Source organism: Canis lupus, chromosome 35 (assembly GCF_011100685.1).
Source record: "Canis lupus familiaris isolate Mischka breed German Shepherd chromosome 35, alternate assembly UU_Cfam_GSD_1.0, whole genome shotgun sequence".
Classification (NCBI taxonomy): domain Eukaryota; kingdom Metazoa; phylum Chordata; class Mammalia; order Carnivora; family Canidae; genus Canis; species Canis lupus.
The window spans coordinates 306,496-378,167 of record NC_049256.1 but is presented as its reverse complement, the minus strand read 5'-3'; the positions used below and the strand labels follow the sequence as shown (position 1 = coordinate 378,167).

Here is a 71,672-nt window from a genome sequence, read left to right as displayed (position 1 = left end):
CTGACAGGAGTCTCCAGGCCCCTCAGAACCCACTGTGAAGGTTTGGGAAGATTATGGGCCACATCCATGCTGACAGGAGCCCCGAGCCTCCTCAGGTCTTATGGTGAGGCTTGAGGAAAATGTGGGGCCACGTCAACCCTGACAGGATAATGATAATGCTTTAGGTATCTTATTAATTAATTCTTTCAAAGAACGAATTCCCGGTTCTGTTGATCTGTTCCACATTTCTTCAGGTCTCGATTCCCTTGAGTTCTGCTCGAATTTTAATTAACTCTCTTCTTCTGTTGGGTGTAGGATCTCTCTGCTGTGTTTTCTTTAGCTCCTTTATGAGTAAGGTTAGCTTTTGTATTTGAGTTCTTTCCAGTTTTTGAATGGATGCTTGTATTGCGATGGATTTCCCTCTTAGGACTGCTTTTGCTGCATTCCAATGATTTTGAACAGTTGTCTCTTCATGCTCATTAGTTTCCATGAATCTTTTAATTTTTCCTTAATTTCCTATGACCCTTTCATCTTTAGCAGGATGGTCCTTCACCTCCACGTGTTTGAGGTCCTTCCAAACTTCTTATTATGATTTAGTTCTAATTTCAAGGCATTATGGTCTCAGAATATGCAGGGGATGATCCCAATCTTTTGGTATTGCTTCAGACTCGATTTTTGACCCATTATGTGGTTTATTCTGGAGAAAGTTCCATGTGCACTTGAAATTGAAAAGAATGTGTATTCAGTTGAGTTTGGATGTAAATTTTTGTAGATTTCTGTGAAATCCATTGGGTCCAGTGTATCATTTAAAGCTCTCATTTCTATGGAGATGTTGTACTTAGAAGACCTATTGAGTATAGAAAAGGCTAGACATAAGTCACCAAGTATAAGTGTATTATTATCTAAGTATTTCTTTACTTTGGTTATTAATTGATTTAAATGTTTGGGAGCTCCCACATTCGGGGCATATATGTAGAGGATTGTTATGTCCTCTTGTTGGATAGATCCTTTAAGTATTATGTAGTGTCCCTCTTCATCTCTCACTACAGTCTTCGGGGTAAATTTTAGTTTATCTGATATAAGGATGGCTACCCCTGCTTTCTTTGGAGGATCATTTGAATGGTAAATGGTTCTCCAACCTTTTATTTTCAGGCTGTAGGTGTCCTTCCGTCTAAAATGAGTCTCTTGTAGACAGCAAATAGATGGGTCCTGCTTTTTTATCTAGTCTGAAACCCTACGCCTTTTCATGGGTCATTAAGCATGTTTACATTCAGAGTTACTAATCGACAGATATGAGTTTAGTGTCATCTTGATATCTATTCAGTCCTTGTTTTGTGGATTGTTCCACTGAACTTCTTCTTAAAATTCCCTGCAGAGCTGCTTTGGAGGTCACATATTCTTTCAGTTCCTGCCTGTCTTGGAAGCTCTTTATCTCTCCTTCCATTTTGAATGAGAGCTTTGCTGGATAAAGTATTCTTGGTTGCATGGTCTTCTCATTGAGGACCCTGAATATATCCTGTCAGCCCTTTCTGGCCTGCCAGGTATCTGTGGAGACGTCTGCTGTTACCCTCATGCTCTTCCCCATAAAGGTCAGGGATTTCTTGTCTCTTGCTGCTTTAAGGATCTTCTCTTTATCTTTGGAATTTGCAAACTTTACTATTAAATGTGGAGGTGTTGATGGGTTTTATTGATTTTAGGGGGGGGGTTCTCTCTATTTCCTAGATCTGAATGCCTGTTTCCCTTCCCAGATTAGGAATGTTTTCAGCTAGGATTTGTTCAAATACATATTCTGGCTCTCTGTCCCTTTCGGCGCCCTCGGGACCCCCAATTACACGTAGGTTTTTCTTCCTCAGGCTGTCGATTATTTCCCTTAATCTGTCTTCCTGGTCTTTTAATTGTCTGTCTCTTTTTTCCACAGTATCCCTCTTTGCCATCAGCTTGTCTTCTATATCACTCATTCGTTCTTCCACCTCATTAACCCTCGTCTTTAGGACTTCTAGTTTGGATTGCATCTCATTCAATTTATTTTTAATATCTGCCTTATTGGATCTAAATTCTGCAGTCATGAAGTCTCTTGAGTCCTTTATGCTTTTTTCTAGAGCGACAAGTAGCTGTATGAGTGTTTCTTTTTTTTAATTTTTATTTATTTATGATAGTCACAGAGAGAGAGAGAGAGAGAGTGAGAGAGAGGCAGAGACACAGGCAGAGGGAGAAGCAGGCTCCATGCACTGGAGCCCGATGTGGGATTCGATCTCCGGTCTCCAGGATCGCGCCCTAGGCCAAAGGCAGGCGCCAAACCGCTGCGCCACCCAGGGATCCCTCCCACACATTTCTTCTCCCTTCCCTAATATCCCCTTTCACTATTATCTATATTCCCCAAGTGAATGAGAACATACAATATTTGTCGTTCTCTGATTGACTTACTTCACTCAGAATAATACCTTCCAGTTCCATCCACATTGAAGGAAATGGTGGGTATTTGTCATTTCTAATGGCTGAGCAAGGCCCACCTTTTCTCTCTCTTCATCTTCTGAGTCTCCCATGATATGAATGTTATTGTTTTAATAAGTGGCTGAGTTCCGAAGTCTTCCTTTGTGGTCCATAACCTTCCTTGTTTTAAGGCTTCCACTTGGGACTGCATCTCAGTTATAGCAGTTTTAACGATGGCCTGACTAGATTTTACTTCTTTTATTTCTACAGTAAGGGATTCTCTACTTTTCTGTTGTGCTCTTTTTTCCAGCCCAGCTGCTATCTTTATAATCATTGTTTTAAACTGTAGTTAGACATCATATATTTATATTAATGGACTTCCTGGCTGTGAGTACTACCTCATGAAGAAAAAGAAAAACCAAGAAAAACAATAACAACTGCCCTCCCAAAAAAAACCCACCAGATTATTTTGGCCTGGTTGTTAAAAGATTATAAATCCCAAAATAAGAAACACAATTAAAGTACCATGAAACTAAAAATAAGAAATATATAAGGTACATACATAAAAATTAAAATAAGGCAATTAATATAAAAGAATCAATGAAAATCAAGCACAAAGTACAAAGGAATCTAGACCCTACTTTCCAGGCAGAGCTGAATCACTGCAGCTTCTGTGGTCTGACACAATGGTGGCAGAGTGTGGTCTGTGTGGGGTCTGGGTATTGGCCATGGCTCTGATTGTCAGGTGCACATATGCCTCGGGGATGGACATGTGGGGTCAGAGGCGTGGTGGGCGTCAGCACTTCTGGCCTCCAGTGGGCAGTGCTGTGCTGCTCCCTGAGACTCTGCGCAATGGGCGGGATGCGGGTGGGGACACTGGGTCCTCTGGCTCTGGGGCTGAGCATTCCGTCCCCCAGTCTGCAGGCCCTCCACAGAAGATCACCCAAGCCCCCGAGTCTCTGCTGATTCTCTCAGAACTCTGCTTTCACTCTGCCTGCGTCCGAGCTCCTTTTGGTTTTGTTTTTTTGTCTCAGACTGTGGGCCCAAGATTGCGAATCTGAGAAACCACCGAGAAGCCGATTCTGATACAAACACATGAGGGATTATTTACATGCTCGATCTTGTGTCCAAGTATACCCGACACAGCGGAGCAAGGACTGGGACCCCGAGGAGGGTTTTAGCTTAGTTTTAAGGGCTGGTCTCGGGGACCTCCAGAAGTGCTGGAGCAATTCCTCAAGTTCTGTTTACATTTTGATATGGGGCTTTCAAGGGCATTGAGCCCTGTTCTCATTCTAATAGGGGCTTCCTGCCTTTGGCCTGGGCTCAGTTTTGATTCTATTGTGGGGCTTTCTAGGACATTAAGCTGTAAACAGCAAAGGTTCCACACCTGGAAGGGGGACGTCAAACTGTCCCTATATGCTGAAGATGCGGTACTTGAAACAGGAAGCCCGAGAGCCTCCACCAAAACTTGTTAGAACTTAGGAGTGAGTTCAGTAAAGTCACGGGACACAAACTGACCCTAAAAAGCAGAGTAGCCTTGCTGTGTCCTGACAATGAGCACTCAGGAAGGAAAGGAAGGACGTGAAGGCCTTCTCAGGAGCATCAAGGAGAAGAAATAATGAGACTGAACCAAAGGAGCACAAGACTTGTGCACTGAGCCATACCAGGCTCTGGGAGGCCGTCCTGGGCTTGTGGGGTGGGAGCCTCATCTTGTGAAAATGTCCGCAGTTCCTGAAGCTACCCTCAGTTTCAATGTCATTCCTATCAAAATCATGGTGGCAGATCTTAGAAATAGGAAAAAAAAAGAAAACTATAACATCCATCCCCCCCAACAAATGACCCCGAACAGCGAATCAGTACTGGAGAAGCATGACAGAGTGGGATGCAGCACTTTCCTATTTCAAATGATATCACAGAGACACAGGATAAAGCAGTGTGGTTCCAGGCCCCTGGCTGGTTCCATCGGTTAAGCATCCGACTCCTGACCTCACCTCTGGTCCTGATCTCAGGTGTCTTGAGTTCTAGCCCTGGGCTGGGCCATGGACGAGGCGTGGAGCCTACTAAGACAAACCAGACCCACGTGGGGTGGTCCCGGCATAAGCTGAATGAGCAAAACAGAGAGTCCAGAAAGAAATGTGGTCTGATACAACTGATTTTTTTAATTTAATTTAAACCCAATTAATTAATGTATAGTGTATTATATTTTCAGAGGAAGAATTCAGGGATTCACCAGTTGGAGATAACAGTAGTGCCCGTGACATCACGTGCCCTTCTTCATGCCGGTCCCCTGTTATCCTCCCCCCTCCAGAGACCCTCAGTTCATTTCTTATCGTTAAGAGTCTGTATTTCCTGCATCTGTTTTTATCTTATTTGTTTTTCCTTCCCTTCACAGTAGTTCATCTGCTTTGCTTCTATAATTCCATCTATGAGTGACACCACACGGTCATTCTCTTTCCGACTGACTTACTTCACTTAACATGATCCCTTTAGTTCTATCCACATCATTGCAAATGGCAAGATTTCCTTCTCTTTGATAGCTGAGTACCATTCCTCTCTCTATGACCATCATCTATCTCCCATCCTCTTTATCCATCATCTGCCACAGGGCACCGAGTCTCCTCCCACAGTGTGGCTACTGTGGACCCAGCTGCTGTGGACATTGGGATGCAGGTGTCCCGAGTCTCACTGCATCTGTGTCTTCGGAGTGAGCTCCAGGCCGTTCACCTGCTGGTCGCAGGGCGGCTCTATTTGTAACTTCCTGAGGGGCCTCCACACTGTTTCCATTGCGGCTGCACCAACCCGCTGTCCCGCCCACAGTGGAAGAGGATTGAGGAGTTTTGCAGGACGTGGTAAAAGTCTGTTCCACATTTTATTCGCGTGCTGTGGGCTCAAATTCCTTGTCCTTAAGTATTACTGGGGAAGCCGGGTGTTGGGCTCCTTTTCAGTGAGATGTTTCCGAAGCTAACAGCCCCAGCTGGAGCCTGAAAGAGGCAGGTGCGGCCCATGAAGCACCCGCTGCCTCCTACACAGCCTCCTGCAGCACCTGAGCATCCCGCACGGGGCGCCCGAGACCAGAACCCTCCCATGGGGCCCGCATGTGCAGTAGGCCTCCTCTGCCTGCACTAACAGGAGCCAGCCTGTGCTGGGGAGGCCTGAGGAGGACATGGGGATGCATCTATGCTGATGAGCTGCAGCCTCTTCAGGACCCGCAGGGAGTCTTCAGGGGGAAATTGGGCCGTGTTCACGCTGTCAGGATCCCCGTTCTCCTCGGGACCCAAGGTGAGGCTTTAGGAAAATGTGGGCCCGCATCCACCCTGTCAGGAGCCCCTGGGCGCCTCAGGACCCGCGGGGAACTTCAGGAAGATGTGGGCTGACATCCTCACTGACAGGAACCCTGAGCCTCCTCAGGACCGCCGGGAGGCTTCAGGAATTGTGGGCCCACATCCATGCTGACAGGAGCCCCTGAGCAGCCTCAGGACCCGCGGGGAGGGTTCAGGAAGATATGGGCCCGCATCCACGCGGACAGGAGCCCCTGAGCAACCTCAGGACTTGCGGGGAGGCTTCAGGAAAATGTGGCACCGCGTCCACTCTGGCAGGAGCTCCTGGGCCCCTCAGGACATAAGTTGAGACATCTGGAAGCTGGGGGCCGCATTCATGGTTACAGGAGCCCCGGCCTCCTCAGAACCCTCGGTGACGCTTCGGAAGGACTTGGGGCCACATGGACACAACAGGACGCTGACTTCCTCAGGACCCCCGGTGTAGACTTTGGGAAATATGGGGATGTGTCCATGCGGACAAAAGACCCCAGCCTTGTCAGAGCCTGTGGTGAGGCCTAAGAAAGATGTGGATGCCGAATCCACACTGACAGGTTTCTCCGGCCTCCTCAGGATGCACTGTGAAGGATTGGGATGATTTGAGGCCACGTCCATGCTGACAGGAGCCCCCAGCCTCCTCAGGTCTTATGGTGAGGCTGAGGAAAATGTGGGGCCACGTCAAGACTGAGAGGACCCCCGTCCTCCTCAGGACCTGCACTTTGGCTTCGGGACACATGGGGCTCCATCAAGGCTGACAGGAACCCACAGCCTCCTCAGGATGCGCGGTGAGTTTTCAGGGGATGTGGGGCCATGTCCAGGCTGACGGGAGCCCCCGGCCTCCTGAAAACCTGCTGTGAGGCTTCCAGAGGATGTGAGGCATACTCCACAGTGACAGGAGACCCGGCGTACTCAGGACCCGCTGACTATGACTCTGGAACACGTGGGGCCACGTGCGCACTCACAGGAGCCCAGCTTCCTCAGGACCCCCTAGAGGACTCTGGAGGCGCCGTTGGGGGCCACGTCCACATCAGAAGGGACTACTCAGAACCACAGGGTAAGTGAATGGGTAGAATGAATGATAGGATCAGGGGAGGGGAGTCAGTTGGTGGTTAGGCTTAGGTTAGATGTTAGGGGTTAGTGATTATGCTTATGGTTACGGATTAGAGGTTAGGGTGAGGGATAAGGATAAGGGTCAGTGTTTAGGAGTTAGGATGGGGGTTTGGGTTACGGACAGGAGTTAGTGTTAGGGTTAGGGTTAAGATTTTAGGGATTAGGGCAGGAGGTTAGGAATTGGGGTTTGGGTTATGGTTAGATTTAGGGTTGGGCTAGGTTTGCAGTTAGGGTTAGGGGTTAGGGTGTGAGTTAGGGTTAGGGTTAGGGGTTAGAGTTAAAGTTAGGGCTAGGTTTAGGGTTAGGGCGAGGGTTAGTTTTAGGATAGGGGTTAGGGCTAGGATTAGGGTTAGTGTTTGGTTAGGGGTTAGGTATAGGGTCAGGTCAGGGTCAGGGTACGGTTTTGGAAAAGGGTAAGAGAGGGTTCGGCAGTGGGTTAGGGATTAGTTTTAGGGTACGGGTTAGGGTACACTTTGGGGTATGAGATAGGATTAGTATTAGAGGGTTAGTGTTAGGGTATAGGTAAAGGTTAGGAATAGAATTTGAGTACATTAAGTTAAGGTTATTGGTAGAGGTTAGGGTTAGGGTTAGATTTAAGGTAAGGGTCAGGGTTAAGGGTTTAGAATAGGTTTAGGAGTTAGGGTGAGGGTAGGCAGGAAGGTTCAGTAAATGTGTTTCGGTCTTTGGGTTTGTGTTTGGTTTTTGATTAGTGATAGTTCTTTTTTTTAATTTTTATTTATTTATGATAGTCACAGAGAGAGAAAGAGAGAGAGGCAGAGACACAGGCAGAGGGAGAAGCAGGCTCCATGCACCGGAAGCCCGATGTGGGATTCGATCCCGGGTCTCCAGGATCGCGCCCTGGGCCAAAGGCAGGCGCCAAACTGCTGCGCCACCCAAGGATCCCGTGATAGTTCTTGTTAAAGGGTTAGGTTAACATTAGGCTTAAGTGTAGGGTTAGGGTTATGTCTGTGTATGGTTAGAGTTTGGGTCTTGGCATGTGCCTGCACTGGGACTCCTAGCATCTTGGGCAGTTTATTTTTATGCACTCTATTTAGGTTTTGGGTTCTTTGAGCCTGACTCTACCATGTCAGTGGCCTCCCCAGAGAATCAAAATCCAGGCTTCTGCTGGGGTGAGAATAGGCATGTCAGGCTTCTCCTGAGCTGAGCTAAGGAGGGGATTTGTGGCTCTAAAGACTCTTTGTTTGGATTTTCAGTTGTCTTTCTGATTTATCTCTTGTGCACACATGTTTCCTCTATACTACCAATTATTATTTTAAAGTTTTACTTGAATTCCTCTTTGTAAACAAGGTATGATATAGTTTCAGGTTTACCACATAGTGATAACACAGTATGATATAGTTTCAGGTTTACCACATAGTGATTCAACCCTTGAATACAATGCCTGGTACTGGTCAGAGGTGACCTCCACTATCCCCATCCCCTGATTCCCCATCCCCCCCACTTTCCTCTGGTATTTATTAGTTTATTCTCTGTGGTTAAGAGTGTGTTTCTTGGTTTGCATCTCTCATCCATCCTTCGCCCCTTGCCAGTTTGTTTGGTTTCTTAAAATTCACATGTGAATACAATTGTATGGTATTTGGTATCTGTCTTTCTCAGACTGACTGAGTTCATTGTGCATAAGTCCCTTCCACTTCTCCCATGTCATTGAAAATGGCTTCATTTCATCCCTTCTGATGAACGAGTGATGTCGCAGTGTGTATATTTACCATATCGTCTCTGACCATTCATCTGTCGATGGACATCTAGGCTGTATACACAGTTTCGCTGTTGTTGATAACACTGCGACCAACACTGGGCTGCGTGCTCCTCTTCGAATCTACTAAACTACTTTTGTGTCCTCTGTGTATCCTCTGTGCAATTTTGGAATCGTAGGGTAGCTCTATTTTTAACTTCTTTTTTTAATTTTTTTTTATGATAGTCACAGAGAGAGAGGCAGAGACACAGGCAGAGGGAGAAGCAGGCTCCATGCCGGGAGCCCGATGTGGGATTCGATCCCGGGTCTCCAGGATCACGCCCTGGGCCAAAGGCAGGCGCCAAACTGCTGTGCCACCCAGGGATCCCCTATTTTTAACTTCTCGAGGACCCTCCAGACTGTTTTCCACAGTGGCGGCACCTTTATTTATGTATTCATGCGAGACACAGAGAGGCAGAGTTATAGGCAGAGGGAAAATGAGGCTCTATGTGGGGAGCCAGATGTGGGACGTGATCCCCCAGACCCCGGGATCATGACCTGAGCCAAAGCAGATGCTCAACCACTGAGGCACCCAGGTGCCTTCCTGATTCAATTTCCTTGCTAGTTATGGGTCTCTTCATATTTTCTATTTCTTCCTCTTTCAGTTTTGCTCATTTGCACATTTCTAGGGATTTGTCCATTTCTTCCAGGTCTCCCAGTTTGTTAGCGTATAATCTTGCATAGTATTCCCTTATAATTGTCTTATTTTTCTGGTGTTGATTTGATCTCTCTTCTCTCATTTGTGATTTTATTCATTTAAGTTTTCTCTTTTCTCGTTGATAAGGCTGGCTAGGGCTTGATCCATTTTATTAATTATTTTGAAGAACCAGCTCTTATTTTCGTTATTCCATTCTACTGTTTTGTTTATTCTGCATTGTTTATTTCTGCTCTCATCTTTTTTTTAATTTATTTTTTATTGGTGTTCAATTTACTAACATACAGAATAACCCCCAGTGCCCGTCACCCATTCACTCCCACCCCCCGCCCTTCTCCCCTTCCACCACCCCTAGTTCGTTTCCCAGAGTTATCTGCTCTCATCTTTATTTTTTCTCTTTTTCTGTTGGCTTTAGGCTTTGTTTGCTATTCCTTTTCCAGCTCCTTTAGGTGTATGGTTAGGTTGTGTATTGGAGACTTCTTGTTTCTTGAGGTAGGCCTGTATTGCTATGTACTTCCCTTTAGGACTGCCTTTGCTACAACCCAGAGGTTTGGAGAAACATGTTTTCATTTTCATTTGTTTCAAATTTCCTCTTTAATTTCCTGGTTGCTCCATTCATTCTCTATTTGGATGTTCATAATCTCCACGTATTTTTGGTATGTCCAATATTTTTTCTTACTTTCGACTTCGAGTTTCATAGCGTCATGGTCCGAAAATGTACAGGGTGTGATATCAACCTTGTTGATATCAACCATGTACCTGTTGTACCTGTTGAGGGCTGATTTGTGGCCATGATATGATCTGTTCTGGAGAATGTCCCATGTGCACTTGGAAGGAATGTGTATTCTGCTTTAGGTTGAAATGTTCAGACATTATCTGTTGAGTCCCTGTGGTCCATTGTGTCAAGGCTATTGTTCCCCGGTTGATTTTCTGCATAGACGATCGGCCCATTGCCATAAGTGGGTGTTAAAATCCCCTGTAATTGTATTATTATCAGTGAGTTCCTGTACGTTTGTTGCTAATTGGTTTCTATATTTAGGTACTGCCATGTTGGCAGCATAAATATTTAGTTGTTTGAACTTTTTTTTTAAATAAATTTATTTTTTATTGGTGTTCAATTTACCAACAAACAGAATAACATACATACAGAATAACACCCAGTGCTCATCCCGGCAAGTGCCCCCCTCAATGCCCGTCACCCATTCACCCGTACCCCCTGCCCTCCTCCTCTTCCAGCTCCCTAGTTCCTTTCTCAGAGTTAGGAGTCTTTATGTTCTCTCTCCCTTTCTGATATTTCCCACACATTTCTTCTCCATTCCCTTATATTCCCTCTCACTATTATTTATATTAACCAATTGAATGAAAACATACGTTTGTCCTTCTCCAATTGCCTTACTTCACTCAGCATAATACCCTCCAGTTCCATCCACGTTGAAGCAAATGGTGGGTATTTGTCGTTTCTAATGGCTGAGTAATATTCCATTGTATACATAAACCACATCTTCTTTATCCATTCATCTTTCAGTGGACACCATGGCTCCGTCCACAGTTTCGCCTTTGTGGACATTCCTGCTAAAAGCATCAGGGTGCAGGTGTCCCGGCGTTTCAGTGCATCTGAATATTTGGGGTAAATCCCCAAGAGTGCAATTGCTGGGTCGTCGGGCAGGTCTATTTTTAACTCTTTGAGGAACCTCCACACAGTTTTCCAGAGTGGCTGCACCAGTTCACATTCCCACCAAGAGTGTAAGAGTCTTCCCTTTTCTCCGCATCCTCTCCAAAATTTGTTGTTTCCTGCCTTGGTAATTTTCCCCATGCTCACCGGTGTGAGGTGGTATCTCATTGTGGTTTTGATTTGTATTTCCCTGAGGCAAGTGATGCTGAGCATTTTCTCATGTGCATGTTGGCCATGTCTATGTCTTCGTCTGTGAGATTTCTGTTCATGTCTTTTGCCCATTTCATGATTGGATTGTTTGTTTCTTTGCTGTTGAGTTTAAGAAGTTCTTTATAGATCTTGGAAACTAGCCGTTTATCTGATACGACATTTGCAAATATCTTCTCCCATTCTGTAGTTTGACTTTTAGTTTTGTTGACTGTATTCTTTGCTGTGCAAAAGCTTCTTATCTTGATGAAGTCATAATAGTTCATTTTTGCTTTTGTTTCTTTTGCCTTCGTGGATGAATCTTGCAAGAATTTACTGTGGCCGAGTTCAGAAAGGGTGTTGCCTGTGTTCTCCTCTAGGATTTTGATGGACTCCTGTCTCACATTGAGATCTTTCATCCATTTTGAGTTTATCTTTGTGTATGGTGAAAGAGAGTGGTCTAGTTTCATTCTTCTGCATTTGGTTGTCCAATTTTCCCACCACCATCTATTGAAGAGACTGTCTTTCTTCCAATGGATAGTCTTTCCCCCTTTATCGAATATTAGTTGACCATAAAGTTCAGGGTCTCTATTCTGTTCCATTGATCTATGTGTCTGTTTTTGTGCCAGTTCCACACTATCTTGATGACCACAGCTTTGTAGTACAACCTGAAATCTGGCATTGTGATGCCTCTAGATATGGTTGTCTTTTTTAAAATTCCCCTGGCTATTCGGGATCTTTCCTGATTCCACACAAATCTTAAAAAATAATTTTTTCTAACTCTCTAAAGAAAGTCCATGGTATTTTTATAGGGATTACATTAAACATGTACATTGTCCTTGGTAACATTGACATTTTCATAATATTAATTCTGCCAATCCATGAGCATGGAATATTTTTCCATCTCTTTTTGTCTTCCTCAATATCTTTCAGAAGTGTTCTATAATGTTTAGGGTATAGATGCTTCACCACTTTGGTTAGGTTTATTCCTAGGTATCTTATGCTTTTGGGTGCAACTGTAAATGGGATTGACTCCTTAATTTCTCTTTCTTCAGTCTCATTGTTAGTGTATAGAAATGCCATTGATTTCTGGGCATTGATTTTATATCCTGCAACGCTACCAAATTGCTGTATGAGTTCTAGCAATCGTGGGGTGGAGGCTTTTGGTTTTTCTAGGTAGAGTATCATGTCATCGGCGAAGAGGGAGAGTTTGACTTCTTCTTTGCCAATTTGAATGCCTTTAATGTCTTTTTGTTGTCTGATTGCTGAGGCTAGGACTTCCAGTACTATGTTGAATAGCTGTGGTGAGAGTGGCATCCCTGTCTTGTTCCTGATCTTAGGGAAAGGCTCTCAGTGCTTCCCCATTGAGAATGATATTTGCTGTGGGCTTTTCAGTGATGGCTTTTAAGATGACGAGGAATATTCCCTCTATCCCTGCGCTCTGAAGTGTTTTGATCAGGAATGGATGCTTTATTTTGTCAAATGCTTTCTCTGCATCTAATGAGAGGATCATATGTTTCTTGGTTTTTCTCTTGCTGATATGATGAATCACATTGATTGTTTGACGAGTGTTGAACCAGCCTTGTGTCCCTGAGGATAAATCCTACTTGTTCATGGTGAATAATTTTCTTAATGTACTGTTGGATCCTATTGGCTAGTATCTTGTTGAGAATTTTTGCATCCATGTTCATCAGGGATATTGGTCTATAATTCTCCTTTTTGGTGGGGTCTTTGTCTGGTTTTGGAATTAAGGTGATGCAGGCCTCATAGAACGAATTTGGAAGTACTCCATCTCTTACTATCTTTCCAAACAGCTTTAGTAGGATAGGTATGGTTTCTTCTTTAAACGTTTGATAGAGTTCCCCTGGGAAGACATCTGGCTTTGGACTTTTGTTTCTTGGGATGTTTTGGATGACTGCTTCAATATCCTCCCTGGTTATTGGCCTGTTCAGGTTTTCTATTTCTTCCTGTTCCAGTTTTGGTAGTTTCTGGCTTTCCAGGAATGCGTCCATTTCTTCTAGATTGCCTAATTTATTGGTGTATGGCTGTTCATAATATGTTTTTAAAATCGTTTGTATTTCCTTGGTGTTGGTAGTGATCTCTCCTTTCTCATTCATGATTTTATTAATTTGAGTCTTCTCTCTTTTCTTCTTAATAAGGCTGGCTAATGGTTTCTGTATCTTATTAATTCTTTCAAAGAACAAACTCCTGGTTTTGTTTATCTGTTCCACATTTCTTCTGGTATTGATTTCCTTGAGTTCTGCTCGAATTTTAATTAATTCTCTTCTGTTGGGTGTGGGATCTATCTGCTGCTTTTTCTCTAGCTCCTTTATGAGTAAGGTTAGCTTTTGTATTTGAGTTCATTCCAGTTTTTGAATGGATGCTTGTACTGTGATGTATTTCCCCCTTAGAATGCTTTGGCTGCATTCCAAGGATTTTGTATGGTAATATCTTCATTCGTATTAGTTTCTATGAATCTTCTTTTTAATAAATTAATTTTTTACTTGTGTTCAATTTACCAACATACATAATAACACCCAGTGCTCATCCCGTCCAGTGTCCCCCTCAGTGCCCATCACCCATTCACCCCCATCCCCCTCCCTCCTGCCCTTCTACCACCCCTAGTTCGTTTCCCAGATTTAGGAGTCTTTATATTCTGTCTCCATTTCTGATATTTCCCACACAATTCTTCTCCATTCCGTTATATTCCCTTTCACTATTATTTATATTCCCCAAATGAATGAGAACATACACTGTTTGTCCTTCTCCGATTGACATACTTTACTCAGCATAATACCCTCCAGTTCCATCCCTGTTGAAGCAAATGGTGGGTATTTGTCGTTTCTAATGGCTGAGTAATATTCCATTGTATACATAAACCACATATTCCTTATCCATCCATTTTTCAATGGACTCCAAGCCTCCTTCCACATTTTGGCTATTGTGGACATTGGTGCTATAAACAGCGGGGTGCAGGTGTCCCAGCGTTTCATTGCATCTGAATCTTTGAGGTAAATCCCCAACAGTGCAATTGCTGGGTCATAGGGCAGGTCTATTTTTAACTCTTTGAGGAACCTCCACACAGTTTTCCAGAGTGGCTGCACCAGTTCACACTCCCACCAACAGTGTAAGAGTCTTCCCTTTTCTCCGCATCCTCTCCAACATTTGTTCTTTCTTGCTTGTTAATTATCCCCATTCAGTGGTGTGAGGTGGTATCTCATTGTGGTTTTGAGTTGTATTTCCCTGATGGCAGTGATGCAGAACGTTTTTTCATGTGGATGTTGGCCATGTCAATGTCTTCCTCTGTGAGATTTCTCTTCATGTCTTTTGCCCATTTCATGATTGGATTCTTTGTCTCTTTGGTGTTGATTTTAAGAAGTTCTGTATAGATCTTTGAAACTGGCCCTTTATCTGATACGTCATTTGCAAATATCTTCTCCCATTCTGTAGGTTGTCTTTTAGTTTGGTTGACTGTATCCTTTGCTGTGCAAAAGCTTCTTATCTTGATGAAATCACAACAGTTCATTTTTGCTTTTGTTTCTTTTGCCTTCGTGGATGTATCTTGCAAGTAGTTACTGTGGCCAAGTTCAAAAAGTATGTTGCCTGTGTTCTCCTCTACGATTTTGATGGACTCTTGTCTCACATTTAGATCTTCCATCCATTTTGAGTTTATCTTTGTGTATCATGAAAGAGAGTGGTCTAGTTTCATTCTTCTGCATGTGGATGTCCATTATGCCAGCACCATTTATTGAAGAGACTGTCTTTCTTCCAATGGATAGTCTTTCCACCTTTATCGAATATTTGTTGACCATGAAGTTCAGGGTCCACTTCTGGGTTCTCTATTCTGTTCCATTGATCTATTTGTCTGTTTTTGTGCCAGTACCACACTGTATTGAACCACAGCTTTGTAGTACAACCTGAAATCTGGCATTGTGATGCCCTCAGATATCGTTGTTTTTTTTTTAAATTCCCCTGGCTATTCAGGGTCTTTTCTGATTCCACAAAAGTCTATTTTTTATGATAGTCACACACACAGAGAGAGAGAGAGAGAGAGACAGAGAGAGAGAGAGGCAGAGACACAGGCAGAGGGAGAAGCAGGCTTCATGAACTGGGGTCCTGAAATGGGATTCGATTCCGGGTCTCCAGGATCATGCCCTCGGCCAAAGGCAGGCGCCAAACCGCTGTACCACCCAGGGATCCCGATTCCACACAAATTTTAAAATAATTTGTTCTAACTCTCTGAAGAAAGTCCATGATATTTTGATAGGGTTTGCATTAAACCTGTACATTGCCTTGGTAACATTGACATTTTCACAATGTTAATTCTGCCAATCCATGAGCATGGAATATTTTTCCATTTCTTTGTGTCTTCCTCAATTTCTTTCAGAAGTGTTCTATAGTTTTTAGGGTATAGATCCTTTGCCTCCTTGGTTAGGTTTATTCCTAGGTATCTTATGCTTTTGGGTGCAATTGTAAATGAGATTGACTCCTTAATTTCTCTTTCTTCAGTCTCATTGTTAGTGTATAGAAATGCCATTGATTTCTGGGCATTGATTTTGTATCTGGCAACGCTACCATTTGCTGTATGAGTTCTAGCAATCGTGGGGTGGAGGCTTTTGGTTTTTCTAGGTAGAGTATCATGTCATCGGCGAAGAGGGAGAGTTTGACTTCTTCTTTGCCAATTTGAATGCCTTTAATGTCTTTTTGTTGTCTGATTGCTGAGGCTAGGATTTCCAGTACTATGTTGAATAGCAGTGGTGAGAGTGGATATCCCTGTCTTGTTCCTGATCTTAGGGGAAAGGCTCCCAGTGCTTCCCCATTGAGAATGATATTTGCTGTTGGCTTTTGTAGATGGCTTTTAAGATGTCGAGGCATGTTCCCTCTATCCCTACTCTCTGAAGTGTTTTGATCAGGAATGGATGCTCTATTTTGTCAAATGCTTTCTCTGCATCTAATGAGAGGATCATATGGTTCTTGGTTTTTCTCTTGCTGATATGATGAATCACATTGTTTGTTTGACGAGTGTTGAACCAGCCTTGTGTCCCTGGGATAAGTCCTACTTGTTCATGGTGAATAATTTTCTTAGTGTACTGTTGGATCCTATTGGCTAGTATCTTGTTGAGAATTTTTGCATCCATGTTCATCAGGGATATTGGTCTATAATTCTCCTTTTTAGTGGGGTCATTGTCTGGTTTTGGAATTAAGGTGATGCTGGCTTCATAGAACTAATTTGGAAGTACTCCATCTCTTTCTATCTTTCCAAACAGGTTTAGTAAGATAGGTATGGTTTCTTCATTAAACGTTTGATAGAATTCCCCTGGGAAGCAATCAGGCCCTGGAGTTTTGTGTCTGGGGAGGTTTTGGATGACTGCTTCAATATCCTCCCTGGTTATTGGCCTGTTCAGGTTTTCTATTTCTTCCTGTTCCAGTTTTGGTAGTTTCTGGCTTTCCAGGAATGCGTCCATTTCTTCTAGATTTCCTAATTTATTGGTGTATGGCTTTTCATAATATGTTTTTATAATTGTTTGTATTTCCTTGGTGTTGGTAGTGACCTCTCCTTTCTCATTCATGATTTTATTAATTTAAATATTCTCTCTTCTTTTTAATAAGTTTGGCTAATGGTTTATCTATCTTATTAATTCGTTCAAAGAACCAACTCCTCGTTCCATTGATCTGTTCCACCATTCTTCTGGTCTCGATTTCCTTGAATTCTGCTCGAATTTTAATTAACTCTATTCTTCTGTTGGGTGTAGGATCTATCTGCTGTTTTTTCTCTAGCCTCTTTATGTGTAAGTTTAGCTTTTGTATTTGAGTAGTTTCCGGTTTTTGAATGGATGCTTGTATTGTGATGTATTTCCCCCTTAGGACTGCTTTTGCTGCATCTCAAGGATTTTGAACGGTTGTATGTTCATTCTCATTAGTTTCCATGAATCTTTTTAATTCTTCCTTAATTTCCTGGTTGACCCTTTCGTCTTGTAGCAGGATGATCCTTCACCTCCACATGTTTGAGGTCCTTCCAAACTTCTTGTTGTTATTTAGTTCTAATTTCAAGGCATTATGGTCTCAGTATATGCATGGGGTTATCCCAATCCTTTGATATCAGTTCAGACCCTATTTGTGACCCAGTATGTGGTCTATTCTGGAGAAAGTTCCATGTGCACTTGAGAAGAATGTGTATTCAGTTGAGTTTGGATGTAAAGTTCTGTAGATATCTGTGAAATCCAACTGGTCCAGTGTATCATTTAAAGCTCTCGTTTCTTTGGAGATGTTGTGCTTAGAAGACCTATCGAGGGTAGAAAGAGCTGGATTGATTTCACCAAGTGTAAGTGTATTATTATCTAAATTTTCTTCACTTAGGTTATTAATTGGTTTAAATATTTGGCAGCTCCTACATTTGGGGCATATATTGAGGATTGTTAAGTCCTCTTGTTGGATAGATCCCTTAAGTGTGATTTAGTGTCCCTCTTCATCTCTCACTACAGTCTTCGGGGTAAATTTTAGTTTATCTGATATAAGGATGGCTACCCCTGCTTTCTTTTGAGGACCATTTGAATGGTAAATGGTTCTCCAATATTTTATTTTCAGATTGTAGGTGTCCTTCTGTCTAAAATGAGTCTCTTGTAGACAGCAAATAGATGGGTCCTGCTTTTTTATCCAGTCTGAAACCCTGCGCCTTTTGATGGGGTCATTAAACCTGTTCACGTTCAGAGTTACTATTGACAGATATGAGTTTAGTGTCATCATGATATGTATTCAGTCCTTGTTTTTGTCGATTGTTCCACTGAACTTCTTCTGAAAGGGGAATTTTAAGAGTCCCCCTTAAAATTTCTTGCAGACCTGGTTTGGAGATCACATATTCTTTCATTTCCTTCCTGTCTTGGAAGCTCTTTATCTCTCCTTCCATTTTGAATGAGATCCTTGTTGGATAAAGTATTTTTGGTTGCATGTTCTTCTCATTGAGGACCCTGAATATATCCTGCCAGCCCTTTCTGGGCTGCCAGGTCACTGTGGAGACATCTGCTGTTACCGTAATGCTCCTCCCCATAAAGGTCAGGGATTTCTTGTCTCTTGCTGCTTTAAGGATCTTCTCTTTATCCTTGGAATTTGCAAGCTTCACTATTAAATGTCAAGGTGTTGGACGGTTTTTATTGATTTTAGGGGGGATCTCTCTATTTCCTGGATCTGAATGCCTGTTTCCCTTCCCAGATTAGGAAAGTTTTCAGCTATGATTTGTTCAAATAACTACTCTGGCCCTCTGTCCATTTTGGCACCCTCGGGAACCCCAATTACACATAGGTTTTTCTTCCTCAGGTTGTTGTTTATTTCCCTTAATCTGTCTTCCTGGTCTTTTAATTGTCTGTCTCTTTATTCCTCAGTTTCCCTCTTTGCCATCAACTTTTCTTCTATGTCACTCACTCGTTCTTCCACCTCGTTAACCCTCATCGTTAGGACTTCTAGTTTGGATTGCATCTCATTCAATTGATTTTTACTTTCTGCCTGATTGGATCTAAATTCTGCAGTCATGAAGTCTCTTGAGTCTTTATGCTTTTTTCTAGAGCCACCAGTAGCTGTATAATAGTGCTTCTGAATTGGCTTTCTGACATTGAATTGTAATCCAGATTTTGTAACTCTGTGTGAGAGAGGACTGTTTCTGATTCTTTCTTTTGAGGAGAGCTTTTCCATCTAGTCATTTTGCTGAGTGCAGTGTGGCCAAAAACAAATTGTATTGGGAAAAGGAGAAAAAGAGAGGAGAGAAAGAAGGAAAGAAAAGAGAAAAAGAAAAAAGAATAAAGGAAGAAAGAAGGAAAAAAGAGAATAAAAGAGAAAGAAAAAGAAAGAAAGGGGGAAAAGGTTGGGGGAAGCAATCAGAAATGAAAAAAAATATGGGGGAGTATCTTCTGATTCTGTATACTTTAAGTCCCTTGACTTCCCCTGGAACTTGTCCGTCTAGCTGGTCTTCTGGGGGAGGGGCCTGTTGTGCTGATTGTCAGGTGTTAGCACTTGGGGGAGCTGCTCTGTCCCCTGCCTGGTGCAGGGCTCAGTGGGGGTAGTTTACCCCTGTGAGGCCCCAGGAGGAACAACCCCAGTGTCAGCGGCCAGCTCTGGAAACCTGTATTCAGCCCCCGCAGTAACTCAGGAGTAGTCCATCTGAAGGGCCTGGAGGCTCTGGGGTGGGGCCGCTGATCTGCTCAGCTCTGGGCAGGAGCGTCCATGCTGTCCTGGGCCCTCTGGGCCTCTGCCTGTCCTGGGGGAGGCCGAATCCTGGGCTGTATCCCGAAGCCCTGTACTCCGGGGCCTGCGCTGTTGGATTCTCGCTCCCGGCCGCAAAGCCGCCTCACTGCAGAGCCACCGCCCAAGCCCCTCCGAGTTGCTCCCGGAGCCCCACAGCACCCTCCGCACGGAGCCTCTTCCTCTGCAGGAGGAGCCGCTGCCAAGCTGCTCCTGGGGCCATGCAAACCCTCCTCGCAGAGCCGCCACCCGAGGCCCACAGAGCTGCTCCCGGGTCAATGCATGTGCCCTGCAGCCCTCAGGGAGCTCGGTGCACTCTCCTGGGAGTGCAGGTGTCTGTTAGAGTCCCAGGGAGCCCTAGGGCATCCCCGCCCTCCTGGGGTCCTGCTCTGACTCCTTGAAGGCGCCATTCCGCCCTGGAAGATTAGTGCAGCTCCTCCTTCTCTCAGCACAGAGCTCTTCTGTCCTGGGGGAACTCGCCCCGGCCTTAGCCGGGCTCCTCGCAGGGCCCCTCACACTTGGATGCCTTTTGTTTCTTTATTTCTTTTTCCCGTCTTCCTACCTTGATAGAATCATGAACTTTTCTCACTGTAGCATTCAATCTGGTCTCTGTTTAAATCTCAGGCCAAATTCGTAGATTTTCTGGATGATTTGAAGGTTATCTAGGTAATTTCGTGGGGACAGGTGATTTGGGGACACTACACTTCTGCCATCTTGCCCCTCCTCCTGTATGTTGCCATTTACCTTTGGTTGTTTCCTTCACTTTGTGGAAGCTTTTCAATTTGATGAAGCCCCAATAGTATTTTTGCTTTTGTTTCCCTCACCTCAGAGGCATATCTGAAAGAACATCCAATGGCCAATGTCAAAGTCATTGCTGCCTATCTTTTCTTCTTTGTATGGTTTCAGGTCTCACATTTAGGTCTTTCATCCATTTTGAATTTATTTTTTATATATATGGTGTAAGAAAGTGGTCCAGTTTCATTCTTCTGCATGTGGCTGCCTGGTTTTCCCAACACCATTTGTTCTTATCCTGGGGTCAGGGTTAGGGTTTGTTGAAGAGACTGTCTTTGTGCCATTGGATATTCCTTCCTGCCTTGTTGTCGATTAATGGATCATAGAGTTACAGGTTTGTATCTTGTTTCAGATTTCCATTCTGTTCTATTGATCTAAGCGTCTCCTGTTGGGAGATTCTTGATTGCTGATTCAGTTTCTGTGCTGGTTATCTGTCTGTTCAGGTTTCTTATTTCTTCCTTTTTCATTTTTGCAATTTTATATATTTCCAGGAATTTATCTATTTCTTCCAGGTTCTTGGTTGCTGGCATATAATTTTTCATAATGTTCTCTTATAACCGTTTGTATTTCTCTAGTGTTGGTTGTTATTTCTCTTTTCTCATTTGTGATTTTATTTGGGTCCTTTTTCATCTTCTTATCTTTTTTCTTTTTTAAAGATTTTATTCATGTATTCATGCAAGAAACAGAGAGGCAGAGGTATAGGCAGAGGGAAAATGAGGCTCCATTCAGAGAGCCTGATGTGGGACTTGATCCCCAGTCTGCGGGATCATGAACTGAGCCAAAGCAGATGCTCAACCACTGAGGCACCCAGGTGCCTTGCTGATTCAATTCCTTTGCTAGTTATGGGTCTGTTCACATTTTCTATTTCTTCCTATTTCAGTTTTGCTCGTTTGCACATTTCTGGAGATTTGTCCATTTCTTCCAGGTCTCCCAGTTTATTAGAATATAATTTCTTAGTATTCCCTTATAATTGTCTAATTTTTCTGGTGTTGATTGTGATCTCTCTTCTATCATTTGTGATTTTATTTATTTAGGTCATTTCTCTTTTCTCACTGATAAGGCTGGCTAGGGCTTGATCCATTTTATTAATTATTTTGAAGAACCAGCTCTTAGTTTCGTTATTCCATTCTACTGTTTTGTTGTTTCTGCATTATTTCTGCTCTCATCTTTATTTTTTCCTTTCTGTAGGCTTTAGGATTTGTTTGCTATTCCCTTTCCAGCTCCTTTAGGTGTAGGGCTAGGTGGTGTATTGGAGACGTCTTGTTTCTTGAGCTAGGCCTGTATTGCTATGTATTTCCCTCTTAGGACTGCCTTTGCTACATCCCAGAGGTTTGGAGAAACATGTTTTCATTTTCATTTGTTTTAAATTTCCTCGTTAATTTCCTGGTTGCTCCATTCATTCTCTAGTAGGATGTTCATAATCTCCACGTATTTTTGGTCTGTCCAATTTTTTTTCTTACTGTCGACTTCAAGTTTCATAGCGTCGTGTTCCAAAAATGTACAGGGTGTGATATCAACCTTCTTGTACCTGTTGTACCTGTTGAGGGCTGATTTGTGGGCCATGATATGATCTGATCTGGAGAATGTCCCATGTGCACTTGAAAGGAGTGTGTATTCTGCTTTAGGATGAAATGTTCATACTATATCTGTTGAGTCCCTGTGGTCCAGTGTGTCAAGGCTATTGTTCCCCGGTTGATTTTCTGCATAGATGATCAGTCCATTGCCATAAGTGGGTGTTAAAATCCCCTGTCATTGTATTATTATCAGTGAGTTCCTGTACGTTTGTTGTTAATTGGTTTCTATATTTAGGTACTGCCATGTAGGCAGCATAAATATTTAGTTGTTTGATCTTGATAGAGAGTCTTTTTAATTATGAAATAATGCCCTTCTTCATCTCTTCTTACAGTATTTGTTCTTTCTTGTTTGAAATTTAAATATTTTATTTATTTATTCATGAGAGATACACAGAGGAGCAGAGGAAGAAACATAGCAGAGTGAGAGGCAGGCTCCCTAAGGGGAGGCAGATGTGGGACTCGATCCTGGGATCCCAGGATCACCCCCTGATCTGAAGGCAGATGCTCAAACACTGAGCCACCAGGTGTCCCCCTGGGTTTGGTCTCAAATCTCGTTTGTCTGATATAAGTATGTGTCCTCCAGCTTTCTTTTGATATCCATTAGCGTGATAGATGATTTTCCATCCCCTGACTTTCAATCTGTTGGTGTCTATAGGTCTAAGGTGAGCATCTTGTTGGCAGCGTACAGATGGATGTTGTTTTTTTAATAATAATTTTATTTATCAGAGAGACAGAGAGAGAGAGAGGCAGGAAATTATGCAGAGAGAGAAGCAGTCTCCCCACCAGGAGCCCAGTATGGGACTCGATCCCAGACTCCAGGATCACACCCTGAGTTAAAGGCAGAGGCTCAACCCCTGAGCCACCCAGGCATCCCGGATCCTGATTTTTAGCTACTCTGTTACCCTATATCTTTTGATTGGAGCATTTAGTCTATCATCATTCAGAGTGACTATTTAAAGATATGAACTTTGTGCCTCTGTGTTACCGGAAGAGTTGGTGTTTCTGGTGACGTTCTCTGGTCCTTTCTAGTCTTTGTTGCATTTGGTCTCTTTTTTTCCCCCCACTAGAAGAGTTCCTCTTAAAATTCCTTACTGGACTGGTTAAGTGGTCCTGAACTCCTTTATATGTTGCCTGTCTGGGAAAATCTTTATCTCTCCTGAATGACACCCTTGCTGAAGAAAGAATTCATACAAATTGGACTGCAATAAAAAAGAAATAAAATAAATTCTTGCTAATATGATTGAGGAAAATGGCATTTAGGAGGAAAACCAGAAGCAGAAAGAGAGGAGGACATATTTCACCCTCCGTAGCCTTTACAGGGACCTGGTGTCCTTTCCTAGGAGGGGCCCCCCCTCCGGAGGATGCTTCCTGCCCCTCTGCCTCCTTGTTGGAACACAGCAGGCACATCTCTAGCACCTCTGCAGTCGTGGCTTATAGCGTTTTCCCTGTATCCTATTGGGGACCACAGCATTGTGTAAGTAACCATCTGGCTGCTGTTTGACAGTATTGGGGGGATTCCATCTTTTGTTGCTTTTTTGTTGTTGTTGTTGCTTTTGAGGTGTGTGTGTGTGTCTATCCCATGCAGCTATCAAGTGCAGCAATCGGATCCTCTGGCTGGGTCACCAAAAAAACCCGAAATGGTTGGCACAACATCATTTCTGGTGCTGGCGCTGGGCAGTTAGCTGGGCTCTCCTGGCAGCGCTGGGGCTCGCTCATGCAGTGACTTTCAGCTGGAGGGTCAGCTGAGCTTGAAGTTCTGGCTCGGCCACATTCCCATGTCCAGCAGTGGGTCTGGCCGCTCCTGGAAGGCACGTGGGGACGTCAGCTGTGTGTGCCTGGTGGCGCCCCTGCACAGGCTAGTTGGGGCCTAGGTGGTGCCCCCTCCTCCTCTCTGGGGGTCTCTACACGCCCTGTGCACAGAGTTCTGGGAGACACAGAAACGGGCTGGCTGTGCATTTTCGCACCACAACATTTTATTGACTTTCTACAGCAAACGGGCTCAGAGCTGTGGGTGCGTGCCTTCACCTGGGGAGGGAGACCTTTCTGTCCTTTACGAGAGGACAAGAATCACATGGGTTGGGGGTCGAGTGCTGGAGTCCCCCACCTGGGAGCATGTGTGGACTCCGGGTGGGGGCGTGTGTCCTGAGGTTTCAGCCTGAGAGACGGTTCTGAGGACAGCAAAGCTGAACTGGACCTGCAGCTCATGGGCTCCTGCACTGGGTTCCCGCAGGGCAGCTGGACCCCGGCCTTGGGCCCTCTGGGGGCCCCAGCACCTGGAGGAGCCTGTCTCCTGGTGTGGGTGCGGGTGGGGCCCACCAGCTTGCCCCTCCTCTCCCCACACTGGGGTGTCCCAGGATCCCCAGGGCTGCCCTAGATCAGCGACCTGGATCTGTGGGGCACGCCCAGGGCCCAGCAGGCCACATCCAGCTGTGAGAGGGCTTGCTCAGCCCGGGGCCAGAATCCAGGGCTGGCCAGGGCCATGTGGGCCTGATTCCATTAGTCTTTGTGTTGGGACTGGTGGGGGCTCAAATCAACCCAGCCCCCACAGAGCCTGGGCCCAATCAGCCCAGGTACCTCTGGGTTAGGGCCTGGTGTCCTGTGCAGGGTGTCCCACCCTCCAGGAGTGACAGTGGGTGGAGGCAGGGCACAGTGGGTCCTCTGATTCACTCACCTGCTCACACACTGTTGGGGGCTCCCTGCCGTCCCTCCTCCCTGCAACCCCTGGGTACTCTATGGGATACCCGGGCTTCTGATGGGAGCAGGGTATCCAGAGAACCCCGGGGAGGCTGATCATGTCCCACAGGGGGCAGCTGCACCGGGTCCTTGCTCGGGGTCGATGGTGTGGGGGCATGGGTATGATGGTGGTGGAATGTGGGGGATGGTATAGGGGGGATGGTGTTGGGGTATACTGTGGGTGGGGATTATGTGAGGCTGTGTGTGTGTGAGGGGGATGGGGTAGTGGCGATGCCATGGGGGATGATGATGTAGGGGGATGGTGTGGGTCTGGGGAATGGGGGGATGGCGTGGGGGGCCGGCGGACACAGGGCATCCCCGTTCTCTAAGATGCACACAGAGACATCTACAGATAAAGGCGACCCCATTCTGGGGTTTGTTGTGACACCTGCCCCTGGGGCCCCATGTGGTGAGTGCAGGGCCCTGGCTGGACCGGGGGCATTATCTGGGGGTCATCATAATATGTATGGTTAAAATTGCAAATTGTCTCAAATTAAATGCACAGAATTTAGAAATATATAAAGCACCGAGAGTGGGTGTCACTCTGAACCGTCTGACCCTCTTGGGATCGATGTGTGTCTTGCTCCAGCCGCGGACATGCCGCCTGGCCCCCAGGTCCGGTTCATGCCCCTCACGTCCCCCACCCCATCCCCTGCTTCTCAGGGGGCCGTCCCTCTCCCCTTTGGTGTTCAGGTCCCATGGCAACCCTGGAGGCCCCATCCTTGTGGCCTCCTCATCCCTGAGGCCCCGGGGGTGTGGTCATCCCCATCACCCTACCATGGAGCGGTGTGTTGTTGGTTGCTATTGCTCTCCCTGGCCTCAGAGGCCCCGTTTTCCTTACCCAGAAGCCTCCAGGGCCCCAAAGCCCCCTGGCCCAGCAGCCTCATCCGACCCCCTAGCAGTCCTAAAACATGATGTGGCTGCTGAACTTCTTGATGATGTCCAGGTCTATCTGCGTGATGTCCCTGGAGGAGACCAGGGCGTCCTCCTTCATTTCCTGTGGGAAAACCGGGGAGGAGGAGCAGGCGTGAGGGACACAGACCCGACCTGTCACGAGGTGCCGTGCTGGGCAGGGAGCCCTGGGGCCACCATGGGAGTGTGTCCTGCCGAAACCTCCTTCCTTCCTCTGGGAGGGCAGGGAAGGCGGGAGTGCCCACCATGCCCATGGGACCTGTGTGACGGCCTGTGCCCAGCTGTTGTAGGCGGGGAGGTGACTGAGTGTCACCCTGGGTGGGAGGGGATAGGGGTTCAGCCAAGGTGGGAGAGGACATGGCGGTGTTGTGCCCAAGATTGTGAATCCGAGAAACCACTAAGGAACTGACACCAATGCAAACACACAAGGGTTGATTTCCAAACTCGAGCTTGTGTCCAAGTACACCCAACACAGCGGAGCAGGGACTTGGACCCCGAGGTGTGTTTTAGCTTAGTTTTAAGGGCTTGTCCCGGGGTCCTCCAGAAGGGCTTCCTCAATTCCTCAATTTCTGTTTACATTTTGATTTGGGGCCTTCAAGGGTATTGAGCTCTGCTCTCATTCTAATAGGTGCTTCCAGCCCATGGCATGGGCTCAGTTTGATTCTATTGTGGGGCTTTCTAGGACATTAAGCTGTAAACTTTTGTTTTTTTCCTGTAACTGAAATAATGTAAATTTCAGCTCTTCTTCACAGGGGCCTGGGATGGCTGGACTTGTTCGAACACTGAACTTAAAGTAGAAAGGCCTTCATTTCAACGGCCTCTTTGCATTTTGTCCCATCCTATCTAGCTCTTTCCCCCTTCCCCGGAGCTCCTAAGAGAGCAATTGCAAATGACCTCAGCTTGGCAGCGTGTGTTGGGGGACAGGACCAGGGATTTGGGATCAGGAAGAACTGGCTCGTGGGCGTCCCAGCTGTGCACCGGGATTCCATGCTGCAGACTCTTATTCCCTAAGGCTATCTTGACAACTAACTTTGTACATAGAAAAGCTCTCCTTTATCTTTAAAAGATGAGGAGCGAGTCAAAGTGTTTTTACTCTGCCCATCTGATTGCTCAGATTCCAATCTGAGACGTATTTCCTGTTAATAAGGATAATTTACTATCCGTAGTACTATGGTTAAAATATTCTGACACAAGTAATTCAGAGGGATGAGGGTTTCTCATCTCTTTCTTCACAGCTCAGTCACTCATCAGGAAATGCATCTGTATGGATTTGGAAATAATTGAGAGACATTAGTACCAATGGTCCTATTATTATGTGAAGGATTCTTCCCTGAGATTCTTCCCCTGTTTCAACTGACACTGAAACACTGTGAACTCTTTGGAAGACAAATGTCAAGGAAATAAATGTTATGCATTGCTAATTTTAAATGCAGTTGCAATATGGTGCCTATTATATTAGAAGTATTTTATCTGATTTTTGCATTTATTATCCTTTCTTTTCAGGTTGAGGAGGCATTATACGTCTTCATAAGTGTTGTTATTTCCTTCTGATATAAAATTATTACTTTGTTCCCACTGAAGGAACTCTATAAGAATAAGGCAAAAGATAATTCAACAATTCTTAAAATGTCTTCACACTTGGAGCCTGATTCATTTAAGTCAATTTTCAAAATAAATCTTATTTATTAGGAAAAAAAACAAAGATTTATAGTGAAATTGAGAAGATAGTACAGAGCATTCGCATGCACTTGCACTCAGTTTCTCCAATTATTGATATCTTATATTAGTACGGTACAAATATTAGCTAATGAATCAAGAGTAAAAAATTCGCATTAACCAAAGACCATACTTTATTCAGATTTCCTTAGTTTTTGCTAAGTTACCATCCCTCATATCACATTCCATTTGTCCTCCTGTTTTCTTAGGCTTCTCTGGATTGTGACAGTCTTTCAGGCTTTCCTTGTTGTTCTTGAACTGGAACACTTTGAGAAGTAGAGTATTTTGTAAAATTTCCCTCATTTGGGATATGTCTTTCGTTTATCTCATGACTGAACTGTTTTTGTGGATTATATACAGAGATATACTGCCATTTTCATTATATCATATAAAGGATAGATACTATCAACATGATTTATCAGTCTTGGTATCGATCTGATCATCTTGCTGAGGTAGTGTTTCTCAGCTTTCTCCGTAGTAAACTGATTCTTTATTATTATTGTTATTAATTATTATTATTATTATATTATCAATATTATTTTAAGTTTTTCATATTATATTTTCTAGGAGGAAGTTACTATGTGTATTCCGGAAATAAGAGTGGGAAGCTATGCTCATGAACTTGACGGTGAAATGTATGCACAAATTGTTTGAAATTCTTCTACATGGGAGATTTTTCTTCCTTCTGGGTTTTTTGTTTGTTTCTTTTTCAAAGATGTTTTCTATTTATTTGAGAGAGAGAGGAGAGAAAAAGCATGAGCGAGAGGGGCAGAGGGAGAGGGAGAAGCAGGTTCCCTGCTAAACAGGGAGCCTGCCTTGGGACCTGGATCATGATCTGAGCCTAAGGCAGAAGCTTAACTGACTGAGCCACCCAGGTGCCACTCTTTCTTTTTTTCTTTCTTTTTTAATAATAAATTTATTTTTTTATTGGTGTTCAGTTTGCCATCATACAGAAGAACACCAAGTGCTGATCACCCATTCACCCCCACCGCCTGCCCTCCTCCCCTTCCATTACCCCTAGTTCATTTCCCTGAGTTAGGAGTCTATGTTCTGTCTCCCTTTCTGATATTTCTCACACATTTCTACTCCCTTCCCTTATATTTCCTTTCACTATTACCTATATTCCCCAAACGAATGAGAACATACAATATTTGTCCTTCTCCGATTGACTTACTTCACTTAGCATAATACCTTCCAGTTCCATCCACGTTGAAGCAAATGGTGGGTATTTGTCATTTCTGATGGCTGAGCAAGGCCCACCTTTTCTCTCTCTTCATCTTCTGAGTCTCCTATGATATGAATGTTATTGTTTTAATAAGTGGCTGACTTCCCTACGTCTGCCTCTGTGGTCCATAACCTTTCTTGTTTTTAAGGCTTCCACTTGGGACTGCATCTCAGTTATAGCATTTTTAACATTGGCCTGACTAGATTTTAGTTCTTTTATTTCTACAGTAAGGGATTCTCTAGTTTTCTTCTGTGTTCTTTTTCCAGTCCAGCTGGTACTTTATAATCATTGTTTTAAACTGTAGTTAGACATCATATATGTGTATTGATGGACTTCCTGGCTGTGAGTACTACCTCATGTTATTTTATGGAGGTGAATTTCTCCATCTCATTACTTTTTCCAGAAAAGAAAATGGGAAGAAAAAGAAAACCAAGAAAAACAATAACAACTGCCCTCTAAAAAAAACCACCAAATTATTTTGGCCTGCTTGTTAAAAGATTCTAAATCCCAAAATATGAAACACAATTAAAGTAACATGAAAGTAAAAATAAGAAATATATAAGGTACATACATAAAAATTAAATAAGGCAATTAATAAAAAAGAATCAAAGAAAATAAATGAAAATAAAGCACAAAGTACAAAGGAAGCTAGACCCTACTTTCCAGGCAGAGCTGAAGCTCTGCAGCATCAGTGGTCCAACAACTTGGTGGCAGTGAGTGGTCTGTGCCGGGTCTGGGGATGGGCTGTGGCACTGATTATCAGGTGCACATCTGCCTGGTAGATGGAACTGAGGGGTGAGAGGCGGGTTGGGCGTCAGCGCCTCTGGAGTCTAGCAGGAGGCGCTCTGCTGCTCCCTGAGACCTGACCCTGATGGGCGGGATGCGGGAGGGGTCTCTGGGTCCTCTGGCTCTGGGGCTGAGCATACTGCCCCCCAGTCTGCAGGGGCCTCCACAGAAGAGCCCCCAAGCCCCCGGGTCTCCGCTGCTTCTCTCAGAACCCTGTGTTCACTCTACCTGCGTCCGAGCATCTTTTGTTTTTGTTTTTTTATCTCAGACTGTTGTGCCCAAGATTGCGAATCCGAGAAACCACCGAGAAGCCGACACTGATGAAAACACACGAGGGTTTACTTACAAGCTCGAGCTTGTGTCCAATTATACCCGACAGAGCGGAGCAGGGAGTTGGACCCCGAGGTAGGTTTTAGCTTAGTTTTAAGGGCTTGTCTCTGGGACCTCCAGAAGGGCTGGAGCAATTCCTCAATTTCTGTTTACATTTTGATATGGGGCCTTCAAGGGATTGAGCTCTCTTCCCATTCTAATAGGGACTTCCTGCCCTTGGCCTGGGCTCAGTTTTGATTCTATTGTGGGGCTTTCTAGGTCATTAAGCTGTAAACTTTTGTTTTTTTCCTGTAACTGAAGTAATGTAAAATTCAGCTCTTCTTCACAGGAGCCTGGGATGGCTGGGCGTGTGCTAACACTGAATTTAAATTGGAATGGCCTTAATTTTCTAGGCCTCCATGTGTCCTGTCCCATCCTATCTAGCTCCTTCCCCCTTCCCCAGAGCTCCTAAGAGAGCCATTGCAAATGACCTCAGCATGGCATCCTGTGTTGGGGGACAGGCCCAGGGATTTGGGATCAGGAAGACCTGGAGCACGAGCGTCCTAGCTGTGCAGCGGGGTTCGATGCTGCAGACTCTTATTCCCTAAGGCTATCTTGACAACTGTCTTTCTACATAGAAAACCTCTCCTTTGTCTTTAAAAGATGAGGAGCGAGTTAAAGCATTTTTTCTCAGCGCATCTCATTGCTGAGATTCCAATCTGAGACGTATTTCCTGTTAATAAGGATAATTTACTACTATCCGTAGTACTATGGTTAAAATATTCTGACACAAGTAATTCAGAGGGATGAGGGTTTCTCATCTCTTTCTTCACAGTTCAGTCACTCATCAGGAAATGCATCTTTATGGATTTGGAACGAACTGAGAGACATTATTGCCAATGGTCCTATTATTATGTGAAGGATTCTTCCCTGAGATTCTTCCCCTGTTTCAACTGACACTGAAACACTGTGAACTCTTTGGAAGACAAATGTCAAGGAAATAAATGTTATGCATTGCTAAATTTAAATGCACTTGCAATATGGTGTCTATTATACTAGAATTATTTTTATCTGATTTTTGTTATTTATTATCCGTTCCTGCTTTTCAGGTTGAGGAGGCATTATACGTGTTCATAAGTGTTTTTCTTTCCTTCTGATCTAAAATTCTTACTTTGTTTCCATCAAAGGAACTCTTTAAGAATAAGGCAAAAGTTAATTCAACTATTCTTAAAATGTCTTCACACTTGGAGCCTGATTCATTTAAGTTAATTTTCAAAATAAATCTTATTTATTAGGAAAAAAACAAAGATTTATAGGGAAATTGAGAAGATAGTACAGTGCATTCACATGCACTTGCACTCAATTTCTCCAATTATTGATATCTTATATTAGTACGGTACAAAGATTAGCTAATGAATCAATATTAAAATAGTCGCATTAACCAAAGACCATATTATGTTCAGATTTCCTTAGTTTTTGCTAAGTTACCAACCCTCATATCACATTCCGTTTGTCCTCCTGTTTTCTTAGGCTCCTCTGGATTGTGACAGTCTTTCAGCCTTTCCTTGTTGTTGTTGAACTGGAACACTTTGAGAAGTAGAGTATTTTGAAAAATTTCCTTCAGTTGGGACATGTCTGTTGTTTATCTCATGATTGAACTGTTTTTGTGGATTATATACAGAGATATAATGCCATTTTCATTATATCATATAAAGGATAGATACTATCAACATGATTTATCAGTCTTGGTATCGATCTGATCATCTTGCTGAGGTAATGTTTGTCAGCTTTCTCCGTAGTAAACTGATTCATTATTGTTATTATTTTATTATTATTATTATATTATCATTATTATTTTAGGTTTTTCTAAATATATTTTGTAGAGGAAAGTTACTTTGTGTATTGCACACTTAAGAGTGGGAAGCTATGCTCATGAACTTGTGGGTGGAATGTCTGCACAAATTGTTTGAAATTCTTCTACATGGGAGATTTCTCTTCCTTCTGGGTTTGTTTGTTTCTTTTTCAAAGATGTTATTTATTTATAGGAGAGAGAGAGGAGAAAAACATGAGCGATAGGGGCAGAGGGAGAGGGAGAAGCAGGTTCCCTGCTGAACAGGGAGCCTGCCTTGGGACCTGGATCATGATTTGTGCCTAAGTCAGAAGCGTAACTGAGCCACCCAGGTGCCACTCTTTCTTTCTTTCTTTTTTTTAAATAATAAATTTATTTTTTATTGGTGTTCAGTTTGCCAAATCAGAATAACACCCAGTGCTCATCCCATCTAGTGCCCCCCTCAGTTCCCGTCACCCGTTTACCCTCAACCCTGCCCTCCTCCCCTTCAGTCACCCCTAGTTCAATTCCAAGTTAGGAGTCTTTATGTTCTGCCTCCCTTTCTGATATTTCCAACATATTTCTACTCCCTTCTCTTATATTCCCTTTCACTATTACCTATATTCCCCAAATGAATGAGAACATACAATGTTTGTCCTTCTCCGATTGTCCTACTTCACTCAGCATAATACCTTCCAGTTCCATCCACCTTGAAGCAAATGGTGGGTATTTGTCATTTCTGATGGCTGAGTAAGGCCCACCATTTCTCTCTCTTCATCTTCTGAGTCTCCTATGATATGAATGTTATTGTTTTAATAAGTGGCTAACTTCCCTACGTCTGCCTCTGTCATCCATAACCTTTCTTGTTTTTAAGGCTTCCAGTTGGGACTGCATCTCAGTTATAGAATTTTTAACGTTGGACTGACTTGATTTTAGTTCTTTTATTTCTACAGTAAGGGATTCTCTAGTTTTCTTCTGTGCTCTTTTTCCAGCCCAGCTGCTAACTTTATAATCATTGTTTTAAACTGTAGTTAGATACCATATATGTTTATTGATGAACTTCCTGGCTGTGAGTACTACCTCATGTTATTTTATGATGGAGAATTTCTCCATCTCATTATTTTTTCCAGAAAAGAAAGAAGGAAGAAAAAGAAAAACCAAGAAAAACAATAACAACTGCCCTCCAAAAAAAAACACCAATTTATTTTGGCCTGCTTGTTAAAAGATTCTAAATCCCAAAATATGAAACACAATTAAACTACCATAAAAGTAAAAATAAGAAATATATAAGGTACATACATAAAATTAAAAGAAGGCAATTAATAAAAAAGAATCAAAGAAAATAATTGAAATTAGAGCAGAAACTACAAAGGAATAGACCCTACTTTCCAGGGAGAGCTGAAGCTCTGAAGCCTCTGTGGTCTAACAACTTGGTGGCAGCGAATGGTCTGTGTGGGGTCTGGGGATGGGCCTTGGCGCTGATTGTCAGGTGCACATCTGCCTGGGAGTTGCACCTGCGGGGGTCAGAGGCGGGGTGGGCGTCAGTGCCTCTGGGCTCCAGCGGGCGGCACTGTGCTGCTCCCTGAGTCCTGGCTCTGATGGGCGGGATGCCGGTGGGGCAGCTGGGTCCTCTGGCTCTGGGGCTGAGCATCCCGCCCCCCAGTCTGCTGGGGCCTCCACAGAAGAGCCCCAAAGCCCCCGGGTCTCCGCCGCTTCTCTCAGAACCCTGTGTTCACTCTACCTGCGTCCGAGCTTCTTTTGTTTGTTTTTTTTTTATCTCAGACTGTTGTGCCCAAGATTGCGAATCTGAGAAATCACCGAGAAGCCAACACCAATGCAAACACACGAGGGTTTATTTACAAGCTCGAACTTGTGTCCAAGTATACCCGACAGAGCGGAGCAGGGACTTGGACCCCGAGGTGGGTATTAGCTTATTTTTAAGGGCTGGTCTCGGGGAATTCCCAAAGGGCTGGAGTAATTCCTCAAGTTCTGTTTACATTTTGGTATGGGGCCGTCAAGGGCATTGAGATCTGTTCTAATAGGGGCTTCCTGCCCTTGGCCTGGGCTCAGTTTTTATTCTATTGTGGGGCTTGCTGTGTCCTGACAATGAGCATTCAGGAAGGAAATGATGGATGTGACTCCCTTCTCAGGAGCATCACAGAGAATAAATAATGAGACTGAACCAAAAGAGCACAAGACTTGTGCACTGAGCCATACCAGGCTCTGGGAGGCCGTCCTGGGCTCGTGGGTTGGAACCCTCATCTTGTAAAAATGTCCGCAGTTCCTGAAGCACCCTCAATTACAATGTTATTCCTGTCAAATCATGGTGGCAGATCCTATAAATAGGGAAAAAAAACCCATAACATCCATCTGCCCCGAAATATGACACCGGACAGCAAATCAGTATTGGATAAGCAGTACAGATCCGGATGCAGCAGTTTCCTATTTCAAACGATGTCACAGAGACACAGGATAAAGCAGTGTTGTCCTCGGGACCCCGCCTGGCTCTGTCGGTTAAGCATTGGACTCCTGACCTCACCTCCGGTCCTGATCTCCTGGTTGTGAGTTCTAGCCCTGGGCTGGTCCATGGACGAGGCCTGACGCCTACTTAAACAAACCAGACCCACGAGGGTTGGTCCCAGCATAAGCTGGAGGAGCAGAACAGAGAGTCCAGAAGGAAACATGCTCTGATACAACTGATTTTTTAACTTAATTTAATTTAAACCCAATTAATTAACGTATAGAGTATTATACTTTCAGAGGAAGAATTCAGGGATTCACCAGTTGGAGATAACCACAGTGCTCGTGACATCACGTGCCCTCCTTCATGCCGGTCCCCTGTTAACCCCCCCACCCTGCTTCCAATGACCATCAGTTTGTTTCCTATCATTAAGAGTCTATATTTCCTGCATCTGTTTTCATCTTATTTGTTTTTCCTTCCCTTCACAGTTGTTATCTGCTTTGGTTCTTTAATTCCACTTATGAGTGACACCACACGGTCATTCTCTTTCCCGTCTGACTTATTTCACTTAACCTGATCCCTCTAGTTCTATCCACGTCATTGCAAATGGCAAGATTTCCTTCTCTTTGATAGTTGAGTACCATTCCTCTCTCTATGACCATCATCTATCTCCCATCCTTTTTATCCATCATCTGCCAGAGGGCACCGAGGCTCCTCCCACAGTGTGGCTACTATGGACCCGGATGCTGTGGACATCGGGACATGCAGGTGTCCTGATTCTCACTGCATCTGTATCTTCGGAGTGAGCTCAGGCCATTCACCTGCTGGTCGCAGGGAGGCTCTATTTGTAACTCCTGAGGAGCCTCCACACTGTTTCCAGGGCGGCTGCACCAACCAGCCCGCAGTCCCGCCGACAGTGGAAGAGGGTTGAGTGAGTTTTGCGGGACGTGGTAAAAGTCTGGTCCACATTTCATTTCGCATTCTGTGGGCTCCAATTCCGTGTCCTTAAGTATTTCTGGGGAAGCCGGGTGTTGGGCTCTATTTAAGTGAGACGTTTCTGAAACTAACAGGCCACAGCTGGAGCCTGGAAGGAGGCAGGTGTGGCCCCTGGAGTGCCTGCTGCCTCCTGCAGCGCCTGAGCATCCCACAGGGGGCGCCGGAGCCCAGGCCCCACCCAGGGGGCATGAATGTGCAGTATGCCTCCTCTGCCTGCACTGACAGGAGCCAGCCTGTGCTGGGGAGGCCTGAGGAGGACGTGGGGACACGTCCATGCTGATGAGCCGCAGCTTCAGGAAATTGTGGGCTCACATCCACACTGAAAGGAGCCCCTGGGCCGCCTCAGGACCCAGGGGTTGTCTTCAGGAAGATGTGGGCCCGCATCCACACTGACAGGAGCACCTGGGCCACCTCAGGACATAAGTTGAGGCTTCTGGAAGCTGGGGGCCGCATTCACGGTGACAGGAGCCCCTGCCTCCTCAGAACCCTCGGTGACGCTTTGGGAGGACGTTGGGTGACATCGACACAACAGGATGCTGATTTCCTTAGGACCCCCGGTGTTGACTTAGGGAAATATGGGATGCGTCCATGCAGACAGAAGACCCCCGCCTTGTCAGGGCCTTTGGTGAGGCCTAAGAAAAATGTGGGTGCCTCATCCACACTGACAGGATTCTCCAGCCTCCTCAGGACCCACTGTGAAGGTTTGGGAAGATTTGGGGCCACATGTATGCTGACAGGAGCCCCAGCCTCCTCAGGTCTTATGGTGAGGCTTGAGGAAAATGTGGGTCACCTCAACACTGACAGGACCCCCGTCCTCCTCAGGACCTGCACTAAAGCTTCAGGAAATATGGGGCTGCGTCTATGCTGACAGGAGCCCACAGCCTCCTCAGGATCCGCGGTGAGTTTTCAGGGGACGTGGGGCCATGTCCAGGCTGACAGGAGCCCCCGGCCACCTGAGGACCTTCTGTGAGTCTTCCAGAGGATGTGAGGCATAGTCCACAGTGACAGGAGACCCGCCGTCCTCAGGACCCGCTGACTATCACTCAGGAACACGTGGGGCCATGTCCACACTCACAGGAGCCCTGCTTCCTCAGGACCCCCTGGAGGACTTTGGAGGCGCTGTTGGGGGCCTCGTCCACATCAGAAGGGACTACTCAGAACCACAGGGTATGTGAATGGGTAGAATGAATGATAGGATCAGGGGAGGGGAGTCAGTTGGTGGTTAGGCTTAGGTTAGATGTTAGGTATTTGTGATTAAGCTTATGGTTACGGATTAGAGGTTAGGGTGAGGGATAAGGGTAAGGGTCAGTGGTTAGGAGTTAGGATGGGGGTTAGGGATTAGGGAACGAGGTTAGGGTTAGTGACAGTATTTAGAGTTAGGGTTAGGGTTTAGGCTTTAGGGATAGGGCAGGAGGTTTGGAGGTGGGGTTAGGGTTATGGTTGCAGTTAGGGTTGGGCTTAGGTTTGCAGTTAGGGTGAGGTGTTAGGGTGTGAGTTAGGGTTAGGGGTAAGGGTTAGGGGTTAGGGTAAAATTTAGGGCTAGGTTTAGGGTTAGGGCGAGGGTTAGGTTTAGGATAGGGGTTAGGGCTAGGGTTATGATTAGTGTTTAGTTAGGGTTTAGGGTCAGGTCAGGGTCAGGGTCAGGGTATGGTTTTGGAAAAGGGTAAGAGATAGGTATAGGGAGTGGTTTAGGAGTTAGTTTTAGGGTACAGGTTAGAGTACAGTTTGGGGTATGAGATAGGATTAGTATTAGAGGGTTAGGGTTAGGGTACAGGTTAAGGTTAGGAATAGGATTTGAGTACATTAAGTTAAGGTTAGGGTTAGAGGTTAGGGTCAGATTTAAGGTAGGGGTCAGGGTTAAGGGTTTAGAATAGGTTTAGGATTTAGGGTGAGGGTTGGCAGGAAGGTTCAGTGAATGTGTTTTGGTCTTGGGGTTTGTGTTTGGTTTTCGATTAGTGATGGGTCTTGTTTAAGGGTTAGGTTAACATTAGGCTTAAGTGTAGGGTTACGGTTATGTCTGTATATGGTTAGAGTTTCTGTCTTGGCATGTGCCTGCACTGGGACTCCTAATATCTTGGGCAGTTTAGTTTTATGCACTCTATTTAGGTTTTGGGTTCAAAGATAGCCTGACTCCACCAAGTCAGTGGCCTCCCCAGAGAATCAAAATCCAGGCTTCTGCTGGGGTCAGAATAGACATGGCAGGCTTCTCCCGAGCTGAGCTAAGGAGGGGATTTGTGGCTCTAAAGACTCTTTATTTGGATTTACAGTTGCCTTTCTGATTTTATCTCTTGTGCGCACATGTTTCCTCTATACTACCAATTATTATTTTAAAGTTTTATTGAATTCCTGTTTGTGAACACAGTATGATATAGTTTCAGGTTTACCACATAGTGGTTAGACCCTTGGATACAACACCTGGTACTTGTCACAGGTGCCCTCCACTGTCCCTATCCCCTGACTCACCATCCCCCCCACCTTCCCCTGGTATTTATTAGTTTATTCTCTGTGGTTAAGAGTGTGTATCTTGGTTTGCTACTCTCAAAAAATTCACATGTGAATGCAACTGTATGGTATTTGGTATCTGTCTTTCTCTGACTGACTGAGTTCATTTAGCATAAATCCTTTCCACTCCTTCCACGTCATTGTAAATGGCTTCATTTCATCCCTTCTGATGACCCAGTGATGTCGCAGTGTGTATATTTACCACATCTTTCTGCCCATTCATCTGTCGATGGACATCTGGGCTGTATCCACAGTTTGGCTGTTGTTGATAATGCTGCTACAAACACTGGGCTGCGTGTCCCTCCTCGAATCTACTAAAGTACTTCTGTATCCTCGGGGTAAATATCTAGCTCTGCAATTTTGGAATCATAGGGTAGCTCTATTTTTAACTTCTTTTTTTTAATTTTTTTATGATAGTCACAGAGAGAGAGGCAGAGACACAGGCAGAGGGAGAAGCAGGCTCCATGCACCGGGAGCCCAAAGTGGGATTCGATCCCAGGTCTCCAGGATCGCGCCCTGGGCCAAAGACAGGCACCAAACCACTGCACCACCCAGGGATCCCCCTTTTTTTTAACTTCTCGAGGACCCTCCACACTGTTTTCCACAGTGACTACATCTGTTCGCATGCCCACCAGGAGTGTAAGGGGGCTACCCTTTCTCCAAAGCCTCACCAACACCTGTTGTTTCTTGTGTTGTTAATTTTAGCCATTATGACGGCTCTCAGGTGACATATCATTGTGGTTTTGGTTTGCATTTCCCTGATGATGGGTGACGCTTTGTGTCTTTCCATGTGTCTGGTGCCATCTGGCTGTCTTGTCAGAGACAAAGTCCATTCATTTTTCTGCCCATCTCCAGTTGCATAATTTGTTTTTAGGATCTTGAGATATATTTCCTTTATGTGTTTTGCATACTAACTCTTTATTGGATGTGTTGTTTACCAATATCTCCTTTCATTTTGTATGTTGCCTTTTAGCTTTGGTTGTTTCCTTCACTTTGCGGAAGCTTTTCATTTTGATGAAGTCCCAATAGCATTTTTGCTTTTGTTCCCTCACCTCAGTGGCATATCTAGAAAGAAAATTCATTGTCCAATGTCAAAGACTTTGCTGCCTATCTTTTCTTCTTTGATTGGTTTCAGGTCTCACATTTAGGTCTTTCATCCATTTTGAATTTATTTTTATATATATGGTGTAAGAAAGTGGTCCAGTTTGATTCTTCTGCATGTGGCTGCCTGGTTTTCCCAACACCATTTGTTCTTATCCTGGGGTCAGGGTTAGGGTTTGTTGAAGAGACTTGTCTTTGTGCCATTGGATATTCCTTCCTGCCTTGTTGTCGATTAATGGATCATAGAGTTACAGGTTTGTATCTTGTTTCGGCTTTCCATTCAATTCTATTGATCTAAGCGTCTCCTGTTGGGAGATTCTTCATTGCTGATTCATTTCGTTGCTGGTTATCTGTGTGTTCAAGTTTCTTATTTCTTCCTTTATCATTTTTGCTATGTTATATATTTCCAGGAATTGATCTATTTCTTCCAGGTTCTAGGTTGCTGGCATATAATTTTTCATAATGTTCTCTTATAATCTTTTGTATTTCTCTAGTGTTGGTTGTTATTTCTCTTTTTTCATTTGTGATTTTACTTGGGTCCTTTCACATCTTTGTATCTGTTCTCTTTTTTAAAGATTTTATTTATGTATTCATGCAAGACACAGAGAGGCAGAGGTATAGGCAGAGGGAAATGAGGCTCCATACGGGGAGCCTGATGTGGGACTTGATCCCCCAGGACCCCGGGATCATGACCTGAGCCAAATCAGATGCTCAACCACTGAGGCACCCAGGTGCCTTGCTGATTCAATTCCTTTGCTAGTTATGGGTCTGTTTATATTTTCTATTTCTTCATATTTCAGTTTTGCTCGTTTGCACATTTCTAGGGATTTGTCCATTTCTTCCAGGTCTTACAGTTTGTTAGCGTATAATCTTTCATAGTATTCCCTTATAATTGTCTTATTTTTCTGGTGTTGATTTGATCTCTCTTCTCTCATTTGTGATTTTATTTATTTAGGTCTTTTCTCTTTTCTCGTTGATAAGGCTGGCTAGGGCTTGATCCATTTTATTATTTATTTTGAAGAACCAGCTCTTAGTTCTGTTATTCCATTCTACTGTTTTGTTGTTTCTGTATTGTTTATTTCTGCTGTCATCTTAAATTTTTCCCTTATTCTGTAGCCTTTAGGCTTTGTTTGCTATTCCTTTTTCAGCTCCTTCAGGTGTAGGGTTAGGTTTTGTATTGGAGACTTCTTGTTTCTTGAGGTAGGCCTGTATTGCTATGTACTTCCCTCTTAGGACTGCCTTTGGTACATCCCAGAGGTTTGGAGAAACATGTTTTCATTTTCATTTGTTTTAAATTTCCTCTTTAATTTTCTGGTTGCTCCATTCATTCTCTAGTAGGATGATCATAAACTCCAAGTTCTTTTGGTCTGTCCAATTTTTTTCTTACTGTCGACTTCCAGTTTCATAGCGCCTTGGTCCGAAAATGTACATGGTGTGATATCAACCTTCTTGTACCGGTTGTACCTGTTGAGGGCTAATTTGTGGGCCCTGATATGATCTGTTCTGGAGAATGTCCCATATGCAATTGAACGGAATGTGTATTCTGCTTTCGGATCTAATATTCTAACTATATCTGTTGAGTCCCTGTGGTCCAGTGTGTCAAGGCTATTGTTCCCTTGTTGATTTTCTGCATAGACGATCGGTCCATTGCCATAAGTGGGTGTTGAAATCCTCTGTCAGGATATTATTATCAGTGAGTTCCTGTACGTTTGTTGCTAATTGGTTTCTATATTTAGGTACTCCCATGTTGGCAGCATAAATATTTAGTTGTTTGATCTTGATAGTCTTTTTAATTATGAAATAATGTTCTTCTTCATCTCTTCTTACAGTATTTGTTCTTTCTTTTTGAGATTTAAATATTTTATTTATTTATTCATGAGAGATACACAGAGAAGCAGAGGCAGAAACATAGGCAGAGGGAGAGGCAGGCTCCCCTAAGGGAGGCCGATGTGGGACTCGATCCTGGGATCCCAGGATCACACCCTGAGTCGAAGGCAGATGCTCAACCACTGAGCATGTGTCCCCCAGGGTTTGGTTTCAAATCTCGTTTGTCTGATATAAGTATGTGTCCTCCAGCTTTCTTTTGATATCCATTAGCGTGGTAGATGATTTTCCCTCTCCTGACTATCAATCTGCTGGTGTCTATAGGTCTAAGGTGAGCATCTTGTAGGCAGCATACAGATGGATCTTGTTTTTTTAATAACAATTTTATTTATGAGAGAGAGAGAGAGACAGAGAGAGAGGCAGAAAATTAGGCAGAGAGAGAAGCAGACTCCCCACCAGGAGCCCAATATGGGACTCAATCCCAGACTACAGGATCACAGCCTGGGTCAAAGGCAGATACTCAACCCCTGAGCCACCCAGGCATCCCGGATCCTGTGTTTAAGCCACTCTGATACGCTATATCTTTTGATTGGAACATTTAGTCTATCGGCATTCAGAGTGATTATTCAAAGATATGAACTTGTGCCTTTGTGTTACAGGAGGAGTTGGAGTTTCTGGTGACGTTCTCTGGTCCTTTCTAGTCTTTGTTGCTTTTGGTCTCTTTTTTTCCCCCACTAGAAGAGTCCCTCTTAAAATTCCTTACTGGACTGGTTAAGTGGTCACTGGTTAAGTGAACTCCTTTATATTTTGCCTGTCTGGGAATTCATGATCTCTCCTTCTCTCCTGAATGACACCCTTGCTGAAGGAAGAATTCATACAAATTGGACTCCAATAAAAAGAAATTTAAAAACATAAAATAAATTTTTGGTCTTATGATTGAGGAAAATGGCATTTAGGAGGAAAACCAGAAGCTAAGAGAGAGGAGGACAGATTTCACCCTCTGTAGCCTTCACAGGGACATGATGTCCTTTCCAAGGAGGGGCCTCCCTCCGTAGGATGCTTCCTGCCCCTCTGTGCTCCTTGTTGGAAACCAGCAGGCACATCTCTGTGCCTCTAGCACCTCTGCAGTCATGGTTTTTTGCGTCTTCCATGTTTCCTACTGGGGACAACAGCGTCGTGTATGTAACCATCTGGCTGCTGTTAGACAACATTGGGGGGGATTCCGACTTTGGAATTGGTTTTGGGGTGTGTGTGTGTCTATCACATGTCGCTATCACGTGCAGCTATCTGATCCTCTGGCTGGGTCACCCAAATGGCGAAATGGTTGGCACAACATCATTTCTGGTCCTGGCGTTGGGCGGGTAGCTAGGCTCTCCTAGCAGACCCAGGGCTCGCTCGTGCAGTGACTTTCAGCTGGAGAGTCAGCTGAGCTGGAAGGTCCGGCTTGGCCATATTCCCATGTGCTGCAGTGGGTCCTGCCATGCGCTGGCTGCTTATCTTCTCCCTGATGTCTCTCCAGCAGGGAGCCAGACCTTGGGGCCGCCCTGGCGGGAGCTCCTGACGATTCAGCTGCCCATGGCGGGGAGTCCTGGGGCTGCCTGTGTTTGGGAGTCTGGGTGGGGACGGGGCTGGGTTTCCTTGGTCCCCTGTGCTGCCTGGCCTTCAGGCAGAGCCCCATGCTTACCCAGCCCCTACTCACTAGGGCGAGGAGGGTACCCTCCACACCCTGGTGTGAGAGATCTAGCACCACGTGGTGTGCACGCTGAGTACACCATGTGAGGGTGGCCCACGTTTGTGAGCTGCAGTGTGGGACGCAGGAAATTTAACAAAAATCCATTACCCCTGGACAAGCAGAGCAGGACTGATTCCATTTTGTGCTCCACCTGCCATCTCCCCTATGACCCCACATGGCTTGCTGAGGTGTAAGGCGCTGCCCCACCCGACTCAAGCCGCTGGGCACACCCTAATCCGAAATCGGCTCATAACAATGTAACCCTGCTTTGTGCCCCACAAAGCTGTGCGCCAATTCTGACCAAAGTAATAGGCCAGTTCAAGTCGATACTATAGGGTAAAGTGTAATTCAATCGGCCACCTGCGTGTGGACCGACATGACTACGCATCTTTCAGCATTCCCATGGGCCACTGACTCCTATAAATCTGCTACGCCTCTTAGTCTCAGGGTCCAAGTCCCTACTCCTCTGTGTTGGGTGCCCTTGGACCCAAGCTCCAGCTTGTAAAGAAACCCTCGGGAGTTTGCATCGGTGTGGGCTCCTTGGTGGTTTCTCGGATTCGCCATCTTGGGCACAACACAAGGCCCTGTTGTCCTGACATCTCTTCCAGGGCCACGCTACCGCCCCACAGGCCCTCTGTGCCCCAGGCACAGGGATGCGGGGAGGGGTGGAAGTGCCCCGGAACACAGCCAACCCCGGCCCCCTGGACAGAGGGAGCACAGACCTCCCAGGTCACTTTCCACAGACCCTGGTGACCTGAGGCTCCCTGGCTGTCACTCTGTCCCAGCCACTCCTGGCCTGCGGGGCACCGGCTGAGTCCCAGTAAAGTCTGTGGGGCCTGACCCTGGCGTCTGGCCGCCCCTTGAATGCACGTGGGGATGTCAGCTGGGTGTGCCTGGCAGCGCCACTGCAGGGGCTGTTTGGGGCGTGGATGTACCCCCTCCTCCTCTCTCGGGGTCTCTCCTCACCCTCTGCACAGAGTTCTGGGAGACACAGAAAGGGGCTGGCTGTGCATTTTTGCACCACAGCACTCTATTGACTTTCTACAGCAAACGGGCTCAGAGCAAGGGTGCGCGCCTTCCCCTGGGGAGGGAGACCATTCTGTCCTTTATGGGAGGGCAAGAATCACATGTGGGGCGGGGCTAGTGCTGGATTCCCCCACCTGGGAGCATGTTTGGACTCAGGGTGGGGACGTGTCCTGAGGTTTCAGCCTGAGAGACGGTTCTTAGGACAGCAGAGCTGACCTGGACTTACAGCTCATGGGCTCCTGCGCTGGGTCCCCACAGGGCAGCTGGACCCGGACTTGGGTCCCCTGGGGTCCCAGAACCTGGTGGAGCCTGTCCCCTGGTGTTGGTGTGGGTGGGGCCCACCAGCCTACCCCTCCTCTCCCCAACCTGGGGTGTCCCGGCATCCCCAGGCCTGCCCTAGTTCAGCGACCTAGGCACGTGTTGGGCACGCCCAGGCCCCAAGAGGCCACATCCAGCTGTGGGAGGACTCTCTCAGCCTGGGGCCAGAATCCAGGGCTGGCCAGGACCATGGGGGGCTGGATCCCAGTTAGTCTTTGTTTTGGGCCTGGGGGGCTCATATCCCCCCAGCCCCCACAGAGCCCAGGGCCAGGCCAGCCCATGTCCCTCTGGGTTAGGGGCTGGTGTCCTATGCAGGGTGTACCGCCCTTCAGGAGGGACAGTGGGTTGAGGCAGTGCACAGTGGGTCTTCTGCACCACTCACCTGCACCCACCCTGTCGGGGTTCCCTGCCTTCCCTCGATCCTGCAACCCCTGGGTACTCTATGGGAAACCCGGGCTTCTGATGGGAGCAGGGTATCCAGAGAACCCTGGTGAGGCTGAGTATGTCCCACAGGGGGCAGCTGCACTGGGTCCTTGCTGGGGGCAGATGGTGTGGGGGTGGATGTTGTGGGGACAGGGGTATGATGGTGGTGGAGTGTGGGGTATGGTGTAGGGGGGATGGTGGGGGTGTGGTGTGGGTGGGGATTGTGTGGGGCTGTGTGGGTGTGAGGGGGATGGTATAGGTGGGATGCCATTGGGGATGATGATGAAGGGGGATGGTGTGGGGGTGGGGAATGAGGGGGGATGGCGTGGGGGGCCTGCCGACACAGGGCATCCACATTCTCTCAGATGCACACGGATACGTCTACAGATAAAGGCGACCTCAGTCTGGGGTTTGCTGTGACACCTGCCCCGGGGGCCCCGTGTGGTCAGTGCAGGGCGCTGGCTGGACCGGAGGCATTATCTGGGGGTCATCATACTATGTATGTTTACAAATTGCAAATTGTCTCAAATTAAATGCATAGAATTTAGATATATATAAAACACCAAGTGTGGGTGTCACCCTGACCCGTCCGACCCTCATCGGATCGATGTGTGTCCTGCTCCAGCCATGGCCATGACGACTGGCCCCCAGGTCCGGTTACTGCCCTCCACAGGCCCCACCACAGCCCCCTGCTTTTCAAGGGGCCGTCCCTCACCCCTTAGGGTTTCAGCTCGCATGGAAACCCCTAGAGGTGCCAACGTAGTGACCTCCTCATCCCCGAAGCCCTGGGGGTTGGGGCACGGTGGTCATCCCCGGCACCCTACCATACAGTGGTGTGTTGCTGGCTGCTGTTGCTTCCCCCGGCCTCTTAAGCCCTGTGTTCCCTACCCAGAAGCCTCTGGGACTCCCCCGGGGCCCTGAAGCCCCCTGACTCAGCAGCCTCACCCCACCCCCTAACAGTCCCAAAACATGATTTGGCTGCCGAACGTCCTGTTGATGTCCAGGTCTATCTGCGTGATGTCCCTGGAGGAGACGAGGGCTCCTCCTTCATTTCCTGTGGGAAAACCAGGGAGGAGGAGCTGGCATCAGGGACACAGACCACGGCCTGTCACCAGCTGCCATCCTGGGCAGGGAGCCCTGGGGCCACCATGGTAGTGTGTCCTACCGAAACCTCCTTTCTTCTCCTGGGAGGCCGGGGACGGCCAGAGTGCCCACCGTGGCCGTGAGACCTCTGTGAGGGACTGTGCCGAGCTGCTGTGGGCGGGAGGTGACTGAGGGTCAGCCTGGGTTGGAGGGGACAGGGGATCAGCCCAGGTGGGGAGGGGACTTGCGGGTGTTGTGCCCAAGATTCTGAATTGGAGAAACAACTAAGGAGCCGAGACCGATGCAAACACACGAGGGTTGATTTACAAACTCGAGCTTGGGTCCAAGTATACCCCACACAGTGGAGCAGGGACTTGGACCCCAAGGTGGGTTTTAGCTTAGTTTTAAGGGCTGGTCTCAGGGACCTCCAGAAGGGCTGGCGGAATTCCTCAAGTTCTGTTTACATTTTGACATGAGGCCTTCAAGGGCATTGAGCTCTGTTCTCATTCTAATATGGGGCTTTCTGGGACCTTAAGCTGTAAGCTGTTTTTTTCTTTTTTTCCTGTAACTGAAGTAATGTAAATTTTAGCTCTTATTCATAGGGTCCTGGGACGGCAGTTCTTGTGCTAACCGTGAACTTAAAGTGGAACGGCCTCAATTTTCTCAGCCTCCACACAGACAAGTGACTGAATTTTAAAACTCCAAATTTTAGGGGCTGCCCTGGTGGAGACCTGTGCTATTCCTGCCAGGGAGGGTGTCCTCGCACTCCTGGCCTTTGCTGGCCGGTCCCAGGAACTGGGCCCCGTGACTGCACAGGGTTTGCAGCTTATGGCCACACAGGGCAGACAGTTGGCCCGAGTCCCGCTGCTCTCAGCCGGGTTCCTGCTCCTATGCCTGGGAACAGTTGGCGCCACTGTCCTTGGGACCCCTGGGATCCTGAGCCCACCCTGTCGCTCCAGGGACTGCCCCCTACTTCTCCACCTGAACACCTTAAGGCTGGTGTGTCCCCCACTCTAGGAGACTTCTGAAAGTTCAGATTTTGTGCACTGCTGCTTATAATATTGTGCGTAGAACTGTCAGTTGGCTCTCTGCCCTTGTGGGATCCGGGGCTGTGTCTCCCCAAGATCAACTGATTGATTGTTTTTAAGATTTTATTTTTCTGTAATCTCTACAGCCAACATGGGGCTAGAACTTGCTACCCCAAGAACAAGAGTCCCATGTTCTTACGAACAACACCAAGCCAGTCAGGCTCTCTTTGATTGATTGATACATGTTAATTGAAGCAGGGGTCTTGCATGTGTCAGGGCAGAAACTGAGCCCACGCTTTGAGGTGTGGTGGAGTCATTTGGACCTGATCAATGTGAAAGAAACCATAGCTTCCCTGGGAGCCCAGGGAGCAGGGCCCACACACAGTGAAAAGTTGATAATTTCCTTTACTGTAGTAGTTATTTTACTGACTATTTATTTAAAGTGCTATTCAATGGTAAATGTCAATCTAGGAATGGGATACAGTGAGAACGTTCTAGGATTCGGAGGTAACTAAAGCTTCCCGTCAAGGACTCAATGTTCCAGTTCGATGCAGAGATAGGCAAGGAAGCAAAGAGTTATGAAACATGGCAGTGGGGTGCCTGGCTGGCCTGGTTGGGGGATCTTGATCTCAGGGTTGTGAGTTTGAACTCCATGTTGGGTATAGAGAGGACATGAAACGAAAATATTTAACAAATAATAAATGGATGAACAAATAAAGCATGACATCAAAGGTAAGTGTTTGCTTATGTCTCACCTGCGAACTATTCTTGATCGCCCCGCTTGTACTACTTGGCCCAGATGAGGTCCTCCACAAGGGATAGTCCCGCTCGATGGGAAGTGGGCGTCTTTCATTGTAAGACCTGTGGTTCCCCTCGTTCTGCAGGGAGAGAAAAGCCGTGAAGCCACAAGTTCGGGGGATCAGCATACACCTAGGCAATGACCATTTCTGAACCCGGTAGCCAGAGCTCGGCCTCCTTTTAGGACGCGATGTCATAACGAAGCCTCTTTGGTCATTGTCTTGGATGCAGGGTGGAGGCTAAACTAGAATTAGGAAGAACAAAAGAGGAGGAAAACCAGAAGCTGAAAGAGAGGAGGACAGATTTCACCATCTGTAGCCTACACAGGGACCTGGTGTCCTTTCCTAGGAGGGACACCCCCTCCGTAGGATGCTTCCTGCCTCTCTGTGCTCCTTTTTGAAACCCAGCAGGCACATCTCCGTGCCTCCAGTACCTCTGTAGTCATGGTTTATAGCGTCTACCATGTATCCTATTGGGGACCACAGCGTCGTATATGTAACCATCCGGCTGCTGTTTGACAACATTGGGGGGATTCCGACTTTTGTTGGTTTTTGCTTGTGTGTGTGACTATCACATGCAGATATCACGTGCAGCTATCTGATCCTCTGGCTGGGTCACCCAAATGCCGAAATGGTTGGCACAACATCATTTCTGGTGCTGGCGCTGGGCAGATAGCTGGGCTCTCCTTGCCGACTGGGGGCTCGCTCCTGCAGTGACTTTCTGCTGGAGAGTCAGCTGAGCTGGAAGGTCCGACTTGGCCAAATTCCCATGTCCGGCAGGGGGTCCCACTGAGCGCCTGCTGTTTCTCTTCTCCCCGATGCCTCTCCAGCAGGGAGCCAGACCTCAGCGCCGCCCTGGGGGGAGATCCTGAGGAGGTAGCTGCCCATGGCGGGGAGCCCTGTTGCTGCCTGTGTGTGGGAGTCGAGTTGGGGTCTGGGCTGGGGTTCTTGGTCCCCTGTGCTGCCAGGCCTTCTGGCGAGCCCCATGCTCACCCAGCCCCTACTCACTAGGGCGAGGAGGGTGCCCTCCACACGCTGGTATGAGAGATCCAGCACCACAAGGTGTGCAGGCTGAGTCCACCTGGTGAGGGTGGCCCAGGTACGTGAGCTGCAAGTGTGGGACCCAGGAAAGTTAACAAAAATCCCCTACCCCTGGACAAGCAGAGCAGGACTGATTCCATTTTGTGCTACACCCGCCTCCTCCCCTATGACCCTCACATGAGCTTCTTTTTGCTTAAGGCGCTGCCCCACCCTAGTCAGGCCGCTGGGCACACCCTATTCGGAAATCGGCTCATAACAATGTAACCCTGCTTTGTGCCCCCCAAAACTGTGCGACGATTCTGACCAAAGTAATAGGCCAGCTCAAGTGGATACTATTTGGTAAGGTGTAATTCAATTGGCCACCTGCGTGTGGACCAGCATGACTGTGCAACTTTCTGCGTATCCCATGGGCCACTGGCCCCTATAAAGCTGCTATGCCTCTTATTCTCGGGATCCACGTCCCTGCTGCGCTGTGTTGGGTGCAATTTCACCCAAGCTCCAGCTTGTAAAGAAACCCTCGGGAGTTTCCATCGGTGTGGGCTCCTTGGTGGTTTCCCTGATTTACAATCTTGGGCACAACACCAGGGCCTGGTGTCCTGACATCCCTTCCAGGGCCACGCTGACCGCCCCACAGGCCCTCTGTGCCCCAGGCACACAGGCACGGGGATGCGGGGAGGGGAATAAGTGCCCCGGAACTCGGCCATCCTCGTTCATCAGGACAGAGGGTGCACAGACCTCCTGGTCGCTGTGCACAGACCCTGGTGACCTGAAGTTCCCTGGCTGTCACTGTGTCCCAGCCCCCCCTGGCCCAGGGGACACAGCCTGAGTCCAAGCAAAGTCTGTGGGGTCCTGACCCTGGCGTCTGGCTGCCCCTGGATGGCACGTGGGGACGTCAGCTCTGTGTACCTGGCGGCGCCCCTGCAGGGGCTGTTTGGGGCCTGGATGGTGCCCCTTCCTCCTCTCTGGGTGTCTCTCCACGCCCCATGCACAGAGTTCTGGGAGACACAGAAACGGGCTGGCTGTGCATTTTCGCACAACACTTTATTGACTTTCTACAGCAAAGGGGCTCAGAGCCTAATGCGCGCCTTCCCCTGGGGAGGGAGACCTTTCTGTCCTTTAGGGGAGGGCAAGAATCACACGGTGTGGAGGGGCGGGTGCTAGAGTCCACATTGTGGGAACATGTGTGGACTCCGGGTGGGGGCGTGTGTCCTGAGATTTCAGCCTGAGTGACTGTTCTGAGGACAGCAGAGATGACCTGGACCTGCAGCTCATGGGCTCCTGTACTGGGACCCGCAGGGCAGCTGGACACCTGCCTTGGGCCCTCTGGGGCCCCAATACCTGGAAGAGCCTGCCTCCTGGTGTGGGGTCGGGTGGGGCCAACCGGCCTATCCATCCACTCCCCACCCTGGGGTGTCCCGGGATCCCCCGGCTTGCCCTAGGTTAGTGACCTGGATCTGTGGGGCATGCCCAGGGCCCAGGAGGCCACATCCACCTGTGAGAGGGCTCGCTCAGCCTGGGGCCAGAATCCAGGGCTGGCCAGGACCATGGGGACCTGGATCCCATTAGTCTTTGTGTTGGGCCTGGGAGGGGCTCAAATCAACCTAGCTCCCACAGAGCGCAGAGCCAGGTCAGCCCAGGTCCCTCTGGGTTAGGGGCTGGTGTCCTGTGCAGGGTGTGCCGCCCTCCAGGACGGACAGTGGGCGAGGGCAGGGCCCAATGTGTCCTCTGCACCACTCACCTACCCCCAGCCTTTCGGGGATCGCTGCCTTCCTTCCTCCCTGCAACCTCTGGGTTCTCTATGGGAGAATTGGGCTTCTGATGGGAGCAGGGTATCCAGAGAACCCCAGGGAGGCTGAGCATGTCCCACAGGGGGCAGCTGCACTGGGTCCTTGCTGGGGGCCGATGGTGTGGGGGTGGATGGTGTGGGGTAGGGATATGATGGTGGTGGTATATTAGGAAGGTACAAATATTAGCCTTGAATCAATATTAAAATATTCTCATTAACCAAAGACCATACTTTATTCAGATTTCCTTAGTTTTTGCTAAATTACCATCCCTCATATCACATTCCATTTGTACTCATGTTTTCTTAGGCTCCTCTGGATTGTGACAGTCTTTCAGCCTTTCCTTGTTATCATTGAACTGGAACACTTTGAGAAGTAGAGTATTTTGTAAAATTTACCTCAGTTGGGAAATGTCTGTTGTTTATCTCATGATTAAACTCTTTTTATGGATTATATAAAGAGATATACTGCCATTTTCATTATATCATATAAAGGATAGATATTATCAACATGATTTATCAGTCTTCGTATCGATCTGATCATCTTGCTGAGGTCGTGTTTGTCAGCTTTCTCCATAGTAAAGTGATTCTTCTTCTTCTTCTTCTTCTTCTTCTTCTTCTTCTTCTTCTTATTATTATTATTATTATTATTGTATCAATTTTATATACTGATTTTCATATTATATTTTGTAGAAGGAAGTTACTATGTGTATTCCGGAAATAAGAGTGGGAAGCTATGCTAATCAACTTGAGGGTGGAATGTCTGCACAACTTCTTTGAAATTCTTCTACATGGGAGATTTTTGTCCTTCTGGGTTTGTTTGTTTGTTTCTTTTTAAAGGTGTCATTAATTTATTTGAAAGAGAGAGGAGAGAAAAACCAAGAGCGAGAGGGGCAGATGGAGAGGGAGAAGCAGGTTCCCTGCTGAACAGGGAGCCTGCCTTGGGACCTGGATCGTGATCTGAGCCTAAGGCAGAAGCTTAAGTGACTGAGCCACCCAGATGCCACTTTTTCTTTCTTTTTCTTTTTTTTAATAATAAATTTATTTTTATTGGTGTTCAATTTGCCCACATACAGAACAACACACAGTGCTCAGCCTGTCAGTACCCGTCATCCATTCACACCCACCCCCGCCCTCCTCCCCTTCCATCACCCCTAGTTCATTTCCCAGAGTTAGGAGTCTTTATGTTCTGTCTCCCTTTCTGATATTTCCCACACATTTCTTCTCCGTTCCCTTATATTCCCTTTCACTCTTATTTATATTCCCCAAGTGAATGAGAACATGCAATGTTTGTCCTTCTCCGATTGACTTACTTCACTCAGCATAATACCTTCCAGTTCCATCCACTTTGAAGCAAATGGTGGGTATTTGTCATTTCTAATGTCTGAGCAAGTCCCACCTTTTCTATCTCTTCATCTTCTGAGTCTCCCATGATATGAATATTATTGTTTTAATAAGTGGCTGACTTCCCTACGTCTGTCTTGTGGTCCATAACCTTTCTTGTTTTGAAGGCTTCCACTTGGCACTGCATCTCAGTTATAGCATTTTTAACATTGGCCTGACTAGATTTTAGTTCTTTTATTTCTACAGTAAAGGTTTCTCTAGTTGTCTTCTGTGCTCTTTTTCTAGCCCAGCTGCTGTCTTTATAATCATTGTTTTAAACTGTAGTTAGACATCATATATGTGTATTGATGAACTTCCTGGCTGTGAGTAGAACCTCATGTTATTTTATGGAGGTGAATTTCTCCATCTCATTATTTTTTCCAGAAAAGAAAGAAGGAAGAAAAAGAAAAAACAAGAAAAACAATAACAACTGCCCTCCCCCCCCAAAAAAAAACCCCACCAGATTATTTTTGCCTGCTTGTTAAAGATGCTAAATCCCAAAGTAAGAAAAACAATTAAAGTACCATGAAAGTAAAAATAAGAAATATATACGGTACATACAGAAAAATTAAAATAAGGCAATTAATAAAAAAGAATCAAAGAAAATAAATGAAAATAAAGCACAAAGTACAAAGGAATCTAGTCCGTACTTTCCAGGCAGAGCTGAAGCTCTGCAGCCTCTGTGGTCCGACAACTTGGTGGCAGCGAATGGTCTGTGCAGGGTCTCGGAATGGGTCTTGGCACTGATTCTCAGGTGCACATCTGCCTGGGAGATGCACCTGTGGGGTCAGAGGCGGGGTGGGCGTCAGAGCCTCTGGCCTCCAGTGGGCAGCACTGTGCTGCTCCCTGAGTCTCCGTGCTGATGGGCGGGATGCGGGTGGGGACGCTGGGTCCTCTGGCTCTGGGGCTGAGTTTTCCGCCCCCCCACCTGTCTGCAGGGGCCTCGACAGAAGAGCCGCTAGGCCCACGGGTCTCCGCTGCTTCTCTCAGAACCCTGCTTTTACTCTGCCTGCGTCCGAGCTTCTTTTGGTTTTGTTTTTTTTATCTCAGACTGTTGTGCCCAAGATTGCGAATCCGAGAAACCACCGAGATGTCGACTCCGATGCAAACACATGAGGGTTTATTTACAAGCTCGAGCTTGTGTCCAAGTATACCCGACGGAGCGGAGCAGGGACTTGGACCCCGAGGTGGGTTTTAGCTTAGTTTTAAGGGCTGGTCTTGGGACCTCCAGGAGGGCTGGAGCAATTCCTCAAGTTCTGTTTACATTTTGATATGGGGCCTTCTAGGGCATTGAGCTCTGTTCTCATTCTAATAGGGGCTTCCTGCCCTTGACCTGGACTCAGTTTTTATTCTATTGTGGGGCTTTCTAGGACATTAAGATGTGAACAGTAAAGGTTTCACAACTGGAAGGGGAACTCACACTGTCCCTATATGCTGAAGACGTGGTACTAGGAACAGGAAACCTGAGAGCCTCCACCAAAACCTGTTAGAACTAAGGAGTGAGTTCAGTAAAGTCAGGGGACACAAACTGACCCTACAGCTCTATTTGTAACTTCCTGAGGAGCCTCCACACTGTTTCCAGGGCGGCTGCACCAGCCCGCGGTCCCGCCCACAGTGGAAGAGGGTTGAGTGAGTTTTGCGGGACTTGGTAAAAGTCTGGTCCACATTTCGGTCTTGGGGTTTGTGTTTGGTTTTCGATTAGTGATAGGTCTTGTTTAAGGTTTAGGTTAACATTAGGCTTAAGTGTAGGGTTAGGCTTATGTCTGTGTATGGTTAGAGTTTGGGTCTTGGCATGTGCCTGCACTGGGACTCCTAATATCTTGGGCAGTTTAGTTTTATGCACTCTATTTAGGTTTTGGGTTCAAAGATAGCCTGACTCCACCAAGTCAGTGGCCTCCCCAGAGAATCAAAATCCAGGCTTTTACTTGGGTGAGAATAGGCATGGCAGTCTTCTCCTGAGCTGAGGTAAGGAGGGGTTTTGTGGCTCTAAATACTCTTTATTTGGATTTTCAGTTGACTTTCTGATTTTATCTCTAGTGCGCACATTTTTCATCAATACTACCAATTATTATTTTAAAGTTTTACTTGAATTCCTGTTTGTAAACACAGTATGATATAGTTTCAGGTTTACCACATAGTGATTCAACCCTTGGATACAACGCCTGGTACTGGTCAGAGGTGACTTCCACAATCCCCATCCCCTGATTCCCCTCCCCCCCCACCTTCCTCTGGTATTGATTAGTTTATTCTCTGTGGTTAAGAGTGTGTATCTTGGTTTGCTTCTCTCATCCCTCCCCTCCGCCCCTTTGCCAGTTTGTTTGGTTTCCTAAAATTCACATGTTAATGCAATTGTATGGTATGTGGTATCTGTCTTTCTCTGACTGACTGAGTTCATTTAGCATAAGTCTTTCCAATTCTCCCACGTCATTGGAAATGGCTTCATTTCATCCATTCTATGACCCAGTGATGTCGCAGTGTGTATATTTACCACATCGTCTCTGCCCATTCATCTGTCGATGGACATTTGGGCTGTATCCACAGATTGGCTGTTGTTGATAATGCTGCTAACAACACCGGGCTGCATGTCCCTCTTTGAATCTAATAAACTACTTTTGTATCCTCAGGGTAAATACCTAGCTGTTTAATTTTGGAATCAGAGGGTAACTCTATTTTTAACTTCTTTTTTCAAAATTATTTATGATAGTCACAGAGAGAGGGGCAGAGACTCAGGCAGAGGAAGAAGCAGGCTACATGGACCGGGAGCCCGATGTGGGATTCGATCCTGGGTCTCCAGGATCACGCCCTGGGCCAAAGGCCGGAACCAAACCGCTGCGCCACCCAGGGATCCCTTATTTTTAACTCTTCCAGGACCCTCAAGACTTTTTTCCACAGTGGCTGAACCTTTACTTAAGTATTCATGAGAGACACAGAGAGGCAGAGGGAAAATGAGGCTCTATGTGGGGAGCCTGATGTGGGACGTGATCCCACAGGACCCCGGGATCATGACCTGAGCCAAAGCAGATGCTCAACCACTGAGGCACCCAGGTGCCTTGCTGATTCAATTCCTTTGCTATTTATGGGTCTGTTCACATTTTCTATTTCTTCCTATTTCAGTTTTGCTCATTTGCACATTTCAAGGGATTTGTCCATTTCCTCCATTTCTTCCAGTATGTTAGTGTATAAGCTTTCATAGTTTTCCCTTATAACTGACTTATTTTTCTGGTGTTGATTGTGATCTCTCTTCTCTCATTTGTGATTTTATTTATTTAGGTCTTTTCTCTTTTCTCGTTGATAAGGCTGGCTAGGGCTTGATCCATTTTATTAATTATTCTGAAGAACCAGCTCTTAGTTTTGTTATTCCATTCTACTGTTTTTTTATTTCTGTATTGTTTATTTCTGCTCTCATCTTTATTTTTTCCCATCTTCTGTAGGCTTTAGGCTTTGTTTGCTATTCCTTTTCCAGCTCCTTTAGCTGTAGGGTTAGGTTGTGTATTAGAGACTTCTTGTTTCCTTTTTTAAAAAAACATTTTATTTACTTTTTATTTATTTATGATAGTCACACAGAGAGAGAGGCAGAGACATAGGCAGAGGGAGAAGCTATGGAGTCTTCTTGTTTCTGAGGTAGGCCTGTATTGCTATCTACTTCCCTCTAAGGACTGTCTTTGCTACATCCTAGAGGTTTGAAGAAACATGTTTTCATTTTCATTTGTTTTAAATTTCCTGTTTAATTTCCTGGTTGCTCTATTCCTTCTCTAGTAGGATGATCATAATCTCCATGAATTTTTGGATTGTCCAAATTTTTTCTTACTGTCGACTTCGAGTTTCATAGCCTCATGGTCCGAAAATGTACTGGTGTGATACCATCCTTCTTGTACCTGTTGAGGGCTGATTTGTGGTCCATGATATAATCTATTCTGGAGAGTTTCCCATGTGCACTTGAAAGGAATGTGTATTCTGCTTTCGGAAGAAATGTTCAGACTATATCTGTTGAGTCCCTGTGGTCCAGTGTGTCAAGGCTATTGTTCCCCTGTTGATTATCTGCATAGACGATCGGTCCATTGCCATAAGTGGGTGTTAAAATCCCCTGTCATTGTATTATTATCAGTGTGTTCCTGTACGTTTGTTGTTAATTGGTTTCTATATTTCGGTACTCCCATGTTGGCAGCATAAATATGTAGTTGTTTGATCTTTTTTAAAAAATAATTTATTTTTTATTTGTGTTCAATTGACCAACATACAAAATAACACGCAGTGCTCATCCTGTCAAGTGTCCCCCTCAGTGCCCGTCACCCATTCACCCCCACCCCCCTCTCTCCTCCCCTTCCAGCAACCCTAGTTCTTTTCCCAGAGTTAGGAGTCTTTATGATCTCTCTCCTTTTCTGATATTTCCCAAACGTTTCTTCTCCATTCCCTTATATTCCTTTCAGTATTATTTATATTCTCCAAAGGAATGAGAACATACACTGTTTGTCCTTCACCGACTGACTTACTTCACTCAGCATAATACCCTCCAGTTCCATTCACGTTGAAGCAAATGTTGTGTATTTATCGTTTCTAATGTCTCAGTAATATTCTATTGTATACATAAGTGACATCTTCTTTATCCATTCATTTTTTGATGGACACCGAGGCTCCTGCCACAGTTGGCTATTGTGGACATTCTGCTATAAACATCAGCGTGCAAGTGTCCCGGCGTTTCATTGCATCTGAATCTTTGGGGTGAATCCCCAACAGTGCAATTGCTGAGTCGTCAGGCAGGTCTATTTTTAACTCTTTGAGGAACCTCCACACAATTTTCCAGAGTGACTGCACCAGTTCACATTCCCAACAGCAGTGTAAGAGTCTTCCCTTTTCTCCGCATCCTCTCCAACATTTGTGGTTTCCTGCCTTGTTAATTTTCCCCATTCTCACTGGTGTGAGGTGGTATCTCATTGTGGTTTTGATTTGTATATCCCTAAGGGCAAGTGATGCAGACCATGTTTTCATGTGCATGTTGGCCATGTCAATGTCTTCCTCTGTGAGATTTCTCTTCATGTCTTTGCCCATTTCATGATTGCATTGTTTGTCTCTTTGGTGTTGATTTTAAGAATTTCTTTATAGATCTTGGAAACTAGCCCTTTATCTAAAACGTCTTTTGCATATATCTTCTCCCATGCTGTAGGTTGTCTTTTAGTTTTGTTGACTGTATCCTTTGCTGTGCAAAAGCTTCTTATCTTGATGTAGTCACAATAGTTCATTTTTGCTTTTGTTTCTTTTGCCTTCATGGATGTACCTTGCAAGAAGTTGCTGTGGCCAAGTTTAAAACGGGTGTTGCCTGTGTTCTCCTCTATGATTTTGATGGACTCTTGTCTCACATTTAGATCTTTCATCCATTTTGAGTTTATCTTTGTTTATGGTGAAAGAGAGTGGTCTAGTTTCATTCTTCTGAAGGTGGATGTCCAATTTTCCAGCACCATCTATTGAAGAGACTGTCTTTCTTCCAATGGATAGTCTTTCCTCCTTTATTGAATATTTCTTGACCATAAAGTTCAAGGTCCACTTCTGGGATCTCTATTCTGTTCCATTGATCTATGTGTGTTTTTGTGCCAGTACCACACTGTCTTGATGACCACAGCTTTGTAGTACAACCTGAAATCTGGCATGTGATGCCCCCAGATATGGTTTTCTTTTTAAAAATTCCCCTGGCTTGGGATCCCTGGGTGGCGCAGCGGTTTGGCGCCTGCCTTTGGCCCAGGGCGCCATCCTGGAGACCCGGTTTCAAGTCCCACATAGGGCTCCCTGTGCATGGAGCCTGCTTCTCTCTTTGCCTGTGTCTTTGCTTCTCTCTCTCTCCGTGTGTGACTATCATAAATAAATAAAAATTAAAAATAAAATAAAATAAACTTCCCCTGGCTTTTCGGGGTCTTTTCTGATTCCACACAAATCTTAAAATAATTTGTTCTAACTCTCTGAAGAAAGTCCATGGTACTTTGATAGGGATTGCATTAAACGTGTACATTGCCTGGGTAACATTGACATTTTCACAATATTAATTCTGCCAATCCATGAGCATGTAATATTTTCCATCTCTTTGTGTCTTCCTCAATTTCTTTCAGAAGTTTTCTATAGTTTTTAGGTATAGATCATTTATCTCCTTGGTTAGGTTAAATCCTAGGTATCTTATGCTTTTGGGTGCAATTGTAAATGAAATTGACTCCTTAATTTCTCTTTCTTCAGTCTCATTGTTAGTATATAGAAATGCCATTGATTTCTGGGCATTGATTTTGTATCCTGCCATGCTACCAAATTGCTGTATGAGTTATAGCAATCTTCACGGGGAGGGTTTTGGGTTTTCTAGGTAGAGTATCATGTCATTGTCGAAGAGGGAGAGTTTGACTTCTTCTTTGCCAATTTGAATGCCTTTAATGTCTTTTTGTTGTCTGATTGCTGAGGCTAGGACTTCCAATACTATGTTGAATAGCACTGGTGAGAGTGGACATCCCTGTCTTGTTCCTGATCTTAGGGGAAAGGCTCCCAGTGCTGCCCAATTGAGAATGATATTTGCTGTGGGCTTTTCCTACATGGCTTTTAAGATGTCGAGGATTGTTCCCTCTATCCCTACCCTCTGAAGTGTTTTGATCAGCAATGGATGCTCTATTTTGTCAAATGCTTTCTCTGCATCTAATGAGAGGATCATATGGTTCTTGGTTTTTCTCTTGCTGATATGATGAATCACATTGATTGTTTTACGAGTGTTGAACCAGCCTTGTGTCCCGGGGATAAATCCTACTTGGTCATGGTGAATAATATTCTTAATGTATTGTTGGATCCTATTGGCTTTATCTTGTTGAGAATTTTTGCATCCATGTTCATCAGGGATATTGGTCTGTATTCTCCTTTTTGGTGGAGTCTTTGTCTGGTTTTGGAATTAAGGTGATGCTGGCTTCATAGAACGAATTTGGAAGTACTCCATCTCTTTCTATCTTTCCAAACAGCTTTAGTAGGTATGGTTTCTTCTTTAAACGTTTGATAGATTTCCCCTGGGAAGCCATCTGGCCCTGGCCTTTTGTGACTTGGGAGTTTTTTGATGACTGCTTCAATTTCCTCCCTGGGTATTGGCCTGTTTAGGTTTTCTATTTCTTCTTGTTCCAGTTTTGGTAGTTTGTGGCTTTCCAGGAATGCCTCCATTTCTTCTAGATTGCCTAATTTATTTCCATATAGCTGTTCATAATATGTTTTTAAAATCGTTTGTATTTCCTTGGTGTTGGTAGTGATCTCTCCTTTCTCATTCATGATTTTATTTTATTTTTTTTCATTCATGATTTTATTAATTTGAGTTTTCTCTCTCTTTTAATAAGACAGGCTAATGGTTTATGTATGTTATTCTTTCAAAGAACCAACTCCTGGTTTTGTTTATCTATTCCACATTTCTTGTGGTCTCAATTTCCTTGAGGTCTGCTCAAATTTTAATTAAATCTCTTATTCTCTTGAGCGTAGGATCTAGCTGCTGTTTTTTTCTCTAGCTCCTTTATGAGTAAGGTTAGCTTTTGTATTTGAGTTCTTTCCAGTTTTTGAATGGATGCTTGTATTGTGATGTATTTCCCCCTTAGGACTGCTTTTGCTGCATGCAAAAGATTTTGAACGTTTGTATCTTCATTCCAATTAGTTTCCATGAATCTTTTTAATTCTTCCTCAATTTCCTGGTTGACCCTTTCATCTTTTAGCAGGATGGTCCTTAACCTCCATGTGTTTGAAGTCCTTCCAAACTTCTTGTTGTGATTTAGTTCTACTTTCAAGGCATTATGGTCTGAGAATATGCAGGGGACGATCTGAATCTTTTGGTATCGGTTCAGACCCTATTTGTGACCCAGTATGTGGTCTATTCTGGAGAAAGTTCCATGTGCACTTGAGAAGAATGTTTATTCAGTTCAGTTTAGATATAAAGTTCTGTAGATATCTGTGAAATCTATCTGCTCCAGTGTATCATTTAAAGCTCTCGTTTCTTTGGAGATGTTGTGCTTAGAAGACCTATCGAGGGTAGAAAGACCTAGATTGATGTCACCAGTATTTCTTCACTTTCGTTATTAATTGGTTTAAATATTTGGTAGCTCCGATATTCGGGGAGTATATATTGAGGATTGTTAAGTCCTCTTGTTGGATAGATCCTTTAAGTATGATTTAGTGTCCATCTTCATCTCTCACTATAGTCTTCGGGGTAAATTTTAGTTTTTCTGATATAAGGATGGCTACCCCTGCTTTCTTTTGAGGACCATTTGAATGGTAAATGGTTCTCCAACCCATTATTTTCAGATTGTAGGTGTCCTTCTGTCTAATATGAGTCTCTTGAGGGAGGAAATAGTTGGGTCCTGCTTTTTTATCCAGTCTGAAACCCTGCGCCTTTGAGGGGGTTATTAAGGCCGTTCACGTTCAGAGTTACTATCAACAGATATGAGTTTAGTGTCATCATGATATCTATTCAGTCCTTGTTTTGTGGATTGTTCCACTGAACTTCTTTTTAAAGGGGAATTTTAAGAGTCCCCCTTAAAATTTCTTGCAGAGCTGGTTTGGAGTTCACATATTCTTTCAGTTCCTGCCTGTCTTGGAAGCTCTTTATCTCTCCTTCCATTTTGAATGAGAGCCTTGCTGGATAAAGTATTCTTGGTTGCATGTTCTTCTCATGGAGGACCCTGAATATATCCGGCCAGCCCTTTCTGGCCTGCCAGGTTGCTGTGGAGACGTCTGCTGTTACCCTAATGCTCCTCCCCATAAAGGTCAGGATTTTCTTGTCTCTTGCTGCTTTAAGGATCTTCTCTTTATCTTTGGAATTTGCAAGCTTCACTATTAAATGTCGAGGTGTTGGACGGTTTTTATTGATTTTAGGGGGGGGGATCTCTCTATTTCCTGGATCTGAATGCCTGTTTCCCTTCCCAGATTAGGGAAGTTTTCAGCTAGGAGTTGTTCAAATACATATTCTGGCCCTCTATCCCTTTTGGCGCCATCGGGAACCGCATTTACACATAGGTTTTTCTTCCTCAGACTGTCGTTTATTTCCTTTAATCTGTCTTCCTGGTCTTTTAATTGTCTGTCTCTTTTTTCCTCAGTTTCCCTCTTTGCCATCAACTCATCTTCTATGTCACTCACTCGTTCTTCCACCTCGTTAACCCTCATCTTTAGGACTTCTAGTTTCGATTGCATCTCATTCAATTGACTTTTAAATTTCGGCCTGATTGGATCTAAATTCTGCAGTCATGAAGTCTCTTGAGTCCTTTATGTTTTTTTCTAGAGCCACCAGTAGCTGTATAATAGTGCTTCTGAATTCGTTTTCTGACATTGAATTGTAATCCTGATTTGTAACTCTGTTGGAGAGAGGACTGTTTCTGTCTTTTGGGGTGAGCTTTTCTTTGTAGTCATTTTGCTCAAAGCAGAGTGGCCAGAAACAAGTGTATTGGGAATAAGAGAAAAAGAGAGGATAGAAAAAAGGAAAGAGAAGAGAAAAAGAAAAAAGGAAAAAGGACTAAAAAAAGCAAAAAAGAGAATAAAAGGAGAAAGAAAAAGAAAGAAAGGGGGAGAAAAAGGGTGGGGGAAGCAATCAGAAATAAATAAAACATGGGGGAGTATCTTCTGATTCTGTATACTTTAAGTCCCTTGACTTCCCCTGGAACTTGTCCGTCTAGATGGTCTTCTGGGGGAGGGGTCTGTTGTGCTGATCTTCAGGTGTTAGCCTTTGGGGGAGCTCCTCTCCCCCTGCCAGGTGAAGCCCTCAATGGGGGTAGTTTACCCCATGAAGCCCAAGGAGAAACAACCCCAGTGGCAGTGGCCAGGTCTGAAAACCGGTATTCAGCCCCCACAGTAACTCCAGAACAGTCCATCTGCAGGGCCTGGAGGCTCCAGGGTGAGGCTGCTGATCTGCTGAGCTCTTGGCAGGAGCGTCATTGCTGTCCTGGGCCCTCCGGGCCTCTGCCTGTCCTGGGGGAGGCCGAATCCTGGGCTGTGTCATGGCGCCCTGTGCTCCGGGGCCTGTGCTGTTGGATTCTCGCTCCCAGCCAGTGCAGCCACCTCTCCACGGAGCCGCCGCCCTAGCCCCTCTGAGCTGCTGTAGGAGCTGCGCAGCCCCCTCCACATGGAGCCTCTTCCTCTGCCCTAGGTGCCGCCACCTAGCTGCTCCCAGGGACCCGCAGCCCCCTCCACACACAGCCGCCACCTGAGCCCCTCAGAGCTGCTCCTGGGTCAATGCATGTGCCCTGCAGCCCTTAGGGAGCTCGGTTCACTCTCTTGGGAGTGCAGGTGTCTGTTAGTTTCCCATGGACCCCGAGGGTATCCCCACCCTCCTGGGGTCCTGCTCTGAATCCCTGCGGGCGCCATTCCACCCTGGAAGATTGGTGCAGCTCCTGCATCTCTGGGACAGAGCTCTCCTGACCGGGGGGCACTCGCCCTGGCCTTAGCCCGGCTCCTCGGGGGCCTCTCCCCCTTGGATGCCTTTTGTTTCTTTACTCCTTTTTTGGTCTTCCTACCTTGATAGAAGCGCGAACTTTTCTCTCTGTAGCATTCCAGCTGATATATGTTTAAATCTCAGGTCGAATTCCTAGATTTTCAGGATGATTTGAAGGTTATCTAGGTAATTTGGTGGGGACAGGTGACTTGGGGACCCTTCTCTTCCGCCATCTTGCCCTTCTTCCTGTATGTTGCCTTTTAGGTTTGGTTGTTTCCTTCACTGTGCAGAAGCTTTTCAATTTGATGAAGTCCCAATAGCATTTTTGCTTTTGTTTCCCTCACCTCAGAGGCATATCTAGAAACAAGATCCAATGGCCTATGTCATAGATGTTGCTGCCTATCTTTTCTTCTTTGTATGGTTTCAGGTCTCACATTTAGGTCTTTCATCCATTTTGAATTTATTTTTAATATAGATGGTGTAAGAAAGTGGTCTAGTTTCATTCTTCTGCATGTGGCTGCCTGGTTTTCCCAACACCATTTGTTCTTATCCTGGGGTCAGGTTTAGGGTTTCTTGAAGAGACTGTCTTTGTGCCATTGGATATTCCTTCCTGCCTTGTTGTCCATTAATGGATCATAGATACATGTTTGTATCTTGTTTTGGCTTTCCATTCTGTTCTATTGATCTAAGCATCTCCTGTTGGGAGATCCCTGATTGCTGATTCAATTTCTTTGCTGGTTATCGGTCTTTTCAAGTTTCTTATTTATTTATTTTTCATTTTTGCTATGTTATATATTTCTAGGAATTGATCTATTTCTTCCAGGTTCTAGGTTGCTGGCATATAATTTTTCATTATATTCTCTTATTATCGTTTGTATTTCTCTAGTGTTGGTTGTTATTTCTCTTTTCTCATTTGTGATTTTATTTCAGTAATTTCTCATCTTTTTATCTTTTCTCTTTTTAAAATATTTTATTTATATATTCATGAGAGACTCAGAGAGGCAGAGGTATAGGCAGAGGGAAAATGAGGCTCCATGCGGGGAGCCTGATGTGGGACTTGATTCCCCAGGACCCCGGGATCATGACCTGTGCCAAAGCAGATGCTCAACCACTGAGGCACCCAGGTGCCTTGCTGATTCAACTCCTCTGCTAGTTATGGGTCTGTTCACATTTTCTATTTTTTCCTACTTCAGTTTTTCTCTTTTGCACATTTCTAGGGATTTGTCCATTTATTCCAGGTCTCCCAGTTTGTTAACATATATTCTTTCATAGTATTCCCTTATAATTGTCTTATTTTTCTGGTGTTGATTGTGATCACTCTTCTCTCATTTGTGATTTTATTTATTTAGGTCTTTTCTCTTTTCTCATTCGTAAGGCTGGATAAGGCTTGATTCCATTTATTAATTATTTTGAAGAACCAGCTCTTAGTTTCGTTATTCCATTCTACTGTTTTTTTAATTTCTGTATTGTTTATTTCTGCTCTCATCTTTATTTTTCCCTCTTCTGTAGGCTTTAGGCTTTGTTTGCTATTCCTTTTCCAGCTCCTTTAGGTGTAGGGATAGGTTGTGTATTAGAGACTTCTTGTTTCTTGAGGTAGGCCTGTATTGCTATGTACTTCCCTCTTTGGACTGCCCTTTCTACATCCCAGTGGTTTGGAGAAACATGTTTTCATTTTCATTTGTTTTAAATTTCCTCTTTAATTTCCTGTTTGCTCCATTCATTCTCTAGTAGGATGTTCATAATCTCCACGTATTTTTGGATTGTCCAAATTTTTTCTTACTGTTGACTTCGAGTTTCATAGAGTCGTGGTCCGAAAAGGTACAGGGTGTGATATCAACCTTCTTGTTCCTGTTGTACCTGTTGAGGGCTGATTTGTGGCCCATGATATGATCTGTTCTGGAGAATGTCCCATGTGCACTTGAAAGGAATGTGTATTCTGCTTTAGGAAGAAATGTCCAGACTATATCTGTTGAGTCCCTGTGGTCCAGTGTGTCAAGGCTATTTTTCCCCTGTTGATTTTCTGCATAGACAATCAGTCCATTTCCATAAGTGGGTGTTGAAATCCCCTGTCAGTGTATTATTATCAGTGTGTTCCTGTATGTTTGTTGTTAATTGGTTTCCATATTTAGGTACTGCCATGTTGGCAGCATAAATATTTAGTTGTTTGATCCTGATAGAGAGTCTTTTTAATTATGAAATAATGTCCTTCTTCATCTCTTCTTACAGTATTTATTCTTTCTTTTTTGAGATTTAAATATTTTATTTATTTATTTTTGAGAGATACAAAGAGAAGCAGAGGCAGAAACATAGGCAGAGGGAGAGACAGGCTCCCCAAAGGGATGCCAATATGGGACTCGATCCTGGGATCCCAGGATCACACCCTGAGCCGAAGGCAGATGCTCAAGCACTGAGCCACAAGGTGTCCCCCAGGGTTTGGTTTCAAATCTAGTTAGTCTGATATAAGTATGGGTTCTCCAGCTTTCTTTTCATAACCATTAGCGTGATAGATGATTTTCCATCCCCTGACTTTCAATCTCCCGGTTTCTATAGGTCTAACGTGAGCATCTAGTAGGCAGCATACTGATGGATCTTGTTCTTTTAATAACGATTTTATATTTGAGAGCATGAGAGAGAGAGAGAGAGAGAGAGAGGCAGAAAATTAGGCAGAGAGAGAAGCATGCTCCCCACTACTAGCACACTATGGGACTCAATCCCAGACTCCAGGATCACACCCGGAGTCAAAGGCAGAGGCTCAACACCTGAGCCACCCAGGCATCCCAGATCCTGTTTTTTAAGCCACTCTGATACCCTCTATCTTTTGATTGGAGCATTTAGTCTATCAGCATTCAGAGTGATTATTGAAAGATATGAACTTACTGCCTTTGTGTTACCGGTAGAGTTGGTGTTTCCAGTGACGTTCTCTGGTCCTTTCTAGTCTTTGTTGCTTTTGGTCTCTTTTTTTCCCCCACTAGAAGAGTCCCTCTTAAAATTCCTTATTGGATTGGTTAAGTGGTCATGAACTCCTTTATATTTTGCCTGTATGGGAAATCTTTATATCTCCTTCTATCCTGAATGACACCCTTGCTGAAGAAAGAATTTATAAAAATTAGACTCTTATAAAAAGAAATTTAAAAACATAAAATAAATTTTTGGTGTTATGATTGAAGAAAATGGCATTTAGGAGGAAAACCAGAAGCTGAAAGGGAGGAGGACAGATTTCACCCTCCGTAGCCTTCACAGGGACCTGGTGTCCTTTCCTAGGAGGGCCCCCCCTCCATAGGATGCTTCCTGCTCCTCTGCCCTCCTTGTTGGAACCCAGCAGGCACATCTCTGTACCTCTGACACCTCTGTCGTCGTGGTTTATAACATCTTCCATGTATCCTTTTGGGGACCACAGCGTCATGTATGGAATCATCTGGCTGCTGTTTGACATTGGGGGGATTCTGATTTTTGTTGGTTTTGGGGTGTGTGTGTGTCTATCACATGCAGCTATCACGTGCAGCTATCGGATCCTCTGGCTGGGTCACCCAAATGCCAAAATGGTGGGCATAACATCATTTCTGGTGCTGGAGCTGGGCAGCTACTGGGGTCTCCTACCGACCCTGTGCTGGCTCATGCAATGACTTTCCGCTGGAGTGTCTGCTGAGATGGAAGTTCCGGCTTGACTACATTCCTAGGTCCTGCAGTGGGTCCTGCCAAGCACCATGTGCTTCTCTTCTCCCTGATGTCTCTCCAGCAGGGAGCAGACCTCAGGGCCGCTCTGGGGGGTGCTCCTGAGGAGACGGGTGCACATGGAGGGGAGCCCTGGGGCTGCCTGTGTGTGGGAGTCGGGGTGGGGACGGGGATGGGGTTCCTCAGACCCTGTGCTGCCTGGCCTTCAGGCTGAGTCCCATCCTCACCGAGCTCCTACTCACTCGGGCAAGGAGGGTGCCCTCCACACGGTGGTGTGAGAGATCCAGCACCGTAAGGTGTGCACGCTGAGTCCACCTGGTGCAGGTGGCCCAGGTGCATGAGCTGCAAGTGTGGGACCCAGGAAATTTAACAAAAATCTCCTACCCCTGAGCAAGCAGAGCAGGACTGATTCCATTTTGTGCTACACCCTCCAACTCCCCTATGACCCCCTCATCACCTGATTATGGCTTAAGGCACTGCCCCACCCTAGTCAGATTGCTGGGCACACCCTAATCAGAAATCAGCTCATAACAGTGAACCCCGCTTTGTGCCCACCAAATCTGTGCGCCGATTCTGACCAAAGTAATAGACCAGCTCAAGTGGATACTATACGGTAGGGTGCAATTCAATCGGCCACCTGCGTGTGAACTGACATGACTGTGCAAATTTCTGCATATCCCATGGTCCACTGGCCCCTATAAAGCTGATATGCCTCTTAGTCTCAGGGTCCAAGTCCCTGCTCCGCTGTGTCGGGTGCACTTGGACACAAGCTCCAGTTTGTAAAGAAAGCCTTGGGAGTTTGCATCGGTGTTGGCTCCTCAGTGGTTTCTCGGTTTCACAATCTTGGGCACAACACAAGGGACTACTGTCCTGACATCCCTTCTAGGGCCATGCTGACGGCCCTGCAGGCCCTCTCTGCCCCAGGCTCACAGGCAAGGGGATGTGGGGAGGGGAGGAAGTGCCCCGTACCTGGCCAGCCACGACCTCCTGGACAGAGGGAGCACAGACATCCGGGTCGCTTTGCACAGACCCTGGTGACCTGAGGCTTCTTGGCTGTCACTCTGTCCCAGGCCCTCCTGGCTCGTGGGGCACAGCCTGAGTCCCAGTAAAGTCTGTCAGGTCCTGAACCCGGCATCTGGCCACCTGTGGAAGGCACGTGGGGACGTCAGCTGGGTGTTCCTGGTGGCGCGCCTGCAGGGGCTGGTGGGGCCAAGGTGATACCCCCTCCTCCTCTCTTGGTGTCTTTCCATGCCCCGTGAACAGTGTTCTGGGAGACACAGAAACGGGCTGGCTGTGCATTTTCGTACCACAACACTTTATTGACTTTCTACAGTAAACAGGCTCAGAGTCGAGGGTGCACACCTTCCCCTGGGGAGGGAGACCTTTCTGTCCTTTAGGGGAGGGCAAGAATGACATGTGTTGGGGGGCGGGTGCTGGAGTCCCCCACCTGGGAGCAGGTGTGGACTCTGGGTGGGGGCGTGTGTCCTGAGATTTCAGTCTGAGAGACAGTTCAGAGGACAGCAGAGCTGACCTGGACCTGCACCTCATGGGCTTATGTGCTGGGCCCCGCAGGGCAGCTGGACCCCGGCCTCGGGATCCCTGGGGCCCCAGCACCTGGAGGAGCCTGCCTCCTTGTGTGGGTGCGGGTGGGGCCCACCATCCTACCCCAGGGCCCAGGAGTCAACATCCAGCTGTGAGAGGGCTCCCTCAGTCCGGGGCCAGAATCCAGGGCTGGCCAGGGCCATGTGGGTTGGATCCCATTAGTCTTTGTGTTGGGCCTAGGGTGAGGGCTCAAATCACCCCAGCCCTCACAGAGCCCAGGGCCAGGCCAGTCCAGATCCCCATGAGTTAAGGGCTGGTGTCCTGTGCAGGGTGTGCCGCCCTCAATGAGGGACAGTGGGCGGAGGCAGGGCACAGTGGGTCCTCTGCACCACTCACCTGCACCCACCCTGTTGGGGGCTCCCTGTCTTCCCTCCTCCCTGCAACCCATGGGTACTCTATGGGACACCCGGGCTTCTGATGGGATCAGGGTATCCAGAGAACCCCAGGGAGGCTGAGCATGTCCCACAGGGGGCACCTGCACTGGGTCCTTGCTGGGGGTCAATGGTGTGGTGGTAGATGGTGTGGGGGCAGGGGTATGATGGTGGTGGAGAGTGGGGAATGGTGTAGGGGTGATGGAGTTGGGGTATGGTGTGAGTGGGAATTGTGTGGGGCTGCGTGGTTTTGTCGGGGATGGAGTCTGTGGGATGCCATTGGGGATGATGATGTAGGCAGATGGAGTGGGAGTGGGGAATGATGGGTATGTCGTGGGGGGCCTGTGGAAAAAGGGCATCTCCTTCCTCTAAGATGCACAAGGAGACATCTACAGTTAAAGGCGACTAGTCTGGGGTTTGCAGTGACACCTGCCCCTGGGGCACCGTGTGGTCAGTGCAGGGCCCTGGCTGGACTGGGGGCGTTATCTGGGGGTCATTATACTATGTATGTTTTCAAATTGCAAATTGTCTCAAATGAAATGCAAAGAATTTAGAAATATATAAAGCACCGAGAGTGGGTGTCACCCTGACCCGTCCGACCCTCATGGGATCAATGTGTGTCCTGCTCCAGCCGCAGCCATGCTGCCTGGCCCCCAGGTCCGGTTCCTGCTCCCCACGACCCCCACCCCATCCCCTGCTTCTCAGGCGGCCGTCCCTCTCCCCTTTGGCATTCAGCTCCCATGGCAACCCCTGGAGGCCCCATCCTACTGGCCTCCTCATCCCCGAGGCACTGGGAGTGTGGGCACTGGAGTCATCCCCAGCATCCTACCATGGAACAGTGTGTTGTTGGCTGCTATTGCTCCCCCCGGCCTCAGAAACCCGTTTTCCCTACCCAGAAGGCCCCGGGCCTCCCTCGGGGCCCTGAAGCCCCCTGGCCCAGCAGCCTCACCCGACCCCCTAGCCATCCCAAAATACGGTGTGGCTGCCGAATGTCCTGTTGACGTCCAAGTCTACCTGGGTGATGTCCCTGGCGGAGACCAGGACCTCCTCCTTCATTTCCTGTGGGAAAACTGGGGAGGAGGAGTAGGCGTCAGGGACACAGACCCCCACCTGTCACGAGCTGCCATGCTGGGCAGGGAGCCCTGGGGCCACAATGGGAGTGTGTCCTGCCGAAACCTCCTTCCTTCCCCTGGGAGCCCGGGCATGGCGGGAGTTCCCACCATGCCCGTAGGACCTGTGTGAGGGCCTGTGCCCAGCTGTTGTGGGCGAGGAGGTGACTGAGGGTCAGCCTGGGTGGGAGGGGATAAGGGTTCAGCCCAGGTGGGAGGGGACATGGGGATGTTGTGCCCAAGATTACAAATCCGAGAAACCACTATGGAGCTGACACTGATGCAAACAGACAAGGGTTAATTTCCAAACTCGAGCCTGCGTCCAAGTACACCCGACACAGCGGAGCAGGGACTTGGACCACGAGGTGGGTTTTTGCTTAGTTTTAAGGGCTTGTATCGGGGACCTCCAGAAGGGCTGGAGTAATTCCTCAAGTTCTGTTTACATTTTGATATGGGGCCTTCAAAGGCATTGACCTCTGTTCCCATTATAATAGGCCCCTCCATCCCTTGGCGTGGGCTCAGTTCTTATTCTATTGTGGGGGTTTCTAGGACATGAAGCTGTAAACTTTTGTTTTTTTCCTGTAACTGAAGTAATGTAAATTTCATCTCTTCTTCACAGGGGCCTGGGATGGCTGGACGTGTTCGAATGCTGAACTTAAAGCGGAAAGGCCTTCATTTTCTCAGCCTCCTTGCATCCCATCCCATCCTATCTAGCTCCTTTCCCCTTCCCCGGACCTCCTGAGAGAGCAATTGCAAATGACCTCAGTGTGGCAGCGTGTGTTGGACAGGACCAGGGATTTGGGATCAGGAAGACCTGGGTTGCGTGCACCCCGGCTGTGCAGCGGGATTCGATGCTGCAGACTCTTATTCCCTAAGGCTATCTTGACAACTGACTTTTACATAGAAAAGCTGTCCTTTATGTTTAAAAGATGAGGAGTGAGTCAAAGCCTTTTTTCTCTGCCCATCTGATTGCTCAGATTCCAATCTGAGATGTATTTCCTGTTAATAAGGATAATTTACTATCCATAGTACTATGGTTAAAATATTCTGACACAAGTAATTCAGAGGGATGAGGGTTTCTCGTCTCTTTCTTCCCAGCTCAGTCACTCCTCAGGAAATGCATCTTTATGGATTTGGAAAGAACTGAGAGACATTATTACCAATGGTCCTATTATTATGTGAAGGATTCTTCCCTGAGATTCTTCCCCTGTTTCAACTGACACTGAAACACTGAACTCTTTTGAAGACAAATGTCAAGGAAATAAATGTTATGCATTGCTAATTTTAATTGCACTTGCAATATGGTGTCTATTATACTAAAAGTATTTTTATCTGATTTTTGCTATTTATTATCCGTTCCTGCTTTTGAGGTTAGGGAGGCATTATACGTGTTCATAAGTGTTTTTATTTCCTTCTGATCTAAAATTTTTACTTTGTTTCCATCAAAGGAACTCTTTAAGAATAAGGCAACAGTTAATTAAACTATTCTTAAAATGTCTTCACACTTGGAGCCTGATTCATTTAAGTCAATTTTCAAAATAAATCTTATTTATTAGGAAAAAAACAAAGATATATAGGGAAATTGAGAAGATAGTACAGAGCATTCGCATGCACTTGCACTCAATTTCTCCAATTATTGATATCTTATATTAGTACAGTACAAATGTTAGCTAATGAATCAATATTAAAATAGTCGCATTAACCAAAGACCATACTTTATTCAGATTTCCTTAGTTTTTGCTAAGTTACCACCCCTCATATGACATTCCATTTGTCCTCCTGTTTTCTTAGGCTCCTCTGGATTGTGACAGTCTTTCAGCCTTTCCTTGTTGTTGCACTGGAACACTTTGAGAAGTAGAGTATTTTGTAAAATTTCCTTCAGTTGGGACATGTCTGTTGTTTATCTCATGATTGAATTGTTTTTGTGGATTTTATGCAGAGATATACTGCCATTTTTATTATATCATATAAAGGATAGATACTATCAACATGATTTATCATTTTTGGTATCGATCTGATCATCTTGCTGAGGTAGTGTTTGTCATCTTTCTCCATAGTTAAGTGATTCTTTTCATTATTATTAATTATTGTTATCATCATCATGTTATTTTGTCTTTCATAATATATTTTGTAGAAGGAAGTTACTATGTGTATTCCACACGTAAGAGTGGGAAGCTATGCTCATCAACATGAGAGTGGAATGTCTGCACAAATTGTTTGAAATTCTTCTACAAGGGAGATTTCTCTTCCTTGTGGGTTTCTTTTTTTTTGTTTCTTTTTCAAAGATGTTTATTTATTTGAGAGAGAGAAGAGAGAAAAAGCATGAGTGAGAGAAGCAGAGGGAGAGGGAGAAGCAGGTACCCTGCTGAAAACGGAGCCTTCCTTGCGACCTGGATCATGATCTGACTTAAGGTAGAAGCTTAACTGACTGAGCCACCCCGGTGCCACTCTTTCTTTCTTTCTTTTTTTTTAAATAATAAATTTATTTTTTATTGGTGTTCAGTTTGCCAAATCAGTATAACACCCAGTGCTCATCCCATCTAGTGACCCCTCAGTGCCCGTCACCCATTCACCCTCAACCCTGCCCTCCTCCCCTCAATCACCACTAGTTCATTTCCAAGAGTTAGGAGTCTTTTGTTCTGCCTCCCTTTCTGATATTTCCCACACATTTCTACTCCCTTCCCTTATATTCCCTTTAAGTATTACCTATATTCCCCAAATGAATGAGAACATACAATGTTTGTCCTTCTCCGATTGTCCTACTTCACTCAGCATAATACCTTCTAGTTCCATCCACCTTGAAGCAAATGGTGGGTATTTGTTGTTTCTAATGGCTGAGTAAGGCCCACCTTTTCTCTCTCTTCATCTTCTGAGTCTCCTATGATATGAATGTTATTGTTTTAATAAGTGGCTGACTTCCCTACGTCTGCCTCTGTGGTCCATAACCTTTCTTGTTTTGAAGGCTTCCAGTTGGGACTGCATCTCAGTTATAGCATTTTAAACGTTGGACTGACTTGATTTTAGCTCTTTTATTTCTACAGTAAGGGATTCTCTAGTTTGCTTCTGTGCTCTTTTTCCAGCCCAGCTGCTATCTTTATAATCATTGTTTTAAACCGTAGTTAGACATAATATATGTGTATTGATGAACTTTCTGGCTGTGAGTACTACCTCATGTTATTTTATGGAGGAGAATTTCTCTATCTCATTATTTTTTCCAGAAAAAAAGAAGGAAGAAAAAGAAAAATCAAGAAAAACAATAACAACTGCCCTCCAAAAAAAAACCACCAGATTATTTTGGCCTGCTTGTTAAAAGATTCTAAATCCCAAAATATGAAACACAATTAAACTACCATAAAAGTAAAAATAAGAAATATATAAGGTACATACATTAAATTAAAATAAGGCAATTAATAAAAAAGAATCAAAGAAAATAATTAAAAATAGAGCACAAAGTACAAAGGAATCTAGACCCTACTTTCCAGGCAGAGCTGAAGCTTTGCAGCCTCTGTGGTCTGGCAACTTGGTGACAGCGAATGGTCTGTGTGGGGTCTGGGGATGGGCCTTGGCGCTGATTGTCAGGTGCACATCTGCCTGGGAGTTGCACCTGTGGGGGTCAGAGTCGGGGTGGGCGTCAGCGAATCTGGGCTCCAGCGGGAGGCACTGTGCTGCTCCCTGATTCCTGGCCCTGATGGGCGGGATGCAGGTGGGGACGCTGGGTCCTCTGGCTCTGGGGCTGAGCATCCCACCCCCCAGTCTGCTGGGGCCTCCACAGAAGAACCCCGAAGCCCCCGGGTCTCCGCAGCTTCTCT

General features: G+C 45.8%; 2 long non-coding RNA genes across 2 annotated transcripts; both read left to right on the top strand.

Moving 5' to 3' along the window:
* Window positions 1–34,591: 34,591 nt before the first annotated feature.
* On the top strand, window positions 34,592–51,805 carry LOC119877870. The gene is made up of 3 exons (XR_005384190.1): window positions 34,592–35,361; window positions 35,483–35,827; window positions 51,752–51,805. It is a non-coding gene; the product is annotated as an uncharacterized LOC119877870 (long non-coding RNA).
* A 28-nt stretch (window positions 51,806–51,833) lies between these two features.
* On the top strand, window positions 51,834–69,361 carry LOC119877872. The gene is made up of 2 exons (XR_005384192.1): window positions 51,834–51,888; window positions 68,483–69,361. It is a non-coding gene; the product is annotated as an uncharacterized LOC119877872 (long non-coding RNA).
* Window positions 69,362–71,672: the final 2,311 nt, after the last annotated feature.